General features: G+C 44.7%; 2 protein-coding genes across 4 annotated transcripts; one reads left to right on the top strand and one right to left on the bottom strand.

Moving 5' to 3' along the window:
* Positions 1-14,901: 14,901 nt before the first annotated feature.
* LOC147896123 (uncharacterized) lies at positions 14,902-39,887 on the bottom strand. Its single transcript, XM_087382775.1, has 4 exons — positions 38,861-39,887; positions 38,642-38,721; positions 38,298-38,562; positions 14,902-15,335 (listed from the first exon to the last, which is right to left on the bottom strand). Exons 1-4 carry the CDS (start codon positions 39,561-39,563, stop codon positions 15,070-15,072), a joined length of 1,314 nt encoding a protein of 437 aa, XP_087238901.1. The 5' UTR covers positions 39,564-39,887; the 3' UTR covers positions 14,902-15,069.
* Positions 39,888-56,198: 16,311 nt separating this feature from the next.
* On the top strand, positions 56,199-58,935 carry LOC147896122 (carbonic anhydrase 2-like). 3 transcript variants are annotated; one of them, XM_087382766.1, is made up of 9 exons: positions 56,199-56,421; positions 56,677-56,741; positions 56,826-56,936; positions 57,045-57,093; positions 57,177-57,293; positions 57,418-57,471; positions 57,585-57,673; positions 57,796-57,851; positions 58,089-58,935. In XM_087382766.1, the coding sequence occupies exons 1-9, from the start codon at positions 56,248-56,250 to the stop codon at positions 58,184-58,186; spliced, it is 813 nt and encodes a 270-aa protein (XP_087238892.1). In that variant the 5' UTR covers positions 56,199-56,247; the 3' UTR covers positions 58,187-58,935. The 3 variants fall into 3 exon arrangements, with proteins under 3 accessions (XP_087238892.1, XP_087238893.1, XP_087238891.1); XM_087382765.1 differs by having other exon boundaries at positions 56,200-56,421; positions 57,796-57,901; XM_087382767.1 differs by lacking the exon at positions 57,796-57,851 and having other exon boundaries at positions 58,089-58,231.
* Positions 58,936-72,089: the final 13,154 nt, after the last annotated feature.

Below are 72,089 nucleotides of genomic sequence, written 5' to 3'. Positions count from 1 at the left end.
ATGCTACACTCCTAGAGAAAACCGGTCTGTGCCTCATGAATGATATTTGGGAGGTGGGGTCTCAGACGTAGACTCAAGACCTTAGCCAAGATCTTGTAAGCGATTTCCAAAAGGGTAACCGGCCTCTACTGCCGAATGTCTGACCTGTCGCCCCCATTCGGAAGCAGGCATATCTAGCCTCTGCTCAAGGATTGTGGGAGTGATCCTGAGTCATCCTGAGTCGAAGATCTCTTGGCAGGCTAGTCTGAAAGGGGTGGAGATATGCTCCTGGAAGCATCGGAAAAAGGTCGGGGTTAGGCCATCCTTGCCAGGGCACTTCTAGGCTCCCACAACTCTGCGTGCGTGAAAGGAGCCTCTAACCATTTGGTAAGGCCTTGTGAAACTACTGAGGGGACCTGCTCTCCCAAACCGCCTCTCTAGCCAGAATGGTGGTGGGCGATACCTCCTCTAACTGAAAAAGATAGCTGTAAAAGGACATAGTCAGCTCAAGGATCTCCTATGGGTCCGTGTGGATCTTGAAGCCGTTGAAGCTGGTTGCAGACCGTTGTTAATATCCACAGTAATGGAGCACACTAATGGATCCATCCATATGGGTTTTGAGCCACAAATGGCTCAACATCAACCTCATCCTGTGGGCTTTGAGCCTCAAATGGCTTAGGAAAAAGGCATGTGCCATCCAAATTGGCAAGGATGACACAAGAGCCATTTGGATCCCATATAATGATAACACAAGAGCCATTTGAAGACGATAGGAGGTTGAGAGAATGCCTTGGCGCCATATGGGCCCAAGTGGTTATCACAAAGAGAGACAAGAGAGAGTGGTATAAGGAAAAGGGTTGGCCCTTCCTTCAAAAGGTGACTTGTATAAAAGGCCAAATGGTTGACTTTGGTCGTCATCGTTGTATGCACAAGTTTGGAATAGAAGCTCCCTCTTCTCTTTCAAGAGTGTCTTTGGGTGCTCTCTTGTTTCCTTTGTAGTGCCTTTGTTTTTGCCACTCCATCCCCCTTCACTCTTCTCTTCCCTTGTCCTTCTCCCTCCCTACTCCCCTCTCTTCTCCCCTCTCCCCCTTCCCTCTTTCTCTTATGGAGACACATTGTGACAACCGCTTGAGGACACTTGTGGATGCTCGTGCTTTGCATTTCTCTCACAAGGAGTTGCATTGCTCTCACAGGGAGTAGCTTGGAGTGGAGGCTCCATCGACATTTCTTCAAGATTCCCATGACACGTGAATCACCATAGAGACTACATCTTTGGCGGCGTTATCGGGGAGTTCAAGGTATGCTTTTGCATTTCACTTGCCTTCTCTCGTCATTCACCCATTGCTCATTGTTTCAAGCTTAAGTTGGAGCTTTGATAGGGGAATTGTAGGAGTGAAATGAGTGAAGAAGTAAGTGTTTGGGTGGCAAAAGATGAAAACTATCATTTTCTGTTGGAAAGCATTTTTGATCATGTGAAGCTTGTTTTTTATTTTGTTAGTGTTTTGAATTGATAGGAAGGTAGTTTAGAGGATTTCTAAGGTGTGTGTGATAGAAAACTCTAACAAAAACACCCAAAAATGAAGATGGAAGCTCAAATTCGAAGTGGTTTTGAGTGTTGATAGTCCCACATGTAGGTAGTTTAGGTTGTGTATAGCACCCACAAAGACTCAGAGCTGGAACAAAAACTCAAAAATCACCAGAAATTACCAAATAGAGGTCGGTGAAATTCGTGTTCTCAAACATTTCCTTTCCCTACAGGTCATCGCCTTAGTCTATTCCCACAACCTATCTCGCCATAGCGTTATTCCCATACGTTGACCTAGCGACGACCTGACAACTGTCTTTCGCCTAACCCATTGCCTTAATTAATACGTGTCAGAATCTACTATCTTGTCGCATTGACTCGTGGCCTTGAGCCTATGCCCACGACCTATCGCCTTATAGTCAACCCTACAACCGTTTCATATTCACATCCCTTTGAGGCAACTAACCCACCGACTATCGCTTAAAGTCTATCCCTACACTCGTTGCCTTATGGTCAACCCTACAACCATCACCATACTCACATCTCATCGACCTGATCATCTCGTCGCCCGTTCCTTTAGCGCTAACCCTAGGACCGTGGGCATACTATCCTCACCCCAACTCACCGACACGTGGCAATAGTCTATCCCTATGCCTGTTGCTATAGGTCTATCCCTATGCTCGTTGCCTTACAAGTAACCCTACAATCGTGGGCATAGCTCTGGGAACAGACCCACTGTCAAAATTATAGAACAAAATTTGAGCCAGAGTGTACCTCCGGGGAGATTTTATACATGCACTTGAGGTCTGGATGAATTTTGTCCAACGAACCCAAGCCCGAGGACAATGTTTCAAACTATGCTCATCCCACTTTTTGCCCTAGTTTGGGATCGGCTCCAACCGAGAGCTCCATTCCTAGCTCTCACTTAGTGTTAGGGCCAAACGATTGCTGCATGACCACTTAATGGTTATGAATCCCACATCCTTTGAACTCTCTAGCAAGGTAGCCATCTGCTTATGTGATAATATGATGAATAAGGTTGTCCAGGACAAAACTACAGCCTACCAAGAAGGAGAACAATGAACCTAAGGGTTTGGATATGAGCGCATTGGCCTCCAACCTACTGAATCAGCTGGGCCAATAATGGAAGTCAGGGACCCTCAAGGAGACACCAAGAAACCCCCACTTGTTTCCTAGGAGAGACAATGTGTTGTGCAGGGTATGCAACGGCAATCACCCCTCCAATGAGTACCCTCGCCTTAGGGCAACGCAAGCACTCTAATGTGCACACTGCTATAGGTGGGGAAACCATGACACCTCACAATGTCGATTCCCGAGGGTCTTTCCCCAACCGATTTATCAAGCGAGACCCTCGTTAGCCTTGACAGCCCCACCCAACCCGATGAATGCACAAGGTGCCCCTCTAGCCAATTTAGGGCAATATAGGGCACAACAGGCTCCCTTATCGCCACCCATAATGGGTCCGCAACCTCCCCTACCTCATATAACTCTAGTCAACCAAGTGTTGGTGGAGGAACTACCCATTGATTGGGAGGAGCCAAAATAGGATCACGCACACCCTGAGAAGGGAAGTAGCATTATAAGTCACTATCTCCTACATGAGGATCAACATGTCCTAGTGTTCCATACAGCTCCCGTGGCCACAAGGGCAAGAGACATGAACTCCATCGTAAGAAGGCCCCCGATCCAATGCTATACTTGCCAAGGTCCACGCAGGGCAAATGAATGCCCGTATGAGGGCTCAAGGAACCCTTTAGTGTCATGCTTTAAATGCCAAGGGCTGCAGTTTCTAAAGAATTGCCCATATAGGGATCTTACCCTAGTGGTTCCACCCACAACAGGCCCCACGCCCTTGTGTGCTGGATGCGGAGTGAGGATTACCCCTGAGGAGACAAGCAACTCTGGCCACCCCTCCCAAGAGAACTAGCATCAATTTGCTGATCAATTTGCTGAGTATTGAACACGGTCAAGTGGCGGGAGTGCCCCTGAAGGTCATCACGAGGATGCAAGCCAGGGCCATAGGCAAGGAAATGAAGAAGCAAGCAAGGAAGGACAAAAATGCCCATGCTGCAAAACCCTGAGGTGACCCAACCCCCGCAGACTAGGTCTAACAAGGTCACTAGGGTGGGTGAAGGAATGAACCAAGTGCTCATCCAAGATAGTTCAAACGAGGAGACAGCCACCCTTGCCACCTCCTTTGCATGCGGGACGAGCCCTCTCCCAAGATGACCTGAGTATGCCTTGGTACACTGATGTAAGCAGGCTTAAGGCCTTACCTCCCCACCTTCATATAAAGAAACTTATCTAGACCCAGCCTTGGAAAAGCAACACTTAATAGGCGCTCAGAGGTTGGTACGAGAATTCTAGGAGAAATTTGAGCATAGGCTCAAGGCTAACAGAGGGTCAGATACCATCCACTCGGACCACCCATAAATAGGAAAAGGCACTTAGGGTGCCAGAGAGGGTGGAAGAAGAGGAACTATCGAGATCTGGTAAATCAGAGGCTCCAGACTTGATGCCGAATGTTGTAAAAGGACCCGATGCTGCAAAACCTACAAGAGGAAGGAGACATCTACAGTCTCGAGGATCTGCTATCAGTAGTCCAAGACCCCTTAGGAACCATGCGGTAGTGCCAAGTTAGCAACCTTCCTCTCCAAAGAGGTTAAGATGCTGATTGCATCCTTGCTAAGAGGGAATCCCACCCTCTGGCAAGACCTCTCAAACTAGATGAATGGGTGGATTCCTGCCCCAAGGTCCTACCAACCCCGAAGTCTACCAACCGCAGGGAGAGAACCCAAACCACCCAAGGTCCCCATCAATATCTTAGGCCAATACTTCGAAGGTGATGATACTAATGTAGCTATCCCCATAGCCTACCAGAACCAGAAGTTTGATGCCATCCTAGATGGGGAGCGGGTGTCAGTGTCTGCACCAAGGAATGTTGGGAGAGGTGGGGAAAACCTCCCCTGGAGCAAACCCACTTGGTAGTGAAGCTAGCTGATGGCAAAACTGATGAGCCCCTGGGAGTCCTCACAGGTATTAACATTAATGTATTTGGCTTCACATACCTCATTAGATTTGTAGTCATGGACTTTACCTAGCATCCTAGATATGAAGCCATCCTAGGCAGGCCCTTCTTGCAAATGTCAACTCGTACACGATTGGCACACAGAAAACATCTATTTATAGCATGAGGAGCAAATTGTGCGAGTGGACTTGCGCACATATAAGGCCCATCCTCTATCAGGACAAGTATTTGCCGTGGAGTCCGACACAATCGTTAGGACTGCATCCCTAAAACTGTTCCAAACTTATGAGAGGGAAGATTATGAGAAGGAGGTGGATGAACTTTGGTATGACCCTCTCCCCGAACCAAAGATCTCTCACAATTGTATGCACATTTTGGCAACCATCGATGTCCCAGAAAGAATAGGGTTCCAAATAACAACCCTCGAGCGTGAAGAGTTGAACATGGTGGTTCCCCTCAGAATGTTTAGCATGCTCAAACCCCGCGAGGTGAGCAAAGGGACAGTAAGGGTCAAATCAAACCTCCACTGGCTAACATATGTAGGTGCCACGACTACTCACCATGAGTTCTCCTCCAATTGGGGATCACGGTTGAGCAAGGTTACCTCCCCAGTCAGCTCTATAAGTGCCATGAAGGAACCCCCCTTAGGTCTGAAGCTCCCAAGTCCCAAAAGCCCAAAGACTCCCATCAGGGCCAAGAGGGACACCACCCTGAGGGGAGTGGAGGAGGAGGACAAAGAGAAGGAGGATCTACAATAGGTACCTTCCCATTACAATGCCTATATGATCGAGGATTGCAAGATCTTATACCAATAGGCCAAGAGAACTCAGGAAGAAGGGTGGTTCCAAGGATACAATGACCCAGCTTAAGGAGGTAAACCTAGCATCAGAAGGGGAGGACCCGCAACCAATATTCATAGCAGATGACCTCACCCCCAATGAGGAGCCTGCTTTAATTGCCCTCGTTTGAGAGTACAAGGACTACATGGCCTAGAAGTACACAGATATGAAGGGTGTGCCCGCCGCTAAAGTCATGCAACACACGATACCCATGCTAGATGATGCCAGGCCAGTGCGCCAGCACCCCTACCCTATGAATCCCAAATATGCACTTATAGTGAGGGAGGAGATCTAAAAACTCATAGATGTGGGATTCATCTATGAGAGAGAGCATACAGACTGGGTGTCACCCATGTGATAGTACTAAAATAGAATGGAAATATTTGAGTATGCGTGGATTAGAAGAAAGTCAATGCCACCACTAGGCACGACCACAAGACCTTGCCTTTCACGGAACATGTTCTAGAAAGAGTAGCAGGAAAGGAAGCTTATAGCTTCCTGAGGTGCTTGCTTGTGAAATATATTCACTAGCCATGGAAATTATGATTGGGCGTTTTGCACATTTGTCCCATGACACTCATAAGTTGTAAGCTTTCATGATACCACTACTTCAGTTGTAACTACTGCTTCATTGCTTCATCCCTCGCACGTTGTCTCCCTCGTCTCCCTTGTCTCCCATGAAGGTCCTCCAACTCAGCTGAATCCTCTCCCTAGCAAGTCCTGAGCTCATCTCAATCCTCTCCCTGGCAGGTTCTGAGTTCTAGTTCTCTTCTCTTTCCCCTCCCAAGTTCTCTACCTCGAGGTGCTGCTCTGTTGTGCACTACTTCTCCAGAGGCTGTTGCCTTTTGCTCTCCCTCACAGGTCCTAAGCTCAGCTCAATCCTCTCCCTCATAGGTCCTCAGCTTAGCTCAATGCTCTCCCTCACAAGTTCTGCACTCAAACTCCATTTACTTTCCCTCACAGGTCCTCTAGCTCAGTTGTTGCAGCTCTCACTCTCTTTTTTACTACACGTCTCTGCCTCTTTGAGCGGGTGCTACAAGAATGTCTTGATCATCCACAGACCTGCAAGCTAAGAGATTCTGTCGTACTATTGTGGAGTTTCATGACTCTCAAAAGTGACAAAAATACCTAGTTCTAATTATTTGCCAATATCATTTCAAAATAGTGAAATTCATAAAGGTTTTTAAACAAATCTTCAAAATAAGATTTGGGAATAAAAGCATAGCATGAACTATAAGAGATGCATGCATCAAATATGTGCCATCATATCCAAGCTTTGATACTATATATATTTGATGAATTTCTTTAGGAACTCTATAGAAAATAAAATGCCTCAACTTAAATGATGAATAAGAGGCTTGATTTCTACATCACCCTTGTGGTGGTGATGCAAGCGTGGTTATCCATCTAGTTCCTTATAATCAATGCATGCATGCATTGATTCTATGTGAGTAGTATGAATGGTGTTTTTTGATAGCTACATATTTACTAAGCTTAGGGACATGTAATTCATGCATTACTTGTGCTTGAGCTCACTTAGTACTCATTAAAATTAGATATTTCACTATGATATTATGACCACTCATTACTAGAAATTAAACAAATTAATGTTCATTTCTATTAGTAATCTAGAAGGAATCCGCTAATGTAGTTCCATAATATACTATGTTACCCTATACTACATAATTTAAAAACAGAAACAAATTGACTAGCTTAGGTACTGTAATATCTAGATCTATACTAACAAAAATCTAAACAGGTAGAAACTAACAGGGTCGAGTGTCGCCAAATGTGAAACTACTTTAGGGGCAATTTTGAGATCGCGCGGCAATGCACTGGTGGGCGATATTTTGAATTTAGGGTGAGCTCGTGCTCTCGTTAGAATTTTTTGAAGGCATAATGATTGCCTCACTGGCATAATAATGAGATGAATCTGTAAAAGCTTGTTGTTTCAAAACCTGCAGAGCTCCATACGTGTCACTACACAAGTAGTTATGCCCTCCTTTGTGCAATCTCTGTGCTGCATCTTTGTGCATCAAACTATCCTTAGTCTATTATGTCATTTACCCATAGCTCGCCACCTGTCATCTACGTGCAGCTTTTTCACAGTGATCTAGATTCACAACCACTGTGCTCACAAGGTGGTGATGTTGGCTTGAAGTGACCATCGTGCTAGTTCTTGGAGTTATTTATTGGTGGTTGTAGCTACTCCTAATCAAACCAAAGAAAATTCATTTGCCTTAATTGGTTAGGTCACAGGAGACCCTTGTTGGAGTCCCACAATTGTTCATATATTTCACATCAAGGGGTCTCCTTTCATGTCGATATGACCCTTGAGGGGTCACCTTTAGGGGCAAGGGCCATACAGACATGCCACATATGCTATGTGGCCTGTCGATTTGGTCCTTGTTCCTAAAGGGGACCCCTCAAGGGCCACATCAACAATTCCATTTTTTAATAGCTTAATTTATGTTATTAGTGTGGCATCAAGTAGGTTTAAAACCAGCCCGGTGGTTGGAATAGCACGTTGTTACTGTGTAATAAGAGTGCAGTAAAAACAAGTAATTAAAAGGTAATCCTAAACCAAGGAAAATGTCTTTCCTTGTGCAACCACCACACTGTTCTATTTTAGTGCGGGTTGCAACTAATCCTAAGCCAAGGAAAATGTATTTCCTTGCAACCATCACACTGGCTCTTGGAAATATTTTGGTGGTGCTTGCAGTAAATCCTAAAACCAAGTAAAATGTAATTTCCTTGTGCAACCATGGCACTGGTTCCATTTTAGTGCCGGTTCCAGTTAATTCTAATCCAAGAAAAATGTATATCCTTGCAACCACCGTGTTGGTTCTTGGAACTAATTTAGTGCTACTTGGATTTAATTCTAAAACCAAGGAAAATATATTTCCTTGTGCACCAATGGCTTCTCAATGAATGCAACCAGTAACAACCACCACAAGCAATGACTGCTAAAAACAACGATTGCATTAATAGTATTATTTATATTAAAGGTGAAACTTAAAAGTGATTACTCCCAGCCAGTACAACAACTCAGCCAAAAATGGAACAAAAGAGATTACATCTACATTAAAACATAGCTTATAACAACTAACAACTCAGTAATTGATGAGAGCCTCATCGAGGAAAAGTTGAACAAAAGAGATTACACTTGCATCCAAATACAGTTTATAACAGCTCAACTAATGTTGAGAACCTTCATCGAGCAAAAATTGAACAAAAGAGATTACATCTACATCCAAAGATAGTTAATAACAACTCAGCAATGGCTGAGAGCCTCATCAAGAAAAAAATGAACGAAAGATATTATATTAACCACTCAAGCATTGGCAAGAGCCCAAAAGATTACATCCAGTGAGGATAACCACTTAGCCATTGCTGAGTGGTTATGATCCTCATTGACCAAAAGTTGCAAGGAGGATGTTTGTGACTACTGTTAAGAGCCTCATTGAGGGTTGCTGATAGACCACTATACAATATCATATTCATAGAGGCCAGCTTGCTACATCCAAAATTTTGGGGAGCCGATGGAGGAGAGGCTAAATATTGTGCACAATTACAGAAGTCAAAGTCCGAAGCCCAGGCCGGCTACAACATGAGAAAACTCTGCCTTGAAAATCCTTTAGCCCTTCATCAACGTCTCCAGGGGATCCATAGAGCATAGCCATAAAGAGGCTTGCTGAGTGCATGCCATCCAAGGTGATAATCTAGAGATGTGGGGGGAATTGATGGAGACTACAAAGGTTGTGCACAATAGTAGGAATTTTGATTCCTGGCAAATGCAACACAATGACCTTGCACGAGAAATTAGACAAGATTGGGAGCACATTGAATCAATAGGGGGTCATAGTGTTGGCTTTGGTTCCTGCCATGGTGATGATGAAGAGGTGAAAAGAGTAGGTGAGCAGTGGAGCGAATGAGTAGGGCAACGGATGAGAGGATGAGAGCTAGAAGAAGGACCGATGAGAGCTGGAGGAGGGAGCATGGAGTGAAGTAGCAGAGGAGGGGTAGATGAGAGCAAAGTAGCTAAATAACATTCCCCATGTTTTAGGGCCACGGTTAAATAGTAACACCGGCACTCAACTTAATCGTCCAAATAATTGCCCCAAAAATGATTGCACGCAAGCCCATCCAATCATGGAATCATGAGCCACTATTTAATCACATGCCACCGTGGTGACTAGTAATTAAGTGCACTAAAAAATAAAAAAATGTCATTTCTCATTGGGGACATAAAATTGCATCGTCCAAATAATCATGGAGCCGCCATGCCGACTATTGGTAATTAAGTGTCAATTAATCGCATAATCATGGAGACTCCATGCCGGTGACTAATAAGGGTGTTTACAAAATAATGCACCATCGCCCATAGATCATGGACGGGCGATTACCCGTGACATGTGCCTGCCCACATCGCAGATCGATTCAATGCACCATGGGTGACCGTAGGTTGTAAACACCCTTAGATCGCATGCAACCCAAGTGGTACTGTCCAAATATTCATGAAGGAGTCATTATGAAGGTGGTAATCAAGTAGTAATTAAATTGCATGCAAGCCCGGTGGTGTCATTCACTGCCACATTTGATTAATCAAAATTTGAGCCGCCAATTATTTGCATGCCACCCATCCAAATAATCATGAAGGAGCCAACACGGTGGGGTTGGTAATTAAATACACTCTACTTAATCGCATGCATGTCGAATTTTTTTGGTAGAAAAAGATTTATCATTTAACTGCCAATCACACCTTCAACCAACTACTGTGGAGGCCTTCACTTGAGCCAAACCATTGTCTTGGACTTCATTCTACTTAAGCCTCCCCTATTCTATTACATTCACCATTTTTTACTCCTTTCACTATTTATCTAGACTATCATTACTCCTTTGCCAATTCTAACTCCCTTCACCTTGTTACCTCCCCCTCTGTACAGTGCGAGAGCTTCTCATACAATCTTTCCTCCCCTAGTCTTGGAATCGTGACATGTGAGAGCTTCTCACACGATTGTTCCTCCCCTAATCTTGAAATCGTTGCATACAAGAAATTGGTCCATGATCTGCGGGTCGGCCTTTAAGAAGTTGGCGTTGTCATCAACAAACATCTGAGAAGAAACACGGCTTGATTTGGAGTTAGACCGCAAATGCTACCAGTAGCCAAGTGAGCATCCAATTGTCAAAGGAGAGGTTTAGTGAATTGGCGCAAGGGGGGAACCTTGTTGCACAGAGCGCCAAGGAGGAAAGGAATGAAAATTATAGCCATTAATGAAAATGGTTGCAGCAACATTAGTGAAAAGCACCTTCATCATTCGACAGAAGCCATCACCAAAAACCTAGCTTTGCTATAACCTACAGCATGAAATGGTAGCTGACACGATCGTAAGCTTTCACAATTTCCATATTGAGGAGTACAAAGTGCACATTCTAAGTCACATTATAATCATTGAGCAACAAAACATTAAGAATAGAATTATGAATATTGTGCCCATGTATGAACCAAAACTGGCAAGAATGCATTGTACGAAGCAAAAGAAATTTGATCCGCAGTGCGAGTGCCGTAGCCATTATTTTGTATGCTCCGTTGAGCATAGTCAATGGACACCAAGCAGATGGGATAAGGCTATCCGATGACTTTGGAATGAGTTTAATCAGCCCCATATTCACCGAAGATGGCAACGAGCCGACCGCACAAGCCTGATTGGGCAAAGCAGTAAGGTCCTAACCTATGATCCTCCAGTAAAACTGATAAAATTCTATAGGGATGCCATCTGGCTTAGGCGCCTTGTCTTTAGCCATCATGGAAACAACATATCATAATTCAGATTCAGTGAAGGGTCGTTGGAGTAAGTTCCTCCCGTGAGGCCACACCACATCGCGAGTCGATTCAAGAAAGTTGTGAAGACAAGTGTCGTAATTGGCGATGAGCGGATGATCAGTACCCACTAAAGTAGACAAGTGTTGCTTCATGAGAGTAGCAATGGCAAAGTCACCCACAACAACATTTCTAGCAAGATCAAGCATAACAGAGATACATTCACATGAGTGTTTATGTCTAACCCAATCACAGAAAAACTTGGAAGGGCGATCGCCTAGTTCCATCCATCAAAGATGAGCCTGAATGCGAGCTGCCTGCCAGTCTTGAGTGTTCAAAGAGACGAAGTTGCATCTAATAGACTTCAAAAGCGATGGCAGAAAATAGGGTTCCTGAGGTGAGTCATGAATAGCAACCAGGAGCTTCGAACAAACATCTACCAGATAGGCCTCATGCAAGCATTTTGATTTGGCACACTGGTGACCATACAATTTGCACACCTTGATGACCCTGAGCAGACCTTGCTCCCAATGCTGCATTGGAGAAGATAGGTGTTGTACCGAACTCCAGGCCTCTTCCACATAAGCATCAAAGGCTGATACAGCATCGTGATGCACTTCTTTGCGGCTTCTTTTCTGTGTCTTTCCATCTTGTCCATTTTTTTAAGAGCCTTAACTTCCTCAGCTTCGCTTCTCTGTTTCTTCTCTTATGTGCCTTTCCATCTCGGCCTTTGCTTCCGCCTCCTTTGCCTTGGTTTGCACATTCCCTGAGCATTCTCTCATATAGAGATATATGTGATGCATCAGTGGCTTTCATATATACAAAAGTCATCTTTCAATCGTATTGCTCAAAAAAGGATTTGAGGGAAGTTCCCATCAAGGGCATAGCAAAATCGATTGATTGAGATGACACTTTGGACTTGCCATCCTTGCAATTCTTCGAAAAGTCATCATGCTCCTGGAGATCGGCTTTGAGAAAGCGACTGTACATCCACTAATTTGTAGTACTAGTGCTTGAACATGCTAGAACCTCACGATTCCTCTCATACCAAGAAAGTATTGCCTTTTCTATTTCAACACATTCTAAACATTTATTGGCAAGCTCGAAACCTTGATTCCACCATCTGCACTAATCTAAGTGTTGGGTTATAAAGCTAAAAAATCATTTCTCTTCCATGACTTCTCTAAGAGTTGTGCTTGCGAATCGCCCCCAGGAATGCCTAGCGCCTTTTCAATAATTCTTTTATTGATGTTAGTCCATCCTTCACGTTCACTTCATCTATCAACTTGGTGAAGTTAGAGAAATAATACAATTAGGCTTTTGAAGACTGTGTGAGGAGTGTGTACAACCAGTTTGCGGTCGTCTCTGAACCCAGTGTCATAAAACTACCCTCCTCTGGCTTACTGATGCTGGTGTGGTTATCTTCACATGGCTTCCCCATTGTGCCTCTCGTACTATAGTTCGTTATTTGGGGTGTTCAATTTGCTTTGGAATCACAATCAAGCAACGATTTGACTTCAACGAGTTGTTGGGAAGTTCCGTAAATGGCGAGACGAGCGTTTCTCTCTTTTGGGCTGTGTCACAATGCTTAAGCACTTTCTACTTCCAACCTTGGTTTTTGTTTGTTCAATGCTACCATCTAGTGATGCTTGCCTTGCGCAGTTCGATTGGTTGGCTAGAGACCTTCTATGGTATGGTAGATGGCACTCATTCTCCTAGTCTTTTGCTATGGCGCCAAAGGTACATGGTGGGCTTGGACTGCCAAATGCGACATCGAAATGTCATCGTCTGTGCTTTAAATGGGTTCTTCGACTCCATTCTATGCAACCAAAAAGAAATTCATAATGTTTCTAATGTATTACAACAAGTGAGTCCAAGTACTCGTGAGCACTGCCTTAGGTTCCACCAAACACAAACAATTGTCAAGATGAATGGATGGTTAATTTGCAACACTTGTGATGGAAGCCAACCATTGGAAAGTTGGAATGCTATAATGCAGCCGCTTTGCAAATGCAAAGAGATTTCCAAAATGTGTGTGTGAGAGAGAGAGAGAGAGAGAGTTCTTTGAAAAAAAAGTGTGTGAGTGTATGTGTGTGTGTGTGTGTGTGTGTGTGTGTGTGTGTGTGTGTGTGAGAGAGAGAGAGAGAGAGAGAGAGAGAGAGAGAGAGAGAGAACTATTAAACCAAAATAGAAGGGGGCCATTTGGCAAGAGGACACCTTTTTAACAAAAATGTTAGTGCAGTACTAACAAGGCAGCGGTCTCCAAAAGGACACCCTTGTCATAACAAAAGCTCTTTGTCAAACAAATAATGCCCCCTACTAGCTTGAAGGGCACAGGGAAGATTGAAACAAGGTGAATGATAATAAACCATTTATGGCCTGGCGGAGATCCAAATAGCAAAAGAGGGCGAAAATGTGGAGGAAAAAAATAGCAAGTAAAAATCGTGATTTAAAAAAAAAAGGCCATTTTTGCTTCTGAATCGCCTTCACCTTCACTTAGGCCTCCGTGTGGTGGCAGGCCAAAACGTGAATTGTGATGGCTAGAAAGGGGTGTGGAAAGGGGAAAGAGGGGAAAATGCAAATGCAAATTCAAATTTAAACTCAAACACAAAAAGAGAGTTTACAAAAATAAAATAAATAAATAGGTATTTTGGCTTCTACTAAGCGTTGCCTTCACTTCGTGGCAGGGCAAAAAAGAGGAGCCAAAGGAAATGGGTGCGGCCTCTAAGGGCACCCAAAAAGAGCCTCTCTTGGCTGGATCAAAAAGCAGAAGGGGAGGCCTCCAGAGACTAGGCGGCAATGCAGACCACCATGGGGGAGAGGCGGGAGAGGACAGCCCTTTCAGAGGCGCGAAGGGAGTAAGAATTGGTCCCAGAGGTCCAAGCACACTGTGCTGAATTGCACGCCACCCCATGGCTACCTGGGCAGGGAGGAGCCCCACGCTGGGTGTCAAGTCTCTCATAGGTGGCCTGAACCAGGCCCGCAACAGACATGCGGGAAGAAGAAGGCCAAGGGCAGGGAGGAAGCCAGGGAGTATAGCGGGTGGAGGGGAAGTGGAGAAGCTAGCAGGGAGGCAGAGCAGGTCGCAGTGGCTATTTTATCTATATTAACCTTGCACCAGTTGGAACTTGGTTGCCTCAAGGCATTTGTCACCTTCTGTTCTCCACAAAGCGCTGATTGAAGTCGGATAATCGGATTACGGAGGACTCGCTTGTCATCTTCTGTTAAATAGGAGCTAGAAACGAACGCCTCCGAGTGGAAATGCGACAGCTAGATCCATCCACCAACATTGGTATTCTTTTGCTATCGACCCACTTCGGAGTTAATAGCTGTGAGTGGAAACTCTTAGGCTAAAATGGTAGGCAGCAGTGTGTTTAGAACTGAAGGCAGAAAGAGACTTCCTAAAAGCACATAACAAAACTGGAAAGTGTATTTTGTTGACAGCTGGGAGAAGGCTTCCACTTCGAATTCTTGTGCCAATTCCAACAACTAAGTCTACTTTGCAAAGCATAAGATCCTCATATCGATTCAAGCTGATTAATACTCTTCACTTATTAATGAAATCCAATCAAAAAAACCATAAGACGACTTACTATCCCATTGGACGATCCGATAGCCATACATTGTTTCATGCCGAAAGGTTGAGTCAAAGAGGCAAAATTTCAACAATATTCACTCCAGCCCAGCTGAAAATCATCATATTTAGTCACATTCAAAGAATGCACAAAACAGTTGCAAATGTGTGTACAAGACTTTATGTGACATCAAAATCCTTTAGAAAAGTCTAACCAAGAAGAAAGACAAATTGCAAGACATAATATCTCCTAAAATCAGTTTCAATGATTGAATCTCTTCCTTAGAGACGAAAGTAGCCCCCATGGTGTAGGCCATTTTGGTGGTTCCCTTTCCACTTGATTGACTTCTTGGTGCTTAACCACTTCTTCCGAACAGCTTGCTTTAGCTGCCATGTTTTCACATATTTATATAGTGGCCCAGTCCAAAAGCAGGCAAGAAGCAGCAGCAATATTACTGCACATAGGAAAAGGACATTTCGAAATCCATTCTCTGGTGATGTGCTTTTCTGTTCAGTCCATGGAATGCCTCCAACATTCATCCCAAATGCTTTTTCAGAAACAAGAATAATAGGGTTGTCAGCTCCAGCATTTCAAATGTCAAGAATAGCAAGTGTTACAATGGCTATGAATATGGGATGTGCGCATGATAGAGAGGTGAAGGGTGCATTTGAACACCTGTCTAATTCGTGTGTGAGCATAGAGAAACAAACAAAGCTGGAATTTAACACGGAGGATCAGAAAAGGGGGTAGGGTATACACAGGTCATAAATGAAATGAATTAATTGAACATACTAAAAACTTCTTAAGAGGTTTCACTTTACTAGGAAATAAGATCTCCCGAAATTCCCTGGGGCAGTGGACCCACCATTCCAACACCCCTTCAATAAGGGAAAGCATCTAAAACTTCATGCAGCCAGCCTCCTCTCTCTCTCTCTCTCTCTCTCTCTCTCTCTCCCAACAAGTACTAACTACATAGCAAATCTATAGTATTCTATTTCACCGGATGTGAAAAGATCACTATTTGTTGACAGTGATCACCAGTCCCAAGACGACTTTAATACAATTGTATCATATCATATCATGTCTCTCTCTCTCTCTCTCTCTCTCTCCAAGACTTTGAAGGTCTTCTAGTTCCAATTCAGCTGGTTTTGATCCCGCTAGAGAGAGGAGAATCAGGCTTTAAGTATCCCCAATTGTATGGGTGGAGTGTTGTTAAGGTTTGATTCATTAGAGCATCCTTACCTACCCAATAAGTGAGACATACGTTATTAGCACCCTTGCCGACTTTGAGGGGCACAAATCTGCAGAGAGACTGGCCTATCAATAAAGAGATGGTGAAGTTTATCCATGTAGCAGATCCACTGATTTTATGGATAAGGAGTCGAATGATGAGAGGAAAAGGTATGCCCCTTCTATATACCTTTATAAGACTAGAATATATTCAATCTTGAAAAACGAAAGAGAGAGAGAGAGAGAGAGAGAGAGAGAGAGAGAGAGAGCATATTTTGTAAGGAGCTAAATTTCATGTAATAAGGTGTAAATGTATCCATTTTCTCCCTCTCTTTCCCCTTTCTCCCCCTTGCAGGTACGTTTACATGCCATTAAAGTCTCATGCTTGTGGGTTTTGAAGAGGCAAGGGTGACAGTCACCACTAGAGAAGAAACTCCTGGAGAACTTGTATGAAATTGGTTGCACAAAATGTCAACTCGAGCCAACGCAGTACCTTAAGACATTAGGAGCTAAAAAGCCCACAAAAACCCAAATAAGCGGCAAGATGCCTTCAAGATATCCCACATAATTTATGCTGCCTATGCTCTTTATCCTCATGTCCGGAAAGTATAGAAGCTCGGATTTGAAGCACATTCAACTACAAGAAACAATGAGAGAAGTGTAGGTAACACACACACAGCCCGGGGGGGGGGGGGGGGGGGGGGGGGGGGGCGCGGGGGTCATCCTCTCGGATGGCGTGAGGACAACAGCAAGGCCAAGGCAAGCCAGAAGATTGTATGCTTGTGGCATACACTGGTGCCAGTCATACAATGTGCACATGCACTGAGAAGTCATCTGTGATATACTAAAACGGATCGTATCTGCACATGAATGAGAGGCACAGACGCATCTCAACCTTGGGAAGAAACCCCACGCATCAAAATCTGAGTGTTTTGTTGCAGCTAATGAGAAACGCTGGGGGGCTACTTGGTGTGTAGCTTTGGCTGTCCAAAATTTTTTACTGCTGGAATCTGAGCGGGCAGCTCAAGAAAACTTCGCTGCTGGGTTTCTGAACAGTTGCATGTGCCCTGGGCTCCAGCCAGCAGGCGGCCCCAGTCAGCCTTCAGCAAATGAGACATGCGCTGAGATGTATTTATATGGAGAACAGAAATAGCTGGAGTGGTTTAGCCGAGATAAGAGCACTCATGGATCAGCTTTCTTGTCATGCTGAGTTCTCTTGGGAACGAGGTTGCCAGGTTTAGACGATTCTTTCCTCTCAGACCACCCTAGCCTCAATGCCAAACCACTCTCTTAGATCCCATTATAGCTCCCTCAAAGGCTGCCCTCCCAGAGCCAGAATCCCCATGAGATATACTCCTATCTGCCGCTTTGGGCTCCATAGCCCATCTCTTCCCAAGTCATACCACTACTTTACTCCTCTACTACTACTGGAGGGAGTCCAGCACCTCATCACCCATCGGGTCACCGTCAATAGCTTAAACCTAAAAAAGGAGGATCTCTCCTACGGAGATGCTAAAGAAAACTAGGTAAATCTGAAGCCCAGTCATGTCGTTTGAAGTGATATGCCATGAGGCATACTCGGAAGGGGGCTCCTATCTGGAGACCCAGGAGGCCTTTGTGGCATTTGCAACCCCCCATTGAAGCCCCTTCCTCCCGGCCTCTGGATGGCTGCATCTATCTCTTCAATCCTGCAAGCTGTCCCACTCAAATGTGCCAATGCTCGTAGGCAAGCCTCTGATTGGTGTGGGAGCTGGCCCCATGTACCTTTGGATCTAACGGATCTGATTTCCCCCAGCCAGTAAATATGTATCTTGTATCCAGACCATCTCAATCGTGGAACGTTGTGTGCCAAATAGTGCTCAATCTCCTCCCTACACTGAGGACTAGCTTGAAAATGTCGACCACTGTCCCCCATCAACAGATGTTCAAAAATCTTGCCCAAGAGGGCCTGACTCAGCACCTTTGGGTCAATGATGCTTAGGCCGGGATAAAATCACCATCTGCCAAGCAATCTTGGCCTTGGTGCTTTGCATGCGCGTACAAGTGCCTTAGCTGCCCCATACAACCTCTATGAAAACATTATTAGGATGCTATATACCATCTCATGGCCAGAAGAACCTTACTAACCACCAAAGCTCTTCTTGTGAGGAGAATTTGGAGACAGACACAGGAGCAATCAGTTACTTTGCTGAGACATCAATCCCAACCTGGCATCTGAGGTATCGCATGGACTCTCCCCTCTACATCGAGCAAAAACCAAGACTCTTCCCCAATGAAAGAGCATGCTTCATGCTAATGAGAAAATACCTCGATGGCTGCTGTTGGTTCCCTGCCGATTGGGGCCTCGTCTAAAAAACTAGAGCATCATCCTGTCTCCTTGTTGGACCCAACGGAATGAAAGTACTCTGCTCCTCTGGCCTCTATTGCATAGATCATGGTCTTGCACACTCATATCTGTCCGCAATCCACAATGAACTAGGCAACTCTTCCCAAAGTCTCTCAATGGAGGCTAGGGAATCTCTCTTGCTCATAAAGGGTATGCCTCCAGCAGCGTGTCTACGCTGAAGCTCCATTGAATGGCACTTGGTTTCCAAATGCCTAACCCTTCTGTAGACGATCCTCTCCTACTACCCATATCTGTGTGCTGGCTTGGTGTACCACCTCCAGATAGAGGCTATACAAGATCCTCACTCCCCTCTAAGGACGTCCACGACGAGGCTGCCTAGACAAAAGATGATTTGCAAGTTATTTGACATTGTTGTACCTACCAAGTTACCTATGGTCCCACCTCTATGCATGGCCCAATCCCCAACATAGACTTGTTCTAGCTTCTCCGGCAGTCCATCATGGCATCGCTGATAAAATTAAAATCTGAGATTACCCTATAGACAAGAAAAATTCGGTGTCCGCCATGGATTGCAACTCCTGATGGAGAAAATGAACTGCTTCCTAGTGCCACATTATGTGGAGCAATCTCTGAGAAAGAAGCACTAGCTAGCTTATCCTCTGCAAACCCTAGGTTGTTGGAGTCACCACGAAGCCACCCAAGAGTTAAGATTTGAGTAAGCAACTCATCAACTGATGCCAAAAGGGGCGATGCTAATGTTGATAGGCAGGAGCCTAAACATTCAAAACCCAATCTTGAGATCCCGACCATTAGTCCCACTGAAATTTCTATGCCATGGCCTCATCGTGGTTGAAGCCTGGACCTGCGATATTTGGTGAAGAAAACAAATGCTTCTTTAAAAAATAAGAATATCCACCAACCTCCCAAACAAGCCCTCTACAGTTCTGATGAAGAATCAACTGTCACGGCTACTGCCTTGCATGGTTATGGAAACGCTCCTTATGGTCTAGCTCATGGGGAGGATGGGAGGTGGTAATAAGATGAAGGAGTTTTGGTAATCCAAGGTGAATGTGTGGTGCGCGCCAGTCATCACTGGATCCAAACCCACCTTGACAACCCAATGCATAAAAACCGACCCCAACCTACAGGAAAACTAGTTCAGTGTCCCATGACTCGTGTGAATTTTGCTTGGACGTATTGCGTACTCCGTATCGTTTCTACCTTGAACACGCGATCGATTACATGATGCAAGAGAGGATTGCACAGACGAACGATGTAATAGATGCGTTTTCTTTAATATCGAAGCGTTGGATTTTGTATCGGAGGCATGATCTAGGTCAATGCATCAGCATCCTTGTTGCAGCTTGATGAGATGCATCAGCATCCTCGCTGCAGCTGCTTTCAATCTCAGTGTTCTTCTTTTTTGGACGACGTTCCAAGATCTCTCCAACTTCATGCCTTTGTTGATCTATCTAAGACACCTTTCCCATTATCCCACTTTGCATGTCTTCAAGAAGCAATGCCACACAACCACGTAGCCACAGAGTTTTGAATGCATCTCCAAATATCTTCAATCCAACGAAGAAACCTTGCAGCCAATCAAGTAAGCACAACGTGGCAACCGTATCCGCAGTACTGCCACGACAACAGCCTGCCAAGCCACTCCAAAGGGCCATCAATGTCTGGCCTCCACAACCAATCACAACTCTCCATGTGGGACTAAACCACACCAATCTTTGCCACGTCTCTCTCTCTCTCTCTCTTCCATGTATGGGGCTTTATTGATTGGCTCTAGCGCAAAGGCATGGTCCAAAGGGGTAAAGAATGACGCATGTCAACAAACGCATCTGTCTATTGTGAAAGTACGTGCTGCGTGTCAGCATCCTACATGAGGGGTAGTGCATTTATGTGGCTGTACCAAACTTCCATATAAAGGATTAAGTTTCTGAACAGAAAATCTTCAGGCTTTGTTAACATCATGGTATTGCGTATTTATGAAAATCCAAGTTATAGCATTAAAAAAAAGCTCCCCAAAAACCTCCTTGAATCACATAGCATGGCCATGTCAATTAGTTCTATATCCAAGGCAAACAGATCTCCTACTAATGTCTATTGATCTTATAGCAACCTCACTTCTGAATTCATGTCAGCCTCAAAAAAAAATCCCGGAAGCGTAAGGCTTGCAAGGAAGCTTCTAACCCACTAGGGTCTGCCCTCAGCCCTCGCCATTTCGCTGTCAGCCCACGCAGGGTCTGTATTAAGCAACTAAGCAATTCCCACTTTACGGGGCAATCAAATGGCTTACAGGCCAGCCAAAAGGCCAGCTCTCTCAGCCAAACAAATGGCCTGCAAGTCCAGCTGGTCTGGCCGACCAGATCTGGCCGACCAGTTGGCTGACCAGCTGGCAGGCCCACCGACCAACTGGCAGGCCCAACCGACCAGCTGGCCGACCAGCTGGCAGGCCCACCGACCAGCTGGCCGACCAGCTAGGTCTGGCCTATAAGAGGCCTTTGCCCTCACTCTTCTTTTTTCACTCTTCCTGGACAGGACAGGACCTGCAGCTGATCCTCATCTCCTCCATCTTTTGCTGCAGGCCCGCCTGCTCCATCTACCTCTCCTCTGCTGTCTCCCTCTCCTGCCTCTCCTTCATGCCTCCTGGTTGCTTCATCCTCTACTCCAAGATCTGCTCCCAACTTCTGCTCCTCTGCTCAGATCTGCTCCCCTACTTCAGCTCAGCTCCTTCTGCTCCAGATCTGTCCCATCCTACTCCAGATCTGTCCCCTTCTGCTCCTCTTCTCCAGATCAGATCCTTCTACTCCAGATCTGTCCCATCCTACTCCACATCTGTCCCCTTCTGCTCCTCTGCTACATAACAGCTCCTTCTGCCCTAGATCAGTTCCTTTTCTTCATCCTATTGCTATTCCAGATAGCCTGAAGGTTCCTTCCTCAGAGCATGCTGGTTTCAGCCATCTCCAAGGGCAGCTCCAGCTCCCATCATCCTCGTCATCATTGAGCTACACGGAGGACTGCGTGACGCTCCCTCTGCGGCTATCTGTTCTACTGTCTCTCTACAGATTCACCTCAGCCACGGTCCTTCAGACACGATGGCTTGAGGTTCTTGTATTCAGTTTTTCATATTACCGACAGGCACTATGTTTTCTGAGTTCCGTTCTTCAGTTGTATCTGAGTATTGTCTATTTTCTGATCGCTCCACTGCAAACCCTATGGTTTCTCTATCGTTTCTCTATATGGTATCAGAGCCATGGTGATGAGAGCCATGGAGATCAGAGCCATGGTGATCTAAAGACCCCAGATCTCAGGTGATCTAAAGATCCTGCTTCTTCATGGAGGCCATAGGTACAGGGAGCATCACTCCTATGAACATATCAGTTTCCTCTTCATTCCGCTGCGCACTAAGGGAGAGACCTCCATCTTCTACTCCCATCCCTCCCTCCCTTTCAGAACTCCATCTTCTACTGCCATCCCTCCCTTCCTTTCTTCCCTCCATCTTCTACTACTATCCCTCCCTCCTTTTCTAGGTTTCTGGCTTGACACTCCCCATTCCTTCGAAAGAGGGGGTCATGACACTTCACCTCTACCTCCATCGGCATCGACTTCCAGGATCTACAAGTTCTCCCTAGGAGGGACCCTTTCTGTTCACATGTGTCTAGATGACTGTTGTTTCGAATATTCTACCTGCATGGAGGCGGGAATAGACTCCTCTCTCCCGAGGTCCAAGATCGGACACACACTGGCTCACTGTTCAGCTCCGATCTCTTTGGATTATCAGTACTGCTACGACAAATTTGTTCCTTCCCTTTGCACTTTCCTCCACTTTTTCGGCGGTGAGAGGGGGTGGCTTATTCTCTCAAGCTTCACAGTGTTCTTATTTCTATCTGGTATCATACGTGTAACTACGACACTTGAGGAAGTGAACAATTCCCTTGCAAGGGCACTCCTCTTGTGATCTTCTATTGTGTATTTCACAGGAATAGCCAGCACCACCATCGACATCCCTACACGAAGCTCCAAGCACACAATATTTGCCCCTCAAAATTGGCAATTGAGAGGGGGTATTAAGCAACTAAGCAATTCCCACTTTACGGGGCAATCAAATGGCTTACAGGCCAGCCAAAAGGCCAGCTCTCTCAGCCAAACAAATGGCCTGCAAGTCCAGCTGGTCTGGCCGACCAAATCTGGCCGACCAGTTGGCTGACCAGCTGGCAGGCCCACCGACCAACTGGCAGGCCCAACCGACCAGCTGGCCGACCAGCTGGCAGGCCCACCGACCAGCTGGCCGACCAGCTAGGTCTGGCCTATAAGAGGCCTTTGCCCTCACTCTTCTTTTTTCACTCTTCCTGGACAGGACAGGACCTGCAGCTGATCCTCATCTCCTCCATCTTTTGCTGCAGGCCCGCCTGCTCCATCTACCTCTCCTCTGCTGTCTCCCTCTCCTGCCTCTCCTTCATGCCTCCTGGTTGCTTCATCCTCTACTCCAAGCTCTGCTCCCAACTTCTGCTCCTCTGCTCAGATCTGCTCCCCTACTTCAGCTCAGCTCCTTCTGCTCCAGATCTGTCCCATCCTACTCCAGATCTGTCCCCTTCTGCTCCTCTTCTCCAGATCAGATCCTTCTACTCCAGATCTGTCCCATCCTACTCCACATCTGTCCCCTTCTGCTCCTCTGCTACATAACAGCTCCTTCTGCCCTAGATCAGTTCCTTTTCTTCATCCTATTGCTATTCCAAATAGCCTGAAGGTTCCTTCCTCAGAGCATGCTGGTTTCAGCCATCTCCAAGGGCAGCTCCAGCTCCCATCATCCTCGTCATCATTGAGCTACACGGAGGACTGCGTGACGCTCCCTCTGCGGCTATCTGTTCTACTGTCTCTCTACAGATTCACCTCAGCCACGGTCCTTCAGACACGATGGCTTGAGGTTCTTGTATTCAGTTTTTCATATTACCGACAGGCACTATGTTTTCTGAGTTCCGTTCTTCAGTTGTATCTGAGTATTGTCTATTTTCTGATCGCTCCACTGCAAACCGGTTTCTCTATCGTTTCTCTATAGTCTGCCCTCAGCCCTCGCTATTTCGCTGCCAGCCCGCGCAGGTTCGCTGCCCGCCTTTGCCTTGCCATCTCGCTGCCAGCCCGCGCAGGTTCGCTGCCAACCTTTGCCTCGCCTGGCTGCCAACCCACGCCATCTTGCTGCCAGCCTTCACGCGCCATCAAAGCTGCCAGCCGTGCCATTTTCGCTGCCAGCCCCTCGCATTTTTCGTTGCCAGTTTCCTTGCCCTTGCAGCCCCGCTGGTTTTGCAGCCCTGCTCCTTTCCAGCCTGCAACGTGAGCACAGCGCCAGCCGGCCCTTCGGTCGCCAAACAGCCTGCAAACAGATTTTCGCCATGACAGCAGCGGCCTGGTGCACCAGCCCCTATTGCGATCCAGAATCGGGTACCTGCAGCCTGTTGCGCCATTGATAGCCTGCTCTCCTTGGTTCGCTACATTTTCCTGCCAGATCAGCAGCAGTTTCAGCCTCCTATCGCGATGAAGACAGCCTGTTAAATACCAGGCCCAGATCTGCGATCTTCTACGCAACAATTTTGCTTTTAAGGATTCTCTTGTCATTATCAAATTACAGCAAATGAAAGACGCTCCCTTAAAGCATGGAAACCCCTGGTAATTCACCCGGCATTTCAAGGACACCTCAGGCATCATCTACCACACAATATCGTGTTCAGATTGCACAACCAGCCCATTTTGGAGCTTTTGCATCGTGGGTTTTCTGTGTCACGTGCCCTCCTAGTGATTTGGACCACATCCTATATCTTCTGCATGAGGCACCTCAGTTACATTACTTCCTCAGCACAGTCCAGGTTGTGTTCCACGAGACACGAAGATACCCAGAACCCGATATTCCTCAAGAGTTTGCTGTCCATCTTTGGAGAGAATTTCACCCCTCACCTTCAGCATCTCCAGGGTACTGTCCACCTCTTTTAGCTACCAGATATCCTCCTATACACGTTGTACCTTCTCCAAGACAGTATTTACACTCTGAAGGCACTCCTTCTCCTGGATATCCTCCACTTCTGACAGTAGCTCCTTATCCCTTCTCAGATCCGTGGACTCTGCAACCTACTCCTGTCCTCTCACGAGCAGTAACACCACTTTCGGCATCACCAGTGTTACCTCAGACAGGACCTCCTTTACCAGATTTCGACGGGTGGTTCCATCCTGCCTCGCCTGCCCCCTCCAACATGAGCAACCTTAGGGAGCAGTCCGAATCTTCTTCCGGGAATGGTACAAACTAGAGCGCAAGTTCGCGCTTTTCTCACAGGGATCTCCGATATGTCGCAACGCTCGCGTGAAGCCTCTCTAGAGATCAAAGACTCAAGTCCAAAAAAGACCCCTGAAGTCAACGTACAAGGCGAATCACTATTGCAACTTCAAATTTCCCAGCTTCAGGACAGCATCTCCGACTTGGTCCAGAAAGTTCAACAACTTCAAGATTCTCGCAGTACCACACATATACAGAGGATGACGTGACGCAACCAGACGACTATGCGGATTCATTCCCACCAGAGGTAGAAAACACTGAACTACGTGCCCTCTACCGTTTACTTCAAGCTTCCAAAACTAAAAGAATTGACATCAAACTTTCGGAAGCCTACACTGGTCAACGCAATCGCCGAACAGTTGACCAATGGCTCGCAAAAATGCGCATGTATTTTGATACTGTTGACCTCACTGAAGGCAAAAAGATCGCCTTGGCAGCCTCCCTCCTCAAGGATACAACTTTTCTATGGTGGCAAAGACGCTTAAAGGACGGCAAAAGTGTGTTAACATGAGAACGTTTTGAACACGTGCTCCGTAAGCAATTTATACCTGCCAATGCGGACTTCCAAGCACGATCAAAACTCCGACAGTTGGAGCAAACAGGCTCCCTCTCTTCCTACATCTCTCAGTTCACCACATTGGTGCTAGAGATTGACGGTTTAACTGAGGATGATCGCCTTCATGCTTTCATCTTAGGCCTCAATCCCTCGTTACGCATTGATGTCCTTAAAGCAAACATCACCACCACAGCTGGCGCTATTACTTACGCAGAGCGCATTACAGATTTCCAAAACATAGGGAAGCAGAGTGCTAATCGCACACAGAACTCTACTATGGCCAAAGGTGCTCGCCCTCAAGATAACACCAGGTTTCGAAAAAACTCCGGTAATCAAGGTCAGCGATAGTCTCAAGATCCCCAGAAGTCTCAGAAATCATATGCTGGATTCCAACAGAAGCACTCCTCCAAGGATCGTGCCTCTTCTTCTTCACAAAGTCATTACCGACATCCCCAACATAAAGGTGCGGCCACTGACAAGAAGAACGACTTCAGCACAAAAGGACTTTGTACCATCTGTACAGGCGACCACAGATGGTTCGATTGTCCCAAGCGACCAAAGCAAAATTCCAATATGAAACCTAGCACTTCCCAAAGAGAAGATGCTACCCCAGCACAAGACAAGAAAGGCAAAGCTGTTCGAATGGCAAATACCATCCACCTGAGCCTTGCCAGCAACCCCGAACCTTCCCTGGCCACTCAAGTACTTAGTGTTCAAGGATCGATTCGTGGAACAACGGTCACTATCCTCATCGACAGTGGCTGTTCTCATAATTTCCTAGCTAGTTCTATGGTCGACAAACTTCAGTTGACCACCAGTCCTAGTCTCATGGACTATCAGATTGAACTCGCAAATGGAACTACTTTCTTGTGCAACACCAGGATCAAAAACTTGTCTTTTCGCATCCAACATTATACGGACAAGTTGAACTTCGACATCATGCCTCTTTCTCGGTACGATGTCATACTCGGACAACAGTGGCTCTACGACTATGATCCATCAATTAGTTTTCGCAGCCATACTATCCAGTTTGTCCACCAGGGAAAACTTATTGAGCTAACTGGTTCTAGGGACTCTCCTTCAACCCCAGTTGCCTCTGCCCTACAAGTAAAGAAGTGGGTTCGTAAACGTCAAGTAAAGATTTCACTTCTGTTGGTTATGGCAGTAGAGGAGACACCAACAAAGGATCCTCCTGAATACCTCAACCAACCTTTTTTCCAGCCCTACCTGGATATTTTTCCACAGAAATTGCCAAAGCAGTTATCACCTCGACGACCAGTGGATCACCCAATCGAACTTATACCCGGCAGTAATCCACCGTCGAAACCTCCTTATCGGGTTTCTTACACTCAAAATGAAGAAATCCAAAGACAGGTCATCAAACTAATCAACAAAGGTCACATTCGGCCCAGTCGCAACCCTTTCGGATCTCCTGTATTACTTGTGGAAAAAAAGAATAAGTCAATGCGCCTCTGCATCGACTATCGAGCCCTCAACAAGCTCACTATAAAAAACAAGTATCCATTGCCTCGCATCGATGACCTCTTCGATCAACTTCTATATGCAACACAATTCTCAAAGATTGATCTTCGTTCAGGTTATCATCAAATTCGCATACGAGAAGGCGATGAGTACAAGACAGCTTTTCAAACAAAGTATGGACACTATGAATGTTTGGTCATGCCCTTTGGGTTAAACAATGCCCCGGCCACATTCATGACACTCATGAACGACATCTTCAGGCCTTTTCTCGATAAGTTCGTCATTGTTTACCTCGATGACATCCTCGTTTTCAGCAGATCCCTACATAAGCAGAAACAACATCTTCACCAAGTTTTTGAAGTTCTCCGCGCAAATTCTCTCTACATCAACATTGAGAAGAGTGAGTTCTTCAAAACCCAACTTGAATATTTGGGACATGTTATTTCAGCTCAAGGCATCTCTGTGGATCCCAAGAAGGTCGAGGTAATCAGAAACTGGCCGACTCCTAAGAATGTTTATGATGTCCGCTCTTTTCTCAGATTGGCAAACTTCTACCATACAAAGGTCTATCAGTTTTTCGAAATCACAACTCCTATGTCTGAATTATTGAAAAGCACAGCAGTTTTTCAGTGGCTTCCCGAAACAGAGTATAGTTTCCAACAACTCAAGCAAGCACTCACTACCACACCAGTTATGGCTATTGCTGACCCAAACCTTCCATTTGAGGTCATGACCGACCCTTCCGACATCGCTACAGGAGCAGTCTTGATGCAAGAAGGCAGAGTTATTGCTTTTGACAGCCATAAACATTCTAATATCCAAACCCGATACCCGGTTTATGATAAGGAGTTTCTTGCCGTTGTACATGCTTATCGCTCTTGGAAACATTATCTCATGGGAGCCGACTCGGTGGTCAAAACAGACCATCACTCTTTCAAGTATTTTCAGAATTTACAGTGATATTTTCTACATCAGTTCATTATCTCCACCAGGGTCTTATTTTGAGTAGGAGGGGATGTCACGATCTGTGACGTATTCCTTTCTCTATATCTAGACTTATGGATGGTTTGATGAATAGACACTTGTGGAAGGGTATGCTCTTTCGACGGGACACTTCCTATGAGGCACAACCCTTGCCCTTTCGACGGGACACTTCCTATAAGGCACAACCCTTCACAAGAGACACTCTATTGAAGAGACATTCCTATTGTAATGTACCCTCTCATCAAGGGACACACCCTTCACAAGGGGTACACACCTCTTCATGCACATACCCTTTGGAGTACACACCTTTTCATGTGTGACTCTTCACTCTCTATATAAGAGAGGCCCAATTGTATGGATGACAACTACAGCTACACTATAGACACTCAAGCAATACAATTATTCCTTGTTCTTTGCTATCTCAGTCTCCTTTCTGTTCCTTAGCACATTTCTAAATATAGTAAATCTAGGATTTCTTACATGCGAACACGAGCAACATTGTTACAACGTATAATCCACAGAAAATTTCTGAGGGTGGATGTGCTGGATCTTGTAGGGTGCTACGATGTCAGTTGTGCAGGCTTTGCCCCTGGAATTTGGAGCAGTCAAACATGGCTCAGGCAACTGATTGTCCCCCAAGCATACATGGTGCTGGGGTGATCCAAGCTGTCCGTGGCCTTAGGGGCTCATTGCTCCTAGTTAGGATCCACTAGCAGGTCTATGTTCATGGGTCCACTCCATTCTTGCACGGGCTATACGGAGTAGTTTGGCCATTAAATGCAGGCTGTACGGAGGCTTTCTTGGCACTTGTAAGGCTGCAGCTTACGGATCGTTCGGTCATTTACTCCAAGGTGTACAGACTGTAGTAGCTTACCAAGTACGGGGTATTCGGAAAGCATGGGCTACTATGGCTATTGTTTGCACGATAATGGCTTTGTGATGGTATGAGTTGTACGACAGCCACTCTCTCCTCTATTGTTTTTGGGCTGCTACTAAGTGGCTTAGTGGAGGTTCATCTCAGCTTGATCGGGCAGGCCTTGAGTCCATGAGGGTGTGCAAATAGCTCATGTTTGGGCTCGGTTGAGATTTTGGTTTCAAAGGAATGCACCTTTGCACTCGTTCCTTCTAGTGAATTCCCATGAGCATTGAGTTGGCTATGGAAGAGACTTGCTTGGCAGGGTGAACACAATGTATGCTTGCAGATATTGTTTGTACTTCTGAGCACCGGGGGTAGCTCAGTTATGCTTTCACCCATTGTTTGGGTATCCCAGTGGATCAGTGAACACTTGTGATTGTATTTGGGGAGCGTGTGGCCTTGCTTGGGCTGTAAATAATGGCTCCCATGTTAAAATGCAGGTGTTTGCATTGAGTATGGATGCTTATGGTCACATGGGTGTGATAGTAGAGCCCCGCAGGGCTAATGTGTTGTGATACTGATGCCACCGAGTGAGGAAGAGCATTGAATGCATGTGAGTTGGTACTCACTGTGTAATCTCTTTGTGGCACTCTTCAATTAATAAATAAATACCGAAAGGGGCGCCAAGGCTTTGGGGCCAGTCTGTGTCTTTGTAGTTTGAGCAGGAGCACTCTAGCTCCCCCTATCTGTCTGTGGAGTGTTTGCTGAGTATTCTTTTGTGAAGGTTTTTGTTTGGTTAGTGTTTTACCAGCCTCTTGTTAGCCTTGAGGCTGGTTTCACTAGCTGTAGTAGCAGGTATAAGCTTGACATGGTCAACTAGCGACTTTATCTTCCACCTTCTACCGAGGGGTGTGACTTGTGAAACTTGGCATGCCTTGGCCAAATGGTCAAAGCTCTTTGCAATGGAGGAATGCTCCTGGTACTTCTGCCACCTCCACTCTTTGAAGGAGCTCAAGGCTACTTAATATCTCCGGAATGAGCTTTGATGGGAGCAAATGCGGATACTCCATGACCAAACAAACCTTTGAGCATCATCTTTTGAAAGACAAGGACCCATCGTGGCCCCCGTGGGCATCTCTAGGATATTCCAATGAGTACACAGATACAGAGTCACAGCTACCTGGGGGTTTTTCCAACAGTTCTAGGGGGCTGTGTGCTTGCCTTAGGTGGTTATGAGCTGCTTGTGGGCAGCTGAGCAGCTCATTGGGCTGTTCAAGCAGAGCAAAGAAACAGGGCCCCGTGGCATGGGGGAATTCTCGACAGGCCTAGTGGGCTATGTGCCCCACTTAGCTGGCTGTGAGCTGCCTTAAGGCAGTCGAACAGCCCATTGTGGCAGTTCAATACATGCAAAAAAACAGGGGGCCACACGGTGGGAGAGAGGCCAAGGAAGCAGGCCCCAGGTGGGGGGCGAGGTGGAAGGGGAAGAAAGAAAGAAAGGTTTTTAACATCCTGAAAGACAGAAAGGCCTCTGAGACCAAAATCAGAATGCAGTATGAAATATACCTGTGCAGGGAAACTAGTGGTGCTAGTAAACCCCCCTTGGAGTGCAAATGACATAAATGAAATAAGTAAAGTACCTGAGGTATAATGCTGAAATGCTGGAAATACTGGAAGGCTTTGGTACTCTAGCCCTGATCGTTGTCTAGGATCTGGTGGGCTCTGATATCTCTGAATGTGTTACGCTCAAGTTGAGGCAACATGACCTCGGAAGGGTCAGTCGACATTTTCCTTTGTAAAGGATCAATGTTTGTATTATATTTATTTGGGCTTCATGTAAATGGTCAAAGGGTTTATGTCAAGGTCCTTGATGAGGGTGACAAGGCACTGACTAGATGGGTCTAAGGCTATGGGTCTTAAATGCATTAAGTGGGAAATGTGCCTAGGGGCAAGTGAATAAATTGATATCCCAAGAGAGGGGTAGTAAATATGGATTTAAGAGGTACCCTACAATGAAGACATGTGGCATACTAGATCCATCTAGGGAATTGGGGCTTGGTGGAATATGCAAGCTGGAGCCTTCAAGTAGTGTGGATTCTCAGAGTTTGCTGTCACCGAGAATTGGGTGGGAGGAAAAATTGAGTGCCTGCCCCGTGATTGAACAGGTGGTACATTAGCTGACTTTGACATTTGGTATCAGAGCTGCAAGATTAAGTGGTGATGGATATGGGGTTTCATAGCGTATGAGTTTGAGGGCTCTACGTAAGGGTGGACGGAAGAGTCGAAAAGTTGTTGAAGCGCACATATTACAGATTTCCAAAGAGCTTGTTGATTGCCAAAACATCACCTCCTTCAATCGCTTCGTCGTTGATGAGCTTCTTCCTTCGAAACATCGGGCAATCAATCGTTCCTGCCTCCTTCTAGATTCCTTCCGCCAAAGTTCTGGTCCAGCCAAAGGCACCTGCGTCGGTGATGTCGAGATTATCCTGAAGGCAGATGATCGTAATATCCATGGCTGCAAGCAGGAAAATCCGGACGTGGAAGGTTTGCCCGCTTTAAAGGAGGGTGCGATGGGTGAAGCGTATCAGGTGGTTGGTATTGCTACCTCGAATTTGCATGACGCCTGCATAGTGTGCGTTTGAAAAAGAAGCTCTCGATCGTTATGCACCTTAAGCTTGAGCAAACATTGACAGTCGAGAGATTTGTGGGGAGCCTGTCAGACCATAGAGATTGCGTGGATGCAGGAGTTCACGTCGCTGTTATAGTGTTAGTTTGCAGGTGGTTGGTGAACTCGTTCATGATCGTGTGGTTTACGGATGCTATGCCCACATGGCTGTTCATCGCTTCATTGCACAACTCATTTGTTTAGCAACGCACCAACCTTAGTCTGTTGGGCGCCTCGTGTGCAGTAACAAAAGAGAGCTTGGAGCCTGGGTATTTGTTTATAACGGCTGATCTTCTCTTGAATCCAACGTAAAGGCAGGTGGTTGCAGGACAGATCATAAATACTGATTGGGAGTGGCTTACAGGGAGCTTGGTTGCAATACAGTTTGCCCAAGAAAAAAATAAAATAAAATTTAATTGAATAAGAAATTTCCGTCGATCACTGACGGAATCTTGTTTTTTTTTCGTCCGAATATTGATGAAACTTGACGGAAAATCAGTTTAGAGGCGCTTTTGAGTGGATTTGGATGTATCGAAGTGGCGTGGTGTCGAATAGAGGCGATCAAGGGCCTGAAGTTTGGACCAGGGAGCTTTCTATTTCTTTATGCCTTGGAGTTGTTTTGAGTTTCGAAATTTTATTGTGGATTTGGTTATCTCCCGTTACTAAAGATTACTGATATCTCCCTAGTATAGGGAAGGTGTGGTTCTTTCAATTGCGAAGATGTAGTTGTCTGGATTGCAGGCATTTCCTAGCATAGGGAAGTTGTGACAGTTTGTACTTACAGTTTATATAGAGTGCTATTTTTAAAAAAAAGAAAAAAAAAAGTCAACTGACCCTTCCGAGGTCATGTTGCCTCAACTTGAGTGTAACATTTCTTCCCTCTTCAAGCATCAATGTCCTCGATGATACAGTCTGGGAACACTCTCCGTATCTGGTATACGGATTCCTTCTGATAGAGGTAAACCATGCCATGCAACCAACACCGTCGGTATGTTCCGATTGCATACTTGCATTGTTCCTCAGTCTAGGATTCTTGTTGGTTTGCGTCTTGCATTATCCTCTATCTCCTGAAACAAAACAACACCCTCAATTAGTGAGTCACCTGTATGTAAAAATTTCTTTAAACGAGAAACATGAAACACTGGGTGCACCTTACAACCCTGTGGTAATTCTAATTTATAGGCCACCTTGCCTATTCTTTTTAGAATTAACCACGGCCCACAATATCGGGGTGATAACTTAGCACACTCTCCTGCAGTCAAAGACCTAGAGTGCGAAGGAACTCTGAGAAAAACTTTTTCTCCTTCCTTAAATTCTCTAACGAATCTGTTTTCATCCGCATACACCTTAGCTCTATCCATAGCTTGGCGGATGTTAGCTCTCGCAAGTGCTAGCATCTTCCGCATCTGAACCACAAAGTTCGCAGCACTAGGCACTTTCTGAGGTACTCCAATTGTAGTTGGATTCGTTGGTCTATAACCATAGTTCAGCTCAAATGGACTGAACCCTGTAGAGGAATGTTTTCTATCATTGTAGGCAAATTCTAACACTGGCAACCATTTGTCCCATGTATGTTGCCTCAATGACACATTTGCTCTAAGCATATCCTTTAAAATTTGGTTGATTCTTTCCGTCTGACCATCCGTTTCTGGATGATCCCCACTACTCATTCCCAACTCAGTCCTTAGTGTCTCAAACACTGCAGTCCAAAAATGACTGGTAAATTTGACACCTCTGTCTGACACTATGGATTTGGTTAATCCATGCAAACGAAATATATGTTTAATAAACAAATCCACCACTTGCGAGGCACTAATAGACTCTCTAGTTGGAATGAAGTGAGCCATCTTGATAAGACGATCAACTACCACAATGATAGAATCATATCCACCTTGTGTCGTAGGCAGACATATAATAAAGTCCATGGAAATGCTATGCCTTACCTGACACGAAAAACGTGTCACATATTCATGAATATGTTTTTTTAATTTCGGCCAAAAGAAATCTCGCTTCACGAGATCATATGTTTTCTCAACTCCTGGATGTCCCGCACATGGGCTATCATGGCATTGTTAAATGACTCTGCCTAAGATCATTCTGATTAGATACTACTACCTTGCCATTTCTTTTCAGCATACCATCTCTTATGATATATCTTGCATAAGTTTAGCCTTTTCTGGATGCCAGGTCACCCTTTTCCCCCGGTTTAAATACATGAGCCTTAGGCCAAAGGCTCTGGACGAACTCGTCTACCTTTTGAGTTTCTCTAATCTCGGTCATTAGAGCACTCTCTAATACCGTGAAACTCATATTATGCATAATGCGTGACAACGCATCAGCAACTTTATTATCCTTCCCTCTTCGATACCGAATCGTCAAGTTAAACTCCTGCATGAGTTCTACCCACCTAGCTTGGCGGCCTCTTAAGTCAGGTTGTTTACAAAAATGTTTCAAAGTATCATGATCAACATCAACATAAAACTCTGATCCATATAAATAATGTCTCCATGTTTTCAGAGCATGGATGACAGCATACAACTCTAATTCATGAGTCGGCTAATTTCGTTGAGAGGGAGAAAGCTTCTTGCTTTCAAAGGCTATTGACCTTCCCTCTTGGAGGAGAACTGTTCCTATCACAATACCACTTGCATTGGTTTCAAGGAAAAACGGTTTCTGGAGATCAACTATTTTTAACACCGGTCCTGAGACCACAGCTTGTTTTATGATGTTAAAACTCTCCTGTTGATTCTATCCCCATATAAAAGGTACTTTATCTAAGGTCAGATCAGTCAATGGCGATACTATTTCGGAATATCCTTTCATGTCTTCGATAAAATTGGACAAATACCAAGAATGATCGCAAAGCGATCAAATTCTGAGGGATAGGCCAAGTCAGTATCGTAGCCACTTTCTTTGGATCCATTTCTACCCTCTCAGGAGTCATAACGAATCCTAAATATTCAAGTCTTATCATACACAGTACAATTTTCTTTTTATTTACATAGAGACTGGCTTTCCTCAAAGTATTGAACACTATTCTTAAGTGTTTGTGATACTCAGCAATACTTTTGCTAAACACAAGAATATCGTCAATAAAATCTACTACAAATCTTCCGATATACGGACGTAGTAAATTGTTCATAAGCATGACGAATGTAGCTGGAGCATTGGTAAGTCCAAACCGCATTACCAAAAACTCATAATGTCCAAACCTGCTTCTAAAAGCGGTTTTATGCACATCCTCGGCTCTAATACGGATCTGATGGTAGCCACATTTAAGATCTATCTTACTGAAAATTACGACCCCATATAACGCATCTAGAAAATCATCGATCCGAGCCATCGGATACTTGTGCTTAATAGTGATATTATTCAATGCTCTGTAATCTATACGGAGGCGAAAAGTATCATCTTTCTTTTTTTTTAATATCACTGGCGAAGCAAAAGGTGAGAAACTGGGTTGAATCTGCCCTAGCTTGAGGTATTCTTCCAGTTGTCTTCGTAGCTCTGCTTCTTCGGTAAAACTTAATCTATAGGGAGGTCTATTTACAGGTTCTGCCCCCGGGATTAGTTCAATCTTATGCTGAGCATTCCACTTTCGAGGTAACCCATAAGGTAACTCATCCCTAAAACAATCAGAGAACTCCTTTGCTATTTGATTAGCCAGCTTGGCCATCTCTCCATTTTGGGTAGCATCAGTGCTAGCCGAAGAACCATCAATTGGCTCTACTGATGCTATACAAAGAAACAAAAACTCTTCTTGAGCTTTTCGAACTTCCATTACGGAAACCAACGGTCCTTGAGGTAACTCATCCCTAAAACAATCAGAGAACTCCTTTGCTATTTGATTAGCCAGCTTGGCCATGTCTCCATTTTGGGTAGCATCAGTGCTAGCCGAAGAACCACCAATTGGCTCTACTGATGCTGTACAAAGAAACAAAAACTCTTCTTGAGCTTTTCGAACTTCCATTACGGAAACCAACTGTCCTTGAGGTAGATCTTTTTCACCTCGTAAGACATATAGCACATCATTCATCTTGAATTGATAAATGAGCTTTTTCCAATCTATGGCTGGATTCTTCCTAGAATGCCAAGCCTTACCTAGGGCTATGTCTGCGTGAGCAAGCTTTGTCATTTCAAAATCAAGCTTCTCAGCATAGTCCCGAATTCGAAGTTCCAACTGGGTAATTCTTTGGTCCCATACTTCAATTGAACTTCCATCTGCCATTCTGACTGTATATGGGCAAAGGGGTTAATGTCAAGGTCCTTGATGAGGGTGACAAGGCACTGACTAGATGGGTCTAAGGCTATGGGTCTTAAATGCATTAAGTGGGAAATGTGCCTAGGGGCAAGTGAATAAATTGATATCCCAAGAGAGGGGTAGTAAATATGCATTTAAGAGGTACCCTAGAATGAAGACATGTGGCATACTAGATCCATCTAGGGAATTGGGGCTTGGTGCAATATGCAAGCTGCTTCAAGTAGTGTGGGTTCTGAGAGTTTGCTGTCACTGAGAATTGGCTGGGAGGAAAAATTGAGTGCCTGCCCCGTGATTGAACAGATGGTACATTAGCTGACTTTGACATAAAGATGTTGATCTGCTCTGTCTCGAGTGTGGGAGAGCTGTGCTGGAGTCACCTGACAAGTAGGCTGATGACTAGGAGTAGAAATGCTCTGTACTGTCTCTATCATGAGGGACCGTCTATCACGAGGGACTGAAGATGTCAATGAGCCTGGCAAGGGTCCCAACTGGAGTCCCGGCGCCTCTGGAGCATGTATGAGATCTCTATTTGCTGCCCTATATCCTACTCTGTAGGTCTAACTCTCAGACGCTGTGAGATGGCTCATCTGCATGAGGCTGAAAGTAAGGCACCCTGAATAGGACGTCCACTTAATGTGCCAATAGATGTCCTCATGCGGGTCTGGTGTGTAGGAGGAATCATGTGCTCTATGTGACCACTAAGTGTGGGCTTGGGCTCACCTACTGTGATTAAGTCTGTGGGTTGCTACCTGTGAAGAAGTCTGTGACCCGTTGCTGCCTGTGGTCCTGGCCGTGTGCTGGTCCCATGAGTTTGTGTTTGAGTTGTGTGACCTCTAGAATAAAGAGAGCCCACACCTCTGATCTGGATAGTCAATCACCAGTCTGAAACCCATGCTCAAAGAGACAATGGTATCTCCCACGTAACAACGGGGCAGGGGGGTGGAAGGACAACTGAGGTGTGCTGAGGGGGGTAGTGGCTAGAGCAGGGAGGGCTCAAGGTTCCCCTTACAGGCTACAGCTTATTCTCATTTTTAGAATAAGCCCCAGCAATCAGTTCTATGTCCAAAGCAAATGGATCTCCTACAAATCAGTAGTCAAGACATCATCTATTGATCATGTGGTGGCCATTAGCAACCTCACCTCACAGTTCATGGTCAGCCTCTATGGCTGGCTACAAGCCTTAGTGTCAGCAAGGTCTTCACCTTGATAAAGTACATATTCCTTGACTATCCTTGAAAATGAAAACAACTCCACCATTTCACTGTCATGCTAAGCTCGGATGTCCCAATGCTCCTCATGTTACAAATGTCCATCTTATGTCCTGAGTGCTAGCCTTGCTAGGGCACAGGCTGCTTGTTCCTGTTCTGCAATGCAAACTTGAATGTGTAATCAATTTTCTGGACAACATATTATCAAATCAGGGATGGAGTTCCTGGGCCATATCCTGTATCACAACGGCAGGGGCGATCCCTGTGAGCCCAATGGAATTTCCCATCATAAGAGAGACTTGTTACTTAGCCATGTACAACCATTCTCCCGGTAACACTATGCATTGGTGACAGGAAGGTTATTGAGCAAAGTATGCAGCAGAACCTTTCTTAAGAGAACTGCAAAATACCTTAAATGAATCTGAGATTGAACCTGCTGTTTCAATGAGAGAAAACATGGAAAACAAAGGATCTGCAGCAGAGGTACTGTGCCACTTCTCCCTTAACGATGAGAAACTTGTTACTCAGTCTCAATGATCTCCTCTTCCTGAACTTTCTGATTTGCCTTTGCCCCTTTTATTTCCAATTCCATGTTGTATCTTAATGAGAGGAAACACGGAAAACAAATGACCTGCAGCAGATGTACTGTGACACCCATGATGGTGTTCATCCAGCTGCTGGTGATGGTGTTGGAAGATGCCACCCCAGGCTGGCTGCTAACAAACAGAACTAGGAAAGCGGAGGAGCTCCACATCTGCTGATACCACTTGGAACATATATTTCTCCTATACATTTCTGCAGGCCTCGTCTGCTGGTACACGGAGTTGGCTGGGATGGAAACTCAGGTCATGTGAATTAGAGGAGAGTCAAGCTGGGGAATAGAAAGCCCAGAAGTTGTTCTTGACACAATGCAAGGAGAGGAGTCAGATTTGGAGAAAGAGAACTAGATAGCAGGCAAGGACCGGGGGAAGGGGGGGGGGGGGGTGGGGTTTATAGAGAGAGGAGGAGCTGAGCAGGGGGATTGAGTATATGAAAGTAACAGGAGAGAGAATCTAGGGAGGTGTGGAGGGAGGTGCAGAGAAGGGAAGAGCAAGAGCCAGCAGCTGCTGTCCAACAAGTTGCTGGTTGGGAATCATCTCCTCCCACAGCTCACAAACTCCCCACAAGTTTTAAAACTAAAATGGTCTCCTTCTCCACAGCCGGCAACGTCTTCATTTGGACCCCCAAATTGCTATATTCCGTCATGGCCTAACTATCATGCTTATTTACCACAGATCTTATATTTTAAGATCCACATTTCCTCAAAATCAGAAGGGAAGGTTCTAGGTTCACTATGCACTCTTCCTGATGTCTTACAATTGTAACCATACCGCCTACAGATAGACACAACACCGAAAGTAACTATACTTCGATTGCACAACCATTCTCCTGGTGACAGCGTTATACTCACAAGCCAAAGTTTGATGCATTTGGGCAGCATTCAACGAAAGCGTAGGCTATGTGCATTGGTGACAGGCAGGCTTTTGAGCAAAGCATGCGACAGAACCTTTCTTAAGAAAACTGCAAAAGGCCTCAAAACGAGGCTGAGATTTTACCTGCCGTTACAATGGATAGCGGGAGAAAGATTATTGAGAGGAATGAAAGGTAGTATAGTTTACGATTGATTTGCTCCGACTGCCAACTGTCGAGCCCAGCCTGAAGTGCAGTAATGCGGTTTGCAAGAAAGCCCAAGTTCTCCTTGAGCTTCTGAAGACGCCCTACTAAAGTTTCAATTGTCATTATGTCACCAGCAATCAGCCATGTCCTCCCCGCACATTTTTCCTTCACTCTAGGAAAAACTTGTTCCCCGTGAGCAATCACCTGCAAACGATTGAGAAAGTAAGGCTGACCTGCCAAAAATATTGAAGCCTAACGTAACAACGGACCTTGTTCTCTGTACCTGCAAGAGACGTTGAAGATCTAAACGCATCTTTGGTAAAAAACGATCATCCAGCATTTTCTGCTTCATTACGTACCCACCTGTCGTTTCGGAAAACAACCTTCTTTGATTCAAACATGAGGGATTCATAGTCCCTCCGTGCTAACCCCACAATACGCAAAATTACATACATTTCGTTTACAGGCTCGGAGCAAGCAAGATCTAGCTTTAAATAATTACCATTATCAAGCTCCAGCTCAACTTCGTCAAGATCCATTTCAAGCTTTGTCACAATGTCCTGCAGCTGATCAACGTGTGACTCAATCACGTGCACTAAAAGATTGGAGATGCAAGAAGGCACGGGATTATCTGCTCCCTCTGAGTGACTCATTGTTAGGAGAAACTCCAACATGTGCTCTTGTATGACAATACCCTGCTGTGTTTGCTCTGCAGCACCGGAAAGCGTCTCTTCCACATTGTCCGATTCGATCGTAGGCTCCAAAGTGGGTACTTCTGTTAGCAGGCTACCTGTAGCGGAACGGGAAAATCCCAACCTCGGTATCCGCCCAAGTGAAACCGTGATAACGGCATTGCCTGTGACTCTAATGGCGAGCTTGTGGGTATACTTGCTGGAGGTCGGACCTGCCGAATTAACCCGAAAGATGAGGGCTCCATCAACTTGCCCACAAAAAGGTCCATTGCTGACAAGAGAGAGAATGTCCTGGAGCTTCAAGGGGGGGCACAGGAGGTCAATCAAATATCGAGCAGCAGAAGCCAATCTGTTCATGGAACGCGGAAGCTCTACATGGTACCAAGAAAAACCTTCGCTCTGTTGGAGCGGAAGCTGGAGGTCCCAATCCTTACTGGCGAAGTTGCCAAGGCCATCAAAGCTGTAAGCGACTCGTTTGACAGGACCGTGGAAATGATCTGCAGTGGAGCCCATATCAGAGGCAAATGCAACCGGTGACAAAAATTGCCATTTTTCGTTGAGTCTTTTGAGGAGAGAGCTAGCTGTGAGTGGCAAGGAACGTAGTCTATGAATGGATGATGCGTATAATCTTCTCAATGTACGCAGAGTGGGGGGAGGCTGCGTATAATGTGCGATCAAGATGTGGTTGATTAAAATGTGATGAGCGAAATGGGTAGAGGATAGAGGTGCAAGGTGGGAAGGATTGCAGGGAGTTGAAGCGATTTGCGAAGGAAGGATGAGAAGGATAAGACGAAGATGGGTTACGAGCTGACAAGTCAACTACCATTCCTACACTATCAACGTGTTGCCAATAATCAATTCTGCAAAGTCTCACTGTGAACTGTGTAGTCCAAACACAGCGACACTCCAGCTTACGCTTTCACACGAGCTCCCTTCCCATCGCTCGCGCCAATGGCCTCCCACCCACGTCATGACTATGCTCATCGACACACTCCAAACACACTCACACTCCAGCTTACGCTTTCACACCAGTCCCCTTCCCTTCGCTCCTGCCAAAGGCCTGCAGCCCAAGTGATGACAAAGCACACAATGCTCATCGACGGCTCGGTGTGGATCACGATAGTCAGGGGAACTAAGAGAGAGCAACTGCCAACACGAGACTAGAGCAATCCGTGAAAGTCTGCTTGATTAGTCTCTAAACCATTGTTTTAGGCGTACATTACAACGGTACTCACACAAGATTCTGCCAAACGGAACCTTTGAGTTCATGCTCTCTTAGCAGGCTAAATGTAGTGTCACCACACCTATCCCTCCCTTGAGGAAGAAAGGCCCGGGCATCGAAAGGCTTAATGTGAGCAGTTGTTTGAGTGTGAGGATGAAATGGAAGTGTCATTCTACCACGTAGGTGGTTGTACCTATTGACCAAAGAACTATCCATTTAGCTAGGAATTTTTTGGCTAAACCCTTTTGATAAACAGGGTTATTATATCCTGGAAAGAATGTGACTCGTCGGTGGCGTTCAGTTGTAAAGTTTGCAATCAACGAGCTTGAAGATGTTGAGGATAATCCCTTTTGACGAAGAGGGTAATTGATCTCCTGGAAAGAATGTGACTAGTCGGTGGCGTTCAATTGTAAAGTATGCACTAATGAGCTTGGCCGCATTTTAGCAAGGAAACAAGAGGGCATCTTGGAGAAAATCAACCCATTGCCCAATGCCAAGCAGCATGCACCATGATTTTGTTTCGATTGATGTGACCTATTTCTAGAGGGAAGAGTGGAGGATGGCAATATAATGTCTCGAATGGGCTAATCCTCGTTGATTTATGAATGGTTGTATTACATGTAAGCTGCGAGCACATAAGGGAGCGAGACGTCCTAGTTGCAGTGAGCATAAGTTTGATAGTTTGGTTAAGGCGCTCGGTGAGGCTATGTCGGGACTAGAAATCTATGGCTTGATGTTAAGTTGTTCTTCGATGACAATTCTCATGAGGTCCTATTGAAACCCTTGTCAATTTGGATTTCGCACTTTGTGCCATGTAGATAAGGGTGTAACGTGGTAATTGCCCAAAGAACGGCTAAACACTCAAGTTCGGTGGTCAAGTATCGGGTCTCTGGGGTCTGACAAAGATCTACGAAGATAGATTATCAGGTGCCACAAGCCTTCCTCATCCTAGATGGCTCCCGAACCTTCCTGAGAAGCATTTGTACGCACCATGAAGGATTTGGCTAGGTCGGGATGATGAAGCAGAGCGCCGTCCTGCAGCAAAGTGTGCACGGTGTCAATGCTTTTGCTGGCAAGCCGGAGTCACTTGAAACTTGGTGCTTTTTGGAAGCAACAGACGCAGGGGTGTGGCAAGCTTAGCCAAGTGAGAGATGTGAATCGAGAACTAAAGCCGGCCATGCCTATAACGCTATAGACTCTTCACACACCTTCGGACACGAGAAAGTCACACAACACTCGGACACATCGTTAAAACCCAAGTATTTAAGTTTAGGCTGAGCCCATTTGCACTTTTACAGATTGAGCTTTAAATTGGAGCGTTGGAAGAAGCAGAGAACCTACAAGAACATCTCGATGCTTCTCCCACGTAGAGGTGTGCACAAGGACATCATCAAGATACGCCAAAACCTTGCTAGGGGCGATAGTCGGATCGTAAGTATAAAATTCATTAGATGCTAGAAAGTGCCAGGGGCATTGCTTAACCCAAAAGGCATCACATTAGAGTGGTACAAACCAAAAGGGTACAGAGGGCAGATTTCTCTCGGTTAGCTGGATGGATGGGGATCTGCCAATACTTGGACTTAAGGTCAAGGGTTGTAAAGAATTTAGAATGAGCGATGGAAGCTAGAATGTTGTCGAGATGAGGGAAAGGATACAGTTCCAAATGGTGACACTATTCAGTCGACGAAAGCTAGCACATAACTGAAAGACCATCAAGTTTATTGACCAAATGGGCTCTGATATCCAAGGACTCTTGGAGTGCTAGATGATATTATCTATGGACGTAGCGGTCACGTGTTAAATTGAGAATTCGTACTTCCTTGCTAGATCGATGCATTGAGCAATCGTAATTGGTCAATCCTACCTTGTAGGGATCTCATGAAAAATACCGACAGTTGCAATCATTAGGTTGTCATCGGCAAATTCAGTCAAAAACTGCGACGGAGGAGGTCACCTTGCACAATCGTGTACATGATGTCCTTGGAGAAGTGAGCCGAGAGTGAAGCGAAGAAATGGGCGGGGGGAGTTGGGGAGATGGAGCGGACGAGTTTGTAAGTCTATTGAGGCTTGATTGGCAGCCAACCAATCACATCTAAAGGTAATTGGGAAGATTTACTCGGGAAGGACCCAAGTAGAAACTTGAAAAGTTGCAGTGCGTGGTTGCAAAATTCAATGCAAGCACCTAAGGAGGATGTGGCACAAGTGATGTTATCCGCAAATGTGATGTGACTAAGCGAAAGGGAGTAGAGTGGAATCTGGTGCGAAGAGGTAATTGAACTACCCAAGTCAATGAGCAAGAGAATGGGGTGATGACAAACATGTGTTTCAACGACAAAGGCAATGGAAGGAAGGGGAGGATCGGGATCTGAAGACGTAACCTCCCCTATCTCTCTAGATGCTCTTTTCTCAAGACGACTAAATTGGAAGATCCTGGCACCTGAGCATTCCGAATTGGCAGGAGGAAGCGGCAAAATTGTGAGCATGCCCATATTGATTACAACTGAAACATTGAGGCCTTCCTTTCGCATCGCGGTCTGGTAAACGAGTGTGCCTAGAGGGACTTGATGAGCGAGCCAGACAAGTAGGTGGCTACAACAATTGAGCATTCTGCATTGGATGTATTTCCATTAGGGCTGACAGAACCGGCAACAACGGGGGTAGAGGAAGAACTTTTGAAGCACCTTTAAGTTTAGCAAACTCGATGCGTTGGGCTTTTAAAAGTGCCTCTGTCAGAGTCTTGGGATTTGGATTCAGTCACTGCTAAAGGAAAAACAACTTGAGGTCATCGATCATATTCAGATCGATTCGGATGAGGAGATGTGTGAACTTCGCCCAAACTATTAGAAAGATGATGGAGATCTTGTAACCATGTCAGGGCATCCTTTATGAAAATGGTGTTGCCAAATGCGATCATCATCGCCTCGGTGAGATGTGGTCAAGACACCTTAACTGAGGGATTCAACTGATGGTACCATGCCACGACGAGTCCTTGGAAGCTAGGTTTGATTTCCTCCACCTTTTGAGCATTCGTCCATCTGTGATCCTTCGCGAGGTTGGCGAGAGGATCCAACCATAAGCCTGCGTACGGCTTGTAATGCAGTTGAAAACTGCAACATGAGGCATTGTAATTCAGCCTAGCAGAGGAGGTCACCCTGCATAATCGTGAACATGGCGTCCTTGGAGAAAGTGAGCCGAGCGATAAGCCAAGGAATGGGCCACAAGGTGGGGAGATGGACAAAACATGTTTGTAAGGAAAAGAAACTTGAAAAGTTGTAGTGCCTAGCTTGGATGCAGTGCAAGCACCTAAGAAGGACTCAGCATAATTGATGTTATCAGCAAAGGTGATGCGACAAAGTGGAAGGGAGTAGAGTGGAATTTGTTGTTTAGCAAGGAAAGCTTGGTGTGAAGAGATAAGTGAACTACCCAAGTCAATGAGCAAGAGAATGGGGTGACGACGATGACAAAGGCAATGGAAGGAACGCGAGGATCAGGATCTGAAGACACAACCTCTCCGACGTCTCTAGATGCCCTTTTTCTGAGACAAGTAAATTGGAAGACCTTGGCGCCGCTTGAGCATGTTGAGGATGGTGTAAATTGCAACATACCTGCCTGTAAGGCCTTAGGGGCAAACCCTAACCCTAACCCTAAGGGGTTCACATGTATATCTTCATGTTCATGTTCAATCCAACTTAGTGTACAAGTCTATATCGTGTACACTCCTCTTTCTCTCTCTCTCTCACTTCCGCTATCATGGTATCAGAGCACCAAGTGCTCCCACTCCCTTCATGAGTGTCAAGTCCTTGCGTGAGGATTCCTCCATTGAGAGAGTTTTCATTTTGAGAGAGTGTAAGACCTTGTTCCATCAAGGTGTAAGCCCTCCGTCTGAGGCATCTTCATTCCATTTTTAGCTCTCATCATAGCCCTCCGTCTAAGGCATCTTCATTCCATTTTCAGCTATTCTCTATCTTCATTTTGCTTCAGAAAACTCCTCATTGGGAGCTATGAAAAGTGATTTATGGGCATTTCAATCTCACGGTGAATGTCTCTGAGAAGGAGAAAAGTTGAAGGTTCCCTTCCTTAGGGAGAGAGAGACTGCTCTCAGAAAGGAAGATACAGAGGTTTCTTCTTCTAGATTTGTCTGAGAGAGAGGTTCCTTTGAGAGAAACCTCTACAAGGTTCCTTTGAGAGAAACCTCTACAAGGAATCTCTCTGTTTGGAGAGAGAGTTGTGTTAGAGGGACTCCAAGTCACTGCCTCTACACCACCACTCAAGAAGCCCATGCAACTTCAACCAACAACTCGAGTGACCTAAGGTCATCTACGATGGCTGAGCATGGCACCTCCACATCAAGGCACAACTTAAGGAAACTCCTCCACACAACGCATCATCAACCAGTAGCTATGACTAGCTCATGTCCTCTACACGCGCTACACAGACGCCTTGATGTGAAGAGCTCCAACGACTAGCAACAAGCTTCATGCAGCAGCACCAGTGAACCGTGCGATCTACAGAGCCAACCATCATCTCCAAAGCATCGCCCATGCACATCTTTGCAATTACTGCATTGACACAATGATTGCAAGCAATGGGCCTCCTTCAACAGTGCCATAAGGACCCAGCCTCCTTTCCGCCCCAGCGACCACTTGCGCCTACAACGAGCCAACATCAAGACCAATGACTACATATTACATGGCCTCTTCACCTAGCCAGCAACAAAGTAGCAAAATGGCCAAACCGACGGCCCAACACCACGAACCACGGCTCACAAGCAACAGACTCCTCAAGCACCAACACCCATGAACTGAGCAACCACCCTCAGCTTCTCTACAAAACGACAGCTGCACGATGGACGTCCATGCATCGACTCCAATGCCCGACTCCAAGATACGCCTTCATAGCACACACAACACCATTGATCGAGCCCTTCTACTATGCCATCGACCTCCGTGATCGTTTAGGCCACATAATCTCTGTCGTTGTCACCTCAGCCACATCACCATCTTCAGATCTCTCAAACCTTCTTCCAAGGTTTCATCACCTTGAGCCACGTGGCAGATAGGATTGGCTGAGATAAGTCAACTGTGGTTTGGCTTGCTTTACCTCTAGTCCAGTTTTTGACATGTGGCAAGGTACAAGCCACTCAAGTTAGGTCAAGTAAACCTAAGATAGGTTAATGAGGGTTGGTCAATTTTATGACACGTGGCACATTTGCTAGGTCAGCATTGTAGGGCCCAGTGCCACATCACCTGCCAACTGTGCAACCACATCATCAACAAGACCACCTCACTGTATGCCACATCAGCTGACCGCGTGGCATTGCCATGTCAATTGCCTAGTCAGCTTCCTGCATGACATGTGGTAGAGCGCCAACCAAGGACAGTTCTCCTCATAGGCACACTTTTGCACTTTGCATGTGACCTTCCACTACCACATCATCACATGTGCCACCTCATGATTTTGATCGCCCTCTTGGGATCAAAATTTGGTCATCTTTCCAGGAGCCATAACTTTTGATTCGGGTGGAATTTGGAGGTGATCCAAAAAGCAAAAATGATCATCAAATCATGATCTACACGGTGAGCAGCTCAGATCTTCCATCTGACATAATCCACCTCATCGAAACCACCTCTTGATCCATTGTAGTGTACCCAGCACATAAAATGAATTAAGATAAAATTATTTTGATGCATTTGATGCTTCGACGCGTAGTCTATCTATAGACTAGGTCTGATTTAGAGGAGATCCAACTCCACCAAGCCAAGTCATCCATTTCCACATTACCTGATTAGTTCCCACTGGCGTTAGTCCCATTTGGTTCTATCATCGATTACACATTCACACATCTGACACCAGTCTCTTAGCATTCGGCAGTTCATCACATAGTCTGACACTTGGCAGAGTTATCGCTCACTTGGATTCAGGATTCTTGCACACATCTTGCACGCACATATGCCAACCATATTCATTGACTATTTTTTAGCGTTGGTTCCTGCACGCAAACACATCAGCCTTGTACAACCTCTTGGCTAACTCCCAACAGGCAATTGTCATCAATTTCACTATAGGCTTGATTCTTGCCATCCATGCAGTTGTTCTCACATGACTTGGTTTTGATAGTTTAGCATAAGCCCCCCAGTGGAATCTTTCCCACAGTGTTTTCATTGGTAGACACTCTCTCCAATACATGGGTAAGTCTCTTGCACAAAGCACCAGATTGCCTCCATCATGGAGTTATTCACATCATGCAGTTGATGATACACCAATCATGACTCCAGATGAGATCCGTGAGTGAAAATAGAACCTACTTTGATCATTTATTGCCACAAGATATGTACCAGTGTATGATGCTGACTCGAGTCTCATTGGTCTTGAGAGATCAGCTACTAGCAGGGACATCTTATGCATTTTCAGTTGTATTCTAGACTTCTAGGCCTTCTTACTGTCAGCTCCTTCTTGAAGAGCCTATGACAGATGCTACATCCCATGCTGATGGATGTTTAGCCATCAGAGGACCTTCAGCTCATGTCAGTTGGACATACACGTTTGATAGGTTATAGTACGTTGTTAGTTTCACGGGCCTCTTCTTCAGCAGAGTAGAGTATCACACTTGCACCTTCAACCTAAGCTTTTTAGTCCCTAGATCACTCTATCCACACGGACTACACGGTATTCTTCGGCCACGCATCATTTGATAGAGATTATACTTCTACTATAGCAATCCTCACACATTGTTGTTAGTTCTTTTAGGTTGGTGACTCTCTCGTATGCCACAACCTACCGGATTCTTTCTTCACAGCTACATTGAATAGCCTCACATCCAGAGGCCTCTTCTTTAAAGCAGTTGCACAGTCCATGGTGACACATGACATGTTCAACATGCAGCCATACACACAGTTCTCCACGCAGTCATCTTTCGATCAACCAGTCTTTGATCCAGGTGTACTTTACCTTCTGCATGTTTCCTTCCTCTTCCCTTCGGCCTACTTTTTGGGCTTTGTTCCGAAAGGCAAAGGATGACCCACAACTTAAGAGGGAAAATTCCCTTTATGTACAGGATCATAAGTTGTACTCATTGTACATGCTTCTGCTACATAGTCACTGTGCTCACATATGCACGTACCACTCTGGTTCCTTTTCAGTTTTCTTTTCATTTTTGGATGCTATCATATGCACCAAATGAAATCCACAAAAGGTATTGTACATGCACCCAGTGCAATTTAAGAGGGGGTGTTGAGGATGGTGTAAATTGCACCATACCTCTAGGGCATTAGGGGCAAACCCTTTTCCTAACCCTAAGGGGTTCACATGTATATCTTCATGTTCATGTTCAATACAACTTAGTGTACAGGTAGCTATATCGTGTGCACTCCTCTCCCTCTCCCTCTCTCACTTCCACTATCAGAGCATTCTGAATTGGGATGGAGGAAGTGGCAATACTTTTGAACATGCTCATACTGATTACAGCTGAAGCATCAAGGCTTTCCTTGCACATCATGGTCTAGTAATGAGTGTGCTTACTAGGACCTAATGAGCAAGCCAGATGGGTAGGTGGCTTTGACAATTGAGTGTTTTGCAATGGATCTATTTCCATCGGAGCTGACAGAATGGGCAACAATGAGGGTAGAGGAGGAACTTTTGAAGCATCTTTAAGTTTAGCAAACTTGATGCGCTGGGCTATCAAAAGTCTCGAGGGGTTCACTCAATAACTTATTTCACTATCATGTGAGTTCAATGTAAGGGAATATTTAATTTCATTTGTTCTTACATTTTCACAGACAGAAGGGTGCCGAAAAAGGTATCTTGGAAAAAAGTTTGCAGATTGAATAGGAAAAGGGTGCATTTTATTAATGAAAAATTCATAGATAAGGGGTTTTATAAATAGACCTTGAACGCACTCGATATATAGGGTTCATACATAGTGACCCCCCGAGTCAAAAGTGCCTTTGTCAAAGGCTTGAGACACTGCTCCTGGGTCCATTGTTGTGAGACATTTGGATTCAGTTGCAACCAAAGGAAAATAAGCTTGAGCTCATCGATCTTATTCAGATATATTTACATGAGGGAATGTGTGAACTTCACTCCAACTATGATATTTTGTTAGGAAGGTGATGGAGTCCTGTAACCATGTCAGCGCATCCTTTATGGAATTGGTGCTACAAAACGTGGTAGTCATCCTCTGGACAAGATGTGGCCAAGACACGTTAATCAACAGATTCAATTGATGGTACCATCACACGACGAGTCCTTGGAAACAAGGTTTGATCTCCTCCACTTTTTAAGCCTTGGTTCATCCATGATACCCCACGAGGCTGGCAAAAGGATCCACTCATAAATAAATATTCTCTTTTGTTGTGCCTATGTATGGCTTGTCATCGGCAAATGCAGTCGAAAACTATGACACGAGGCATTGTAATTCAGCCAAGGAGAGGAGGTCACCTTGCACAATCATGAACATGATGTCTTTGAAGAAATTGAGTTGAAAGTGAAGCCAAAGAATGGGCGTGGAGTTGCTAGAGATGCTCAAAATGAGCTTGTAAGTCAATTGAGGCTTGATTGGCGGCCAACCAATCACATCTGAGGGTAATTGGGGATATTTAATGGGGAAGGACCCAAGTAGGAACTTTAAAAGTTGCACTGCCTAGCCACAATTCACTACTACAAGCACCTAAGGAGGACTCAGCATCAGTGATGTTGTTAGAAAAGGTGATGCGACTAAGCGGAAGGGAGCAGAGTGGAATATGTTGTTCAGCCAGGAAAGCTTAGTGTGAAGACATACATGAACTACCCAAGTCAACGAGTAAGAGAATGGGGTGATGGTGGACATGTACTTTGAGAACAAATGCAATGGTAGGAAGGGGAGGATCTGAAGATGTAATCTCCCCTACATCTCCAGATGCTCTTTACCCGAGATGAGTAAATTGAAAGATCTTGGCACCTGAGCATTTTGAATTGGTTGGAGGATGTGGCAATACTTGCGAACTGTCTTGATTACAATTGAAGCCTCAAGGCCTTCCTTGCACATCGTAGTCCAGTAAACTAGTGTGCCCAAAGCAACCCAATGAGCGAGTCAAGCAAGTAGGTGGCTGCAGACAATTGAGCATTCTGCACTAGATCTACTTCCATCAGAAGTGACAGAACGGGAAACAATGGGGCTAAAGGAGGAGCTTTTGAATCATCTTTAAGTTTAGCAAACTTGATGCATTGGGCTTTCGAAAATGCTTCTATCAAAGTCTTGGGACCTTGATCCTGGGTCCGTCGTTGTGAGACATTTGGATTTAGTCGTTGCAACCAAAGGAAAAAAACTTGAGGTCGTTGATCATATTTGGTTCAATTTGCATGAGAAGGTGTGAGAACTTCACCCCAAAGTATTAGATTCATTAGGAAGCTAATGGAAGTGCTATAATCATGTCAATGCATCCCTGTGCATCCTTTATGGAATTGGTGCTACCAAATATAGTAGTCACTGCCTGGACGAGATGTGGCCACCTTAAGTGAGGGATTCAACTAATGGTACCATGTCATGGCGAGTCCTTGGATGGAAGGTTTGATTTCCCCCACCTTTTGAGCATCCGTCCATCTGTGATACTCCACGAGATCGGAAAAAGAATCTAACATAAATAAGTACACTCTTTTGTTGTGCCCGCATACGACTTGGGCCTTTGGCCTTCGAGCTTTTTTGTTGTGTCTACATACTTCTTGGGCCTGACCTTCGAGTCATGGCCTAGCTAGGGAACATGTCGAGATGTCAAGTGGGTTGTAAGAGATGCCACATGAAGGTTGGATTGCGCGAGCTTAGAAATCGGGGTTGCCAAGACTTCATATGACACAGTCAGTGCAGGAGATGATTGTTTTGGATTTTAAAACTCCATGACCCTACCCAACGTCTCCATCAATAAAAGACATAACCAGTGGGGGAAGGAAAGGATAGAAGATGTTAGGGGGTTGAAAGCGACTAACAACATGAGAGTAGAGCAATCCGTCAAAGGTTGCTTCATTAGTCTCTAAACCATTGTTTTATGCATACATTTCAATGGTAAGTGGCTGGCAATGGTGAGAGGAGATTTTGCAAAATGGAACCTTTAGGTCATGCTCTCTCCATTCATAGTGTGCTGAGCTATATCATCACCATGATATTTTGGCCATATTTAAATTCTATGAAATGAAATGGAATTGAATCCATGGACTCGGCTAGTGGTTGAACTCTGGTCTCTGATAGAGCAGGTCGCAGGTTTGATACTTGACTCTTTGCAATTTAAAGATAAAACAACTAAAAGTTTTAGAGCCCCCCCTAGTTCGATACTTGACTCTAAGAAATTCAAAGCTAAAATAATTACAAGTTTTAGAGCCCTCCCTAAAAGATTGTAACATTAATGAGGCCATTAATGAGGAACATGGCTTTGTCATCACTTCATTTAAGCAACAAGCGAGAGTGTAAAAGGCCATATTTCAAATGAGGGCCGTTCCCAATGCACGTTCTTTGCGGTACACCTAGATTGCAAAGTCATTCGAATGGAAGTCTTCTAGGATTAGGAAGAATGGGAATCGAAGATATTCTCTTGCTAATTAGCAGAGCACTTGCAATCACGTAACCATGGGAATAGATTGAGACTATATTTGTCACCTAATAGATTTCTTCTTGTCTGTATGTGAAAATTTGGATATGGATAAGTGAATGAAAAACCCCTTAGATATATTGAGACATTTACCACTATGGCATTCCATCTGGGTTTCAAATATGCCACGTTCACATCGAGACTTCTACATTTCCTCCACCCCTCATTGAATGCACAAACCCTCCACATCATCAAATCGAATTAAGGGTGCCAACCATGTTGTACATTACATAAACCCGACTTTGTAGCCCACAAATGTGAATCCGGAGGCTCTTTTGCTTGCCACATGATGGCTGTGTGTCCCTTTCGCTTTCCACGTGGATTTCATAATTCATAATGAGTTAGAAGTTTCTTGATAGAGTGCTCATGTAAGCCATTGACAACATTTGGAAAGCCTATGGAACTAAACATAAAAGTTTGTGCAAGCAACCAGAATTGGCTTTCTCAAAGCCACTAAAATGTTCTATCTAGCCTTTTTTAGCACTACCTCTTTAGATGGATTTTTTGTGAAATTTCACATGTAATTATAATTTATATGAGAGGTTATGTCAAAGCAAATGCTCTATTTTATCGGCATATCTTGACTACTAAGAGGTCTCTTGTTGTGGGGCTAAACACTAAAGGGAACCTAAGAAGAGGTCTCAGGTGGTTGAGGAATAGGGTTTGTGCCACATGGAAACTTTATAGCATTGGTAGAGCTAGATTCTTCATGTGGAAGGTGCTACACAAATGGCTCCAATTGAGAGATAAGTTGGCCAGATAGATGGATCTGAAACCTTGTGTCCAACATTAAGTAGAGAGTGGAGAGATATATAGGCACATCAATAATGCCTGATGCACAAAGGTAAAAGCCTAAGAAAGGGTGGGATTCTTGAGTGTGAACACTCTATGAACCTCTTTGGTGACGACTATAGATTGAATTCACAACTTTAATTGGATGCAATGGAAAGTCTAGTTCTTAACTCTTCTCCTCACAAGTGTTTGCTGAATAGTGATTACAAAAATGCTATGTCTAGGAGCATAATTATTAAGGAATCTCACCCTCTACCCTCCCAAGAACAAGATCCATTTGAAAGAAAATTTGGAGAATATTTTGCTAAGAGTTCCTAAGGATCTCCCAGAAGCAATGTGGGGGAAGATCCACACATTGAACCACCATCTTACACTATGATCACTCCTAACATTTGTGTTGCAATAGGTAATGGAAGCTTGAGAGATTAGAGAGACTCTAATGGTTATCGAAGCTTGAGAGAGTCGAGAAATTTTTGGCACTATCATCATCATATTCCTTGTTTGACTTGTTTGAATATCTAAATGTCAACATCTCTCAACCACACAAAGAGTGCAAGATAATGCCAGCTTGTTGATTGTGCCAAGGGAAAATAGCTACATGATGTATCTCATAATCACTCTCACAAACATTCCCTAAGATGGGAGAAACAATTTCATCAAGAGGTGGTTTTGGGACATTGTCACTCTAATTGATAGGCTAGCACCAATTCTGATCAAATTTCTCTTCTTGGTGATATCGAACATGAATTTAGTACACAAGTCTTGTCTCATTCCACCATAAAAAATTTTCCCTTTCTTGTCTCCTCCTTGTCATTGCTAGCTACTTCTACTCCTTGTTGTCATTTCTACTTGCTTCTACTCTGATCTCACCTTATACTTTTGTACTTTCATGTCATCCACATTTTTCTCATTGTCATTACTACCTCCTTCTACTCCAATCTCACCTTATACTTTTGTAGTTCATTATCATCCACATTCTCTAGTGTTTTGTGGTTTTTCCATTTCATATTAAAATGGATGTGCACACAGTAATATATGAACTAGAGCAAGCTACGATGACCTCTTTGGAGTGGGTTGCTAAACAACAAAGAGTTCATGAGGAGCGCAAGAATAGATGTGAAATGACACAATATGAGAAAGACAATTTCTCTTCTCCAAAGCACCGGAGAGGGAAGAGCTTATTGAAGTAAATCATTGCCAAGAGGAAGTAAGGACCTTGAATGCAAACTGACGAGAGCTATATTCATTATTAGAGTCAAGAGGGCCCATCATGGGAGAATTTTTTGATGCTGAAGTTGACACCATTATACAAAAAGAACACAATTTAGAGAGCTAGAACTACGGGCCGATGCTAATCTTTCTTTATTATGGTTATATCGAGCATGATGCTAATATTTCTTTATTATGGTTATATCAAGCATGATGCTATGAGGCAAGCATAGGATAAACTGGCTTTCGAGATAGAGTTCTAGAATAGCCTTGGTTTTGAAAACTTTTAAGAGACTACATGAGTGTTTTGTCAAAATGCTTCATGTTGTTTCTTGCTACTATTGCAACCATTGTATCGATTTGTAGCACCAAATCTTTGACCTGAAACCCCACTTCTCTCTCCTTGTGTGCCTCTCCCTCCCTTCGAGTGACATTTTCATAGGCATAGAGATGGCCATGGGACCTTACATTAATCATTTAGTGGGACCTTATGTTCGTCAATAATATTTAATAATGATGTGATTCTTTGCCTTGGCAAAGAGGCCCTAAGTTACCCCCTTTGGTCCTTACTACTTTTACTCCCCTTCGTGCTTTGCAAGCAAAAATAGTTTTGACAAGATGGGCGGGTTCAAATAACGTGTTCCTTTACATGACTCCGTAATATATTGATGCTCTAGATTATGTTGACTCTTATTTGACTAAGTATTGAGGCAAGTTGTGCACCCAAGAGGGCTGGTTGTGAATAAGCATATCCTCGATCTTATGCTGCCCCAGAACATGTAAGATGCTTGCAAGCTAGGTATGGTTTTCTATCTAACTCCTTTTTTTGGAAGTCGAGGCACATCGTCTTTGTAGGTGCCTCCACGCTCATTGGAAATTTCAATCACATAATGTTTTGAATGCTTGATAGTCCTCTTAAGCAATGTAGTTGCACGCAATTCCTTTGCTCTTGTAATTATTTTGCTTGCGTTCTCCTTCAAAATTCCATGTCTCCATTTGTAGACATGGTGGCTTTGGTGTGGCACTACTATGATCCTATTCTCCAAGGATGTTTGAGGTTGTTAGAGTGAATGCTATGATACTAAGTACACTTCAAGAGATGATGTCAACCCATGACAATTTCACATTCTATATCTTGAACCAAGCTCTTTGCAAATAACGTATCTTTTAAATGTGATATTCATTTCCACATCAACCTTCCAATACTCTAGAAGTGCTGGTTGGCACAACACATTTCAATTTATATGCCGAGTATCATCATCACAAAACCACATCCACTTGACTTTGGGTCCTCTTGGGCTAGAGTGATATTGTTTTGAGTAGAAACATGGAGCCACCATTGCTTGGGCACTTTGTTTGATATATTGGTCACACTTGGCCTTCTTATCTACAAGCCTAAAGCACTTCAACTTGGATTTAGTGCTATTCTTTGTATTGCCCACATTGAACAGTTGACAACCTCTTCTATGATGCTAAGATCATCCTCTCTATTTTCCAAGATTTTTGCCATCCTATTGTGTTGTGTTTTTTGGGTTTTCCTACCTTGTTTGTTTGCGGCTTCTCCTTCTCCCTCATTTACAATTCTAAGGCTGCATGGTCTTCCTCTACGCATTTGCTCCCACACCTACATTGATAGCAGAATTGAGAGAGGGAGAGAGAGAGAGGAGTGCACACGATATAGCTACTTGTATACTAAGTGTATTGACAATGAACATGAAGATATACATGTGAACCCCTTAGGGTTAGGGTTTTCCACTATGCCGTATGTGGATAGTGCAATTTACACTATCTTTAACACCCCCTTTTAAATTGCACTGGGTAAGTAGAGGGTGCATGTACAAGACCTTTTTGTGAATTTCGTTTGGTGCATATGCTAGCATCCAAAATTGAAAATAAAATTGAAAAGAAATCAGAGTCGTATGTGCATATGTGTGCACAGTGACTACGTAGCGGAAGCATGTACAATGAGTACAACTTACGTGGTCCTGTACAAGATGTACATTTCCCCCTCTTAAGTTGTGGGTCATCCTTCGCCTTTGGGAATGAAACCCAAAAAATAGGCCAAAAGGGAGAGGAAGGAAATATACAGAAAGTCATGTCCACCTAGATCAAAGACTGGTCGATCAAAAGATGACTGCATGAATAGCAGTGTGTATGGCTGCGTACTGAACATGTAAAAACTAAACATGTCATGAGTCACCGTGGACTGTGCAGCTACTCTGTGGAAGAGGCATTCGGATGTGAGGCTAGTCAATGTAGCATTGGAGATGTGATCCGGAAGTTGGGTATGCGTTTGGACATGGAAGCGCATAGACTCTTTGTGGGGTGTGTGATGTTTGGGACATGAAAGCGCATAGACTCTTTTGTGGGGTGTGTGATGTTTCGGATGGGAGCACATTCCTAAATTTCAAAGAGTACCTACCCATTTGGGACGTAGTGCCCCATCTCAACCCCCCACACTACATGAAGAGAGAGGGAGGAGACAAAAGAGAGAGAAAGACAAAAGAGAGAAGGGATAACCAAAGTTCTAACATAGTTGGAGGGGAGGTTGGGAGCATAGTGTGCATCTTCAAGGGCATGTGAATCTCCACCACCTCCTGTCCATTCTACACCCAAGTAGATGTCCACTCTCTCTCTTCGTCAATGGTGCCGTTTGTGAGAGTTTGAATCTAGACTGAATGATCGCCACCCTTTCTTAATCATAATCCGCCTACTAGAGGGCATTCTCATGTTAAAGGTTCAGAGTCCCTATTTCTACGGGGACGTGAATAATAGAATCGGCTGTGCCTGAGGTCTCTATTTTCATGGCTACCGTCAGGGATTTTGGTGATGTGAGAGGATTTTGGGACATTCAAGCCAATGAGGTGCAATAAACCGCTACGAGATTTGGCAAGAGGACCTGACATTTTGGGCATTAATATGACGTTAACTCTTCCTATTTCTCCGTTTCGTCGTGGGAATGCCCTCTTACACACCAATACAAACACTGTCAACGTAAAACACCGGCTATATCGGTGACATGAAAGCTCCAGCAAACTACACAAGCGCGCAGCCATATCCAGGACCCCAAGGAATGGCACGCGACATGGGTCGTGCCACCGCATCAGCAGCGAGCGCATCACGATAGGTCGTGTGCACATCGATGCGGTCACACGACGGGCTGTTGAGGCCAGGACGGAAACCCGGGAAACTGGTGACGGGGCAGTGTATTCTTGAATATCCTGATCTCATGTAGTCTCGATCTCCACGTAGTGCAGCTGGGTATATATTCTCTCATTCTGCGCATGTAGACGTCCATTCTCTCTTCTTCTTCTTCTTCATCATCTTCTTCTTCGTCAACAGAGCTTGCTCTGCAGCTTCCATGGCGTCCTTGCCCTTCTCCTGCTCCTCTTCCTCCTCCCTTCTCCCTCCCCCTTCCCTCCTCCCTCTCCCTTCCCCCCCTCCCTCCCTCGCCCTCCTCCTTCCTCCCCCTCCTCCTCCTTTTTCCCACCCCTTGAAGCTCTCGCATCGCCCTTCCCCGCTCTCCTTTTCCCAGGTCCCCCCCTCTTCTCCTCCTTTTTCCATCCGCATTCGCATTGCCGTGATCGGTTTCCGACCTTGCCTCTTATGTTCCGCTCCTCCCTGCGCGTTCTTTCGAGATTTACTGCAGGATTTGGCTTCCGGAGAGCTCCTAGAGAGCCCCCTTTCTTTAGAAATCGTTGATGGGATTTGTGGATTGCCCATTGTGAACTCTTGACAAGTGAATTGGTCGTGATTGTTTGGGCGATCAACTGACAGGCTGATTTTGCAGGTGCGTAGGGTCGATAACGGGCTCCGTCATGGCGAAGTTGTCGATGGGTTGAACCACTTGACCAAGTAGGACTTCACAATTTAGGACGTGGTTGCTGTCAACTCGTGTTTTGTTTCGGCGCATAGGTGCTAACGAAGCGCTTCTTGCAGGCACAGCCCCAAAGTTAATGCTCAAACTGCTACCGAGGAAGCCACAGAGGTCGAAACTCCTCCATTGGAAAAGATAAAAACGGGCTTCCTCAAATTCAAGGAATACTACAAGTCAGGCTTGCTCTTTGCTTTATTGATTGCTCTTTTCCTTAATCTGGTGCACCATAGTCCTGTTTCATTATGAGAGCTGAACGGGATCACCTAATTTTCTTTTTGTAGGAAGGAGCAAGCTCTTTTCAAGAGATTGGCTGAATCCCAGCAGCCCAAGGTAAATTTGGCTCGTTTGGAGTCGCTCTGGATTCCTCTCTCAATGGAGTGTGCCTGAAACTAAGCGAGCCTTTTGTTTTACAGTTTATGATTATTGCCTGCGCCGATTCTAGAGTCGATCCTTGTACAATATTGGGGTTAGGACTTGGTGAGGCATTTGTAGTGCGGAACGTGGCGAACATAGTCCCATCTTACTCCCAGGTTGGTCTTTCTGTCGATGTGTTCATGGCTTGAACTTAACGGTTTCTTGGAACCTCCACTCTGTGGGCACATGCAAAAATTGAGAATGCTTAACTTTCAAGGCCAATCTGTTTCTCATATGCAGAGTGCGTGTTGTTCGACAGCTTCTGCTATTGAATACGCAGTGCTTCATTTGAAGGTGAGAGAGTAGAATTTCGGTTAGTAGATGCCCTTGAGCAAGCCTCGCATTTCTTTTTCCTGATTTCAGAAAAACCACTGGTCAGATGAAGCTTGTGGTGGTGACTGATGCAGGTGGAGCACCTCATGGTCATAGGGCACAGCCGCTGTGGTGGCATCAGAGCTTTGATGAACATGGAGGAAGATGCCTCGAATAGATTCAGGTGTGTCACTCATATGAGGTGTCCGTGGGGTGAGGAAGGAAGATAGTTTTATGTTTTATTTGCGTGCATTTCTGAAAGGGATGCTATTGGGTTCTATTTAATGATTTCGAATACGATTACAGTGAGTTCATTGAAGACTGGGTTGTGGTTGCAAAAGGCGTCTCTAGAAAAGTGAAAGGTATACTCAGCAGCAAGTCCTTTGAGGATCAATGTACCTTTTGTGAGAAGGTAACAAAGTTTATGCTGAGATGTGGATAGGGATGAGCAGGTCTTTATGCAGAGGGAACGGTGATGGTAGTGACTCATGTATGGGCATCACAGGATAAGAGCGATGATGAATTAGATGAAGGATCTTGGATATGGAGGAAGCGGTGAACCACTTTCTGTGGGCTAATTCTATTGGTGAATGGTGCAGGAAGCGGTGAACCTCTCTCTGAGGAATTGCTTGTCATTTTCCTTCGTGAGAGAGAAGGTAGCAGCAGGCACATTGTCACTGCACGGAGGCTATTATGATTTTGTCAATGGCTGCTTTGAGCGATGGTCAGTGGATTTCAATGAGACATCAGAAGTGGAGAGGATTGAGTAAATTTCCAGCAGCCTATGCTTTGAAGGCGCCTCGTTTGAATAGTGACAGACCCTTATTGGGCACTTATATATGAGAGAAGTTTCACACCAAAAAACTTCCACAAAAGTTTCAGACTGCGATGGGGAGCACTTACACTTTAAGGGATTACTTGTGTAATGGAGGCCGGGTTGCAAAAGCCCCTTTGAATTTTACGGGGATTGTGGAACAAGGATATACTAATTGCCAAAAAAGTGCGTGCCCCCTTTGTACCAGCCTAAACTATTATCTAATGTCAGTTGGAGAGAGTGATTAGTTCTGACGAACAATAATTTGGAAAGTCTGAGATGTTGAGGGGATCATTGTACTAATTACTTAAGGACATCATATATATTCAGCAGTTGGAAGGAGTTTATGGCAACATTGTTGGGGATTGGTTGATCTATGTGTACAAAGCTGCATCCAAGCTGCAGTGGAAGGGAGAGAAATTGACCAAAACTTAGAGCTGTCATTTATCTGATGTGGTGTGAGATTTTCCAATAAAGCACTCACTAGACATGCTGAGCGAGAAATAATGCTTTGAGGCAGGAATGAGCTCCAAAAGGTCCTGATTTTCTATGGTGTAGGATGGCTATCATCAAGCTGATATACAGATACATTCCAAGGTGACTTTATCTTCTGTATTTTTGTTGACTCTAAAAAAGGGAGTTTGCTCTAAAGCTTTTTATATGCATTTGTTTTTATGTGGTGTTTTAATGTTCAATTTGGAGTTTCATTTAAGATAATTTAATCTGTGGGTTTTTCAATATATTCTATTTTATGAAGGTAATCAATAAATTGTGTCTTTTATAAGATGCATGCTTGTCTCGTATACAAACCTATTGAATAGATGCGTTGTCACAGTTTTCAGTAAAATTAGATTGTTAAACAGTTTTCAGAAAATTTAGATTGTTAAACAGTCGTATACGAATTAGAACATATTCCTATTTGTCTTTGACAGCTGCCCCATTTGTGTTGAGTACATTCGTGTTGAGTAAGTCAAGTCTTGAATCCCTTGAACATGAAATTCAATGCTCCACACTGTCCCCCATAAATTAGTCCTAGTTGCCCTTGTAAGGCTTTGTATGGGGGGAGTGAAGGTATCAATTCAATGGTGGAGGTTCGTAGAGGCCTAGGGCAGACAGGGTCCAGATAAGGACCCCAGGTCCAACCAGCTGCCCTGCTCTTGTTGTGGGTGTCCGCACAGATTGGATCAGCTTAACGGTAATCAGATAGTAGGTCTAGGCTGGCCAGATGGTTGCCTACAGGTGCCCCTGTCACGGGGGCGTGAAATTCTAGGTACTTTAATGTACTACAAGACCGTGACAACTTTGGTTTTAAAAGTCCAAGCGTGGGCTTAATAATGTGTAATTAAACGCGGCATGGTGCCTAGCACATAAGCGTAATTAATCCCTAGGCCCAAAGGCATTCCAAGGAATTAAAAGAGTGGTTGTTGGGAAATGATGACGTGGCATTTTTAATGGGCCCCCTAGAGGGCCATGTACCTTCAGTGGCCCCCCTAGAGTTCCAGGTGGCTCTAGTGCCTTCTACATGCTCCTTTGCCATTCCTGGACCTTCCTGGGCCTTCTAAACTTCACATGTGTGGTTTTCTCTCTCATCTTCTCCCTTTGTTGAGATTTTGGACTGGTTTTTCAGCCTCCTTCAGCTGAATTCCGTTTTTCTTCATAACTCCTCACCCGTTTGGATTCCTCAACTTCCGTTTGGCCCGATGGCTTCCCCTCTGCCTCCCCTTCGTAGTGATATGCTTTTCCCTCCGTGCGTTTGGTAGAACGGGCAGAGCTGAGCACTTCTTTTGCTGGACGAATTTGCAAAAGTGGCTTTTTCTGGACCTTTTTGCTTCTACCGCCTCCTGGGCCTCTCCTCTTGCAAAGCTACAGCTTTCTGTTGAATTTCGAGTGGTCCGACGTGCTGGTTGACTGGTTTTTCTCAGTTTTGGAGGACTTTCCGGCGATGAAACTTCTCCAAAACCTTCTCAATGCATTCCTCTCTGAAGCACGCTTCTTTTGAGCCCAAGAACTCCCACTTCTTCGCGACAGAAGTGTTTCTTTTCGCATTTTTCAGTGGAATTCTTGCTGGTCGGCTCTTGTAAATGCTCTTTCTTCATGCCTTTGCACTCCTCTTTGGCTGAGAATGCAATTGGGCATTGGCTACTATGTCCTCTTGGCGATTGAGGACTTGGTTCGAGTCTTCAGGGCTTGGTGAGTTGTGATTTTGCTACTGCAATTTCTTTTTGCCATAAGCTATTGGTTGGCCTCGTGTGCCGCCTCTTTCTTGGCTCACAGGTGCCCAGGCAGTGCTACATGAGTCATTCTTTGGTTGGGTACTTTGCTGATTTTATTTCGGAGCTTTGAAAAGCTTTGTGAATGCCATCTGGAAACCACTCAAGGAGAGTGCAGCTGGGGTGTAGTGTGATTGCATCTGGACAGCCAATGGAATTGCACTCGGAAAAGAGAATGCCTTTGGGTTGAGCCTACGGGTTAAGTGCACTTATGTGATGGTGTTATATGCTTGAAAGCCTTGCGAAGGCTTAGTGAATTGGGGCTGCGTGCTCAGTTGCAGGGAAGGTCTCCCAGATGCAACTTGTAATCATTTCACTGTGAAATATAAAGAAATACCGAAAGGGGCGCCACGGTGTTTGGGGCCAATCGGGTGCACTTGTCTATGTCTGTTGAGCAGGGGCATTCTAGCCTCCATCCCTTTTTCAGTGGTTTTGTTTGTGAACAAATGGGTAAATGCCAAATGGTGATCATGCAATGGTTAATGGTTGTGATATATGCTTTGTGAGCTGTAAATAAGTGCTGAAGTGATTAAAGGTTTAGTTCCACTGCCCTCTGAGTGATTAGAGGCCGGTTTCATTGGTTCCATTGCCGGGATACCACACACTCTTTCTCAAGAGGTGGGCCTTGGTAGTTTGGTGGAAGGATATCTTTGCTGCACTTTTTGACAGCTGAATATTACAACCATGAACATGGTGAGTACCCATGAGCAAGAGAGCTCCACAACTCCTCAAAGGAGAAGGCAGGAAAGCCTTAATGATCCAGCTAGTGTACAGTTGCAGGAAGCACAACAAATGCCTTTTGAGCAGGCCACACATGAAGCTACAACTGAGCTCAACGGTGATACTAGTTCTAGCAGTGAGTCAGATGATGCTACTATGTTGAATGCACAGCTTGCAAGTGCAGTGACTGCTTTGACTCAACTGGCTCAAAATTTGGCTCAGATTGTGCAAACAAATGCCAAGAAGAAGAAGAAACCAAGAAAGCACAAGCACGGAAAGAGTGAGTACACACATGCATCGGTTTCCCATGAGGGACAGCCATCAAAAATGACTCAGAAAGTGACTTCCAAGAGAGAGGAATCGCCCAAAAGAGCACTTGAGAAAGAGGTACAAAAAGTACATCCAGTGCAACAGTATGAGCAGCCAGCACAAGGCCTTGGTTTGGGTATTTCTACTCCTCAAAATAATAATGTGCAGTCCATAAATGTGGCTCAACCACCTCAGCCATATTTGAGGCAGCAACCTGAATATTTTGGTACAGATTCTATTTTTGATGCTATGTCGATTTCACCGCCAATTGGGCATAGAAAACAAGCCATGTATGACAATGTGGGAATGCAGCCAGGCATGCAAGCCACAGCATATGCTCCCATGCCTAATGTTCAGCCAAGCATGGCTCTCCCTAGTCAAGGGAATGCTGCAAATATACAGCCATCTTTGGGACAGCCAATATCAAATGTATATAAAGAATTTAAGGATGGTGGTTCTCATGTCAAGTTTGATACATATAATGGAGTACAGGACAGGTACAAAGCCCTCACATTCCTTCAACAGTTTGATGCTGCATTTCTTGGGGGTTTGTTTACAGAAGCATCCAAGATGAGGAAGGTTGCCACATTTTTGAAAGGCAATGCACTTAAGTGGTACACTAACCTTATGCTTCATGGAGATGCGCCTGCTACTTGGCTGGAATTTAAGCAAGTGTTCTCTTCTACTTGGCTTACTCCAACTTTTGAAGTTGAAGTACTTTCACACTGGCATGACTTGTCATACAAACTTTGCAAGAATCTTGATGATTACACCCAGAGGTTTTGGGATGTTTTGCTGCCATTGAGCTCTTACAGGCATGTTTCTTTGAAAGAGCAAATAGAGAGGTACTGTTGTGGATTGCCTAGTGAGCTACGTGATTATTGCATCAAAACCAAGGTGGGTTCTATGACTCAATTAATTGAGAATGCAAGGACAGCATATGCATGGATGCAGGAGAAGAATTTGGGCTTTATGGACAGCAAGAAAGAAGACAACAAACGGGCTGCCAAACACCAGGATAAGGACATCAAATCTGAAAATAAAAATTATGGCAAACGACCGTTTCAAAAGGGAGGAAAAGCCCAATTCAAAGCTGGTCAAAGGCGTGGACAGCCTAATAAACAGCCCCGTACCAAGTTATCTGATGAAGAGAAAAAGTCACTCATGGAGCAAAACAAATGTTTTATATGCAAAGAAGAGGGACACCGCTCTTATGATTGCCCATTCAAGAAAAGAGACAGGTCAGATGATGATAAGAATGGTGATAAACAGGCTGATCGGAAGGGCAAAAAGCCTAAACCTTCTGCAGGACTTCTTCCAGATGTGATTGGGAGTTTGCCACATGCACATGATGAAGAGGAAATGAAAAAGACTGAGATGTGCAGAGCATGGGGAAAAATCAGAAATCAGAATTGTTTGTTTTTCTTTGATTCTGGGGCAAAGGCAAATTTCATAACTCCTGATATGGCAGGAAGGCTTGGCATCGAGCCTGAGGAAATGGGGCCATCCGGCATGTGTGATATGGCCAACCCTGAACTCAACACACCTGTCACTCCTATCATTGGCAAGTTGAGGATGCATATCCAGGGATATCAGGATGCAGAGGACTTCTACATTATGCCTTTGCCAGAGTGTGATGCTTTGCTTGGGATGCCTTGGATGTACAGGGTGGGGGCTGATGTGCAGATGAGAAACAAGAAGATTTCTTTAACTCATAGAGGCAAAAATCATGTACTTGATGTAAAGTTGAAAGGGGAGTCCATCCCTGTAGTTTCAGCTTCTTGTATTTCCAATGTAATAAAGCGTCATATTTCAGCGTACTTGATTTTTGTCAAAGAGGACAGCCAACCAGTTCAGGAGGGCTCTACTCTTTCTGCTTTAGATAGAGAAAGGGCTGCTTTTATTTCAGATTTTCAGGATTGTTTCTCAGATGCACTTCCTCAAGAATTACCTCCCAAGAGGCCCGAGGATCATCAAATTGATATAATTCCAGGAAGCTCACCGCCTAATATACCTCCCTATCGTGTCAGTAAGGCACAACAGGAAGAGATAATGTCACAAGTGAAGGAACTCTTGGAAAAGGAATTAATACAGCCAAGTAATTCTCCTTACTGTTCCCCTGTGTTGCTTGTGCAAAAGAAGGATGGCAGTTGGAGAATGTGTATTGATTATAGGGCTTTGAATAAAGTCACAATTAAGAACCGTTTTCCAATTCCACGCATTGATGATATATTGGATCGGTTGGAAGGTTCCTCAATGTTCAGTCGTATTGACCTTAAAAGTGGATACCATCAGATAAGGATACGGCCTGAAGATGTCTACAAGACTGCCTTCCGCACTTCATTTGGCTTATATGAGTTCCTTGTGATGCCTTTTGGTTTGACTAATGCACCTGCCACTTTCAATAGAATGATGGACAGAATTTTTAGAGCACACAGAAAGTTTGTGGGCACTTTCTTTGATGACATCATTGTGTTCTCTAAAAATGAGCAGGAGCACAGGAAACACCTCACTATTGTGTTTCAAGAGTTGAAAAGACACAAGCTATTAATAAACACCAAGAAAAGTGAATTCTTTATGCATGAGATTCATTTTCTCGGTCATATAGTGTCAAAGGATGGAGTCAAGATGGATCCTGCAAAAGTTGAGGCCATAAGGAGTTGGCCAATTTTGAAAAATCTGCATGAAGTCAGAAGCTTTCTTGGGTTGTGTTCATACTATCGGAGGTTTATAAAGTACTTTGCAGAAATTGCTTCTCCCTTGCATGCTTTACAAAAGAAAGCTGTACCGTTTCGGTGGGGACCAAAGGAAAATGCAGCTTTTGAAGAGCTGAAGCAAAAATTGTGTTCTGAACCCGTTATTATCTTGCCAGATCTTGCAAAACCCTTTGCTGTAACTTGTGATGCATGTGGAAACAGCATAGGAGGCACTTTGATGCAGGATGGCAGAGTGGTTGCATATGAGAGTAGAGTTCTCAAAGATGCTGAATTGTACTTGCAGACATACGAGAAGGAAATGTTAGCAGTGATACATGCTTTGACCACATGGAAACATTACCTTCTTGGAGCTGATTTTTATGTGCAAACAGATCATCAGTCACTTAGATATTTTCTCACGCAGAGAAAATTATCTGAAAAGCACATGAGATGGGCTAACTTCCTCTCAATGTTTCATTTTCAAATTGTACATGTACCGGGTAACAAAAATGTCGTGGCTGATGCACTTTCCAGGAAACCACAGCCTGAAGCAGTCTCCAAGAAACCCAGTGTTTCAGCAGTGAGCATTGCTTACAACAATGTGTTAGATGTGATGAAAGATCAGTATGTTAATGATGCTGATTTTTCAACTATTTATGATCAGCTTTCTGATGGTCAAAGGCATGATCACTATATGTTGAAAGAGGGTTTCATTTTGATGCATGGACGACTCTGTGTCACTGATCAGATGCGACAGAAAGTCATAATGGAAAGTCATGCTCCTCCATATGCAGGACATAGGGGAATTACAGCAACAATTACAGCAGTGGAGCAATACTTTTATTGGCCATCTTTGAGGAAAGATGTGGAAGATTATGTGAGAACATGCATGGTTTGTCAGAAAGTAAAGTTTGACAGGCAGAAGGCACCTGGGTTGTTACACCCTTTGCCAATTCCTGATAGACCATGGCAAAGCATAGCTATGGATTTTGTGTTTGATCTTCCACGTACTCCTACTGGACATGATGGATTGTGGACAATAATTTGCAGGTTTAGCAAACAAGCCCACTTTGTGCCAGTAAGAAAGAAAATTACAGCAGATCAAATGGCCAGATTGTTTTTGCAGCATGTCTTCAAGTATCATGGGATGCCTGAATCCATAATCAGTGATAGAGATCCGAGGATGACCAGCCTCTTTTGGAGAGGACTGTTTGAAAATATGGGCACTACGCTGAATTTTTCGTCATCTTTTCACCCTCAGTCTGATGGACAATCGGAGCAGGAAAACTCTACCATCTTGGATATGTTTAAATGCTATGTCTCAGACCACAAAAGCAAATGGGAGCATTATTTGCCTTTGCTGGAATATGCTTACAATAATACGGTGCACACATCCACAGGTAAAGCACCTTTTGAAATAGTGGAAGGTGCCAGGAAGATACCTCCCATTTTGCATACAAAAGAGAAAATCTTCGAAGCTGATCGTTTTGTGGAAAGCCTTGAAGAGGCTTACAAGAAGATCAAATATGCCTTGCAAAGAAGTCAAGACAAGCAGAAAAGAGCAGCAGATAAGCACCGCAGGGAATTGGTATTCACAGAAGGTGATTGGGTTTTGCTGCGTTTTCAGAAGGCAAGGCTGAAAAATAAGAAAGGCAAGGAAAGGTTGTACACAAAGCTGAACATGCGTTACTATGGTCCTTTCCAGGTTTCTGAAAAGATAAACGAGGTAGCTTACAGGCTGAAGTTGCCTCCGCATTGGAAGATACATAATGCCTTTCATGTGAGCTTATTAAAGCAATATCATGGAGATATTCCCGAGGATATACCTGATGAGGTGCAGCCTGAAGTGGAAGAACAGGATGAACTTCTGGTCCCAGAGCAGATTCTGGCACACAGAGATAGAAAGCTCAAGGGTAAAGTTATCCGTCGCTACTTGGTAAAATTTCAAAATTACCCATCACTTGATGCGAAATGGATGGAGGAAGGTGAACTGGCAGATTCACCTGGGATATTGCAGCTTTACCTTGATGCTTTCCAATTAGAGCCGACTGCGGTCCGGGCTCCTACAGGTAGTTCAGCAGAGCGAGCGTCTGGAGCATTACCTGATGTTCGAGAGGGGGGTAGCACCTCCACTCCCTCAGTACAGACGGGCTCACCGTGATTTCATGAGGTCGCTTGATGACACTGTATGTTTCATCCGAGATACTGAGCTGACAGTATTTCTGCTGTGAGACTTCATGATATTGATGCATCTTGACTATTGATCGCCGAGGATCACATAGATTTTGAGCAGTATATATGGATGGATGCATGCCTCTCCTAGCCATATTTTCACTGTCTCTGTATACTATAGCTGCGGCTTTCTTGTATACTCTTTTATGCTATATTTCATGCTCGCTCCTGTGTTTTGGGGCAGCAAACTGTGGTTTGCTGTTTCAAGAGAGGGGTATGTCACGGGGGCGTGAAATTCTAGGTACTTTAATGTACTACAAGACCGTGACAACTTTGGTTTTAAAAGTCCAAGCGTGGGCTTAATAATGTGTAATTAAACGCGGCATGGTGCCTAGCACATAAGCGTAATTAATCCCTAGGCCCAAAGGCATTCCAAGGAATTAAAAGAGTGGTTGTTGGGAAATGATGACGTGGCATTTTTAATGGGCCCCCTAGAGGGCCATGTACCTTCAGTGGCCCCCCTAGAGTTCCAGGTGGCTCTAGTGCCTTCTACATGCTCCTTTGCCATTCCTGGACCTTCCTGGGCCTTCTAAACTTCACATGTGTGGTTTTCTCTCTCATCTTCTCCCTTTGTTGAGATTTTGGACTGGTTTTTCAGCCTCCTTCAGCTGAATTCCGTTTTTCTTCATAACTCCTCACCCGTTTGGATTCCTCAACTTCCGTTTGGCCCGATGGCTTCCCCTCTGCCTCCCCTTCGTAGTGATATGCTTTTCCCTCCGTGCGTTTGGTAGAACGGGCAGAGCTGAGCACTTCTTTTGCTGGACGAATTTTCAAAAGTGGCTTTTTCTGGACCTTTTTGCTTCTACCGCCTCCTGGGCCTCTCCTCTTGCAAAGCTACAGCTTTCTGTTGAATTTCGAGTGGTCCGACGTGCTGGTTGACTGGTTTTTCTCAGTTTTGGAGGACTTTCCGGCGATGAAACTTCTCCAAAACCTTCTCAATGCATTCCTCTCTGAAGCACGCTTCTTTTGAGCCCAAGAACTCCCACTTCTTCGCGACAGAAGTGTTTCTTTTCGCATTTTTCAGTGGAATTCTTGCTGGTCGGCTCTTGTAAATGCTCTTTCTTCATGCCTTTGCACTCCTCTTTGGCTGAGAATGCAATTGGGCATTGGCTACTATGTCCTCTTGGCGATTGAGGACTTGGTTCGAGTCTTCAGGGCTTGGTGAGTTGTGATTTTGCTACTGCAATTTCTTTTTGCCATAAGCTATTGGTTGGCCTCGTGTGCCGCCTCTTTCTTGGCTCACAGGTGCCCAGGCAGTGCTACATGAGTCATTCTTTGGTTGGGTACTTTGCTGATTTTATTTCGGAGCTTTGAAAAGCTTTGTGAATGCCATCTGGAAACCACTCAAGGAGAGTGCAGCTGGGGTGTAGTGTGATTGCATCTGGACAGCCAATGGAATTGCACTCGGAAAAGAGAATGCCTTTGGGTTGAGCCTACGGGTTAAGTGCACTTATGTGATGGTGTTATATGCTTGAAAGCCTTGCGAAGGCTTAGTGAATTGGGGCTGCGTGCTCAGTTGCAGGGAAGGTCTCCCAGATGCAACTTGTAATCATTTCACTGTGAAATATAAAGAAATACCGAAAGGGGCGCCACGGTGTTTGGGGCCAATCGGGTGCACTTGTCTATGTCTGTTGAGCAGGGGCATTCTAGCCTCCATCCCTTTTTCAGTGGTTTTGTTTGTGAACAAATGGGTAAATGCCAAATGGTGATCATGCAATGGTTAATGGTTGTGATATATGCTTTGTGAGCTGTAAATAAGTGCTGAAGTGATTAAAGGTTTAGTTCCACTGCCCTCTGAGTGATTAGAGGCCGGTTTCAGCCCCCTTGGATATATAGGGAGACTCCATATTACTCGATCAGCCACTTAGCTTCTATGGAGCACACAGTCTCCCTCTTTTATTTCTAGTTTGCCGCCCTGCTGTGGCAACCCATATTGACCTCAGTTTTTGTGCAGCCTTGTGCACGTGTTTATGCCTGTGTCTTTTTCAGCTTATGCTTCTGCTTCTACCTTGGTGATGTCTGACAAGAATGGTACTCCTGAGAATCGAGATTAATGTTCTACATGTGAGCTTGCTATTGAGGTTGAAGATGATGCCCCCCTCATTGTGGCCAGGTAATGGTTTCATGCAAGAGCAGCCTTGTATGAGTTGAACAGGTGTATACAGTGTGGGCTACCCTTTGCAACATGTGAGCACATGCTACGGGGGTTCACTTTCCATGGGAACCTATCAAATCATGCTTTCAAAGGAAAAAACAGAAAAAAGAAACATGTGTATCATGAGAATCATAATTACTGCTTCCACATACCAATCTTATTCACTCGTCTTATGGTTTCTAAGGTGATTTGCAAGATGTGCTTGTTTGTCTGAATCTCAATTCGGTAAGCCCTATGGAAAAACTAGTTTTCACGTAATAGGATCAAATTTGATGATAACTCAAAAGGAGTTGGAAGCTTCACTTCCCGGTCCAAAGGGTGACCTTTAAAGAAATCGGGACAAATGCATGCTCGCAATCTTGAGTGGTACTGGTTGTGGGCTCATGTGAGAGTTACCTAGGCAGCAATTATGTGCTGAGATGACCATTCTCAGCCCTATTAGCCAGCAGACTAAGGTAGTTCTAGAGGTTTATAGGAGCCCAATTGCAATATAAAGGTACCCATGTTAGTTGAGTCAATGCTATGGGGTCCTTAGCCAATGGATTACCATAGTAGGTTCAATTCCAATCCATTCCTTACAAGGCCTTTTTAAGACCCCCTTTCTCTCCTAATGGACGAGCACTCGAGTAAACACCTGAGGAGGAGAAGAGACTCGGATGATGAGGATGACCCAACAAACCAAGGAGGCTCTGCCTCTGGAACTCCCTCTGTGGCTCGCACCTTGGCACGGATTGCCCCCAAGACAGTGCCATCCAAAAGAACTTTGGCAAAACCGGCACAACCTAGGCCTATATTGGCACACGTCTGACATTTTGACATCTTGCACCCTATTTTTGCTAGATGATCCATGCTTGGTTAAGCACATGTCTAGCTCATAGCAATCACAATGACCAATGAGATCCTCGACAGCACGTGCGTTTGACCCCCCTTTCTTTATGCTAAGATGCTACCTTTGCAAGGGATGTTTTGCCCATGGTCTTATTTGCCCAAGATATATTTTAAGTGCCATCCTAGGTTGAGAAGACTTTCGGGTCCATCATCGGATGTGGCTCTTCTAAAACATGTGAGTGGTACCCCCCGTTCAATTTACTTACCTATTGCTAGCCCATGTCATCCCCCTTTAGCATTTAGTGGCTAACGTTTCCCTTTTAAGGTTGTGCATGAGTTTGACCTAGAAGTGAAGACCAAGGTAGGCAACTAGCAAAAGGGCTATAAAACAGAACATCAAGCTGCCTTGGACATCATCAAAAATTTGCATTCTCCAACTGTAGTCTCTATCAGAATATTTTGGTGCACTACTGCTACTAATACATAAATTATAGGATATTGCCACGATCATGAACATCAGTTTGTGGCAACATGTAATGTAGGTTTTACAATCATCGATCACCAAATGGTTTGAGCCACAAGTATAGAAGTGAAAAAAATATAAGTTTGTGCATCAAGCATCGGAGACCTAGAGATAGTTCAGGTGATAGTGGAAGGACGAATGGTGCATCCATTCTAACGAGGTGACCATAAGCATAAATGCATTGTATCCTTGTCCTCTGGCATTGGTGTTAGGCTGTGAAGATCCACTTTGGGCCAATACCTTGTGATTGAATTCTTATATAGGAATTTTGTTATGCTTTCGGCATCTGATTCTTATATATAGGAAATTTGGTATGCTTTTGGCATCTGATTTCTTAGTGCTTCGTCTTCATCCCACTTGGGGAAGTTATTTATGGTGGCCAACAATAATGTATTAGGCTTGTGCTCCCTTGGCAACTTGATGTATATGTTGCCATAAAGTCTATCCCCATTTTTGGCCTGCCGTAGGTAGCCTTAGTGAAGGCTTCAGTTTTCAGATGGGCAAAATTCAGAATCAAATCTCTTTGTGTGCGGGTTCACATCACAAGAGGTCTCCGTTTCTTATCATGTCATCTTTTCCTTTCAAATTTGATGGCCTGGAGTTTCCTTGATTTCCTTGAAGTTCCTCAGAACAGAGATAGCATAAGGTATCCTGGAGAAGGAGAATTAAAGAAAAGTGATGACTAATTGCAAAGTGGCATCATGGTTCGCCATCCATAGCTTTGGTGAAATTGATTTTGTGCTGCTCTTTTTTATCGTTGCAAGCTCGATGAAAGCAGACGCTGCAACTGGAGGTCCTGAAGGAAATCCTGGTAGACAAGGAGGTCTGGAGGTGAAGGTCTATCTATGACAATCCGTTTATAATCTCTTCATCCCCTTTTCCTAGCTGGTCACATTCTGCAGGATCAAATCGATGAGCAAGACTACGACTGTTAAGTGCATGATTAACATAGTCACGTTGGGGTGGGGGGGGGCAAGAGAGAAAAGTAGGAACTGGATATTCTAACAAAGAGATAGGTGGATTATTGCAAAGAATGTTCATTGTAGAAAATTCACGCAAAGGAATGATCTCTTCCACTTCGATACCAAAGTTACACCAGTCCAACAAAGTGGGCAGAATGCTTCAATTTCCTCCCCGCCACGAGGTCATAAGAGAAGTCTTATTTTTTGTTTGAAAGAGACGTTTTCTCTCCCTCTCTCTCACCTCTAGAAATCTCCACCTAGCCTTGTGCTTAACATGTGTCCCATAGGGAACCCCTTTCTTTAAGCCATCTCTTGGGCTACCTTTTGCACTTCCTGCTAAATGCATAGGCCTAGGTGTGACCCTAGACCCCAGCCTTCTAGGACCATAATTTTCCAGGCAGTGCCAAGCCCTCTAGTTTCCCGCCTTGCCATAACCAATTGTAGCTCCTGTGACTTTGGTTGACATAATAGACATACTGAGGATGAATGCAGAACAAAGTATTGCAAGCCATGTACCGAGTATGGCTATGACGAGTGTGAATGCTAGTCGAAGAAGCATATTGTAGATAAGAACCAAGTGTCGACCAATACCAAGTCCAAAGATGGAAGGCCACCAAGACTCGAGCAAGGAAAGAACAAAGCGAAGAATGATAATAGCAAGGGAAAGGGTCAATTAGATGTTTCTTCTACGATGGAAATCATACCCAGGCAGGCCGAGTTCCTACTGTGGCAAGACTCTTAAAATACTAAATGACAATAGACCCGTTAAGTACTAATGTAGTTGGTCGGTCCAAAGGTCCCGTCAGTAGTACAAATGAAGATCCTTCACTAGAAATGGTTGAGGCATGGAAAATCTTTATCAACATGAGAGTCAGTTGGGCAGTCATAGAGCTACTAAAGGTTGCCCCATATTTTAGGGATTCTCTCTTACAATAGCTTCAAGCCAAAGTGAAACCGTCCAAGGATGTTGATTCCTTAGTTAGATGATAAAGTAACTGTTATCACAGCAAAGATTAAAAAGTAGAATGTTTCAGGTGTGATCATTAATGGGGGGCCCCTTTTCCATTTCAAATCTGTATGGTGGATCAACG

This window comes from Dipteris shenzhenensis, chromosome 12 (genome assembly GCF_047967505.1).
Source record: "Dipteris shenzhenensis isolate YYH24624 ecotype China chromosome 12, Dip_SZ_1.0, whole genome shotgun sequence".
In the NCBI taxonomy this organism is placed as follows: Eukaryota; Viridiplantae; Streptophyta; class Polypodiopsida; order Gleicheniales; family Dipteridaceae; genus Dipteris; species Dipteris shenzhenensis.
This window is presented reverse-complemented; position numbering and strand designations above follow the sequence as displayed.

What these genes read in the sequence shown, in the direction of transcription:
- LOC147896123 (XM_087382775.1), bottom strand. Translation starts at nt 39,563, where the DNA reads ATGGGCTCCACTGCAGATCATTTCCACGGTCCTGTCAAACGAGTCGCT. An exon ending in TGAGCTGGAGCTTGATAATG is followed by an intron (nt 38,722 to 38,860) that starts GTAATTATTTAA and finishes CCGAAACGACAG; the next exon opens with GTGGGTACGTAATGAAGCAG. An exon ending in ATCTTCAACGTCTCTTGCAG is followed by an intron (nt 38,563 to 38,641) that starts GTACAGAGAACA and finishes AATCGTTTGCAG; the next exon opens with GTGATTGCTCACGGGGAACA.
- LOC147896122 (XM_087382765.1), top strand. Translation starts at nt 56,248, where the DNA reads ATGGCGTCCTTGCCCTTCTCCTGCTCCTCTTCCTCCTCCCTTCTCCCT. An exon ending in TAGTCCCATCTTACTCCCAG is followed by an intron (nt 57,294 to 57,417) that starts GTTGGTCTTTCT and finishes TCTCATATGCAG; the next exon opens with AGTGCGTGTTGTTCGACAGC. An exon ending in ACGCAGTGCTTCATTTGAAG is followed by an intron (nt 57,472 to 57,584) that starts GTGAGAGAGTAG and finishes TGACTGATGCAG; the next exon opens with GTGGAGCACCTCATGGTCAT.